This window comes from Humulus lupulus, chromosome 8 (assembly GCF_963169125.1).
Source record: "Humulus lupulus chromosome 8, drHumLupu1.1, whole genome shotgun sequence".
NCBI classification, from domain to species: domain Eukaryota; kingdom Viridiplantae; phylum Streptophyta; class Magnoliopsida; order Rosales; family Cannabaceae; genus Humulus; species Humulus lupulus.
The window spans coordinates 34,396,205-34,468,293 of NC_084800.1; the positions used below are offsets into that span (position 1 = coordinate 34,396,205).

The window sequence follows — 72,089 nt, forward strand, 5'->3', positions numbered from 1 at the left end:
TAATCACATGAAAACAATTATTAAAATAAATAAATAAACAATAAATGTTGAACCGGGTGCTTTTGGGTATTTCTAATTTTACAACCACTTTATAAAATTAAAAAAAATAAAATAAAACCGCATTGATCTCCATCGGGCTTCTTTACTTTACTGTCAGAAGGATATGTGTCATTGTTGGTCCTGAATAATAATAAGAAAACACTTTTCTAATTATTTTTGATTAATTAAAACAAACTTTTAAATAATCATTATTTTTCTTTTTCTATTTAATTAAAACAACTTTTAATTAAAACTGAAATGAATTTAAATTAAAATCTGTTATTTTGAAAAAAATAAATTTTAAAAAAGATATACAAAAAGGTTTGTTAAGATAACAAAAATATCTCATTATTTAAATATCAAATTTCAAAAATAGGATATTTAAACATTTTAAAATTTAAAAAGATAACAGATTAATTTCAGACAAAAAATAAAAAAATAATCTGGACCAGTCAGGCGGGGACACGTGGCGTCAAATGGGGCTATCGGGGCTGGCTGTACGTAATCGTACGGATCCGTACGGACGTCGTACAACGTCCGTACGACGTCCCGGCAGCGGCTCGGAGGTCGGCCTTGGAGGATCGGTGGCTGAATTTTGAATCCCGAGCTCCGTTCTGACTTTTGTGTGATCGGAATTACAATTTTATGGTGTCAAAAACCAAATAAAATTACATAAATCCTATGACTTTTAATGGCTTACACAATGATCTGATCATAAACAAATCCTAACCCAAAAACACCATACAATTAACGATTCAACATTCTCATGCATTCAATCACATTAAGCCATCCATTCATTCATCAAAATAAATAAATGCATAAAAGTAAACCCACACAGATTCAATATATATATATATATGTATGAAGATGGCTCTGGTACCATTTGTTGGTTTTTATTGATCAAATCAGAGATTATACGCAGCGGAACAACAATCAAATTGTTAATTTAATCTCATAAGATTTCTAGATCTACTTCTTCACATGCATATACATATTGAATAAAAAACATGAACAGAAAAAATTACCTCAGGTCCTTCCTTGCTACTATCTTTTTGTATGGCTAAATCCTTGAGATCTCACACCAAGATCTTCCAAAATGTTTTCAGTACACAAAGAACGAGTGTGGGCTCGCTATACAAACAATAGGCAAAAAACTATTTATCAGATGTTCTCAACACATGAGATCTGATAAAGTTTGGACCTAGGTTTTGTGAAGAACAATGACTTTTGTTTATGTCACTGTTCTCTTTCTCTGAGAGAGATTTCTAGATATTTTTCTATTGCTGAAAAGTTACGTTCTGTAAAACTGATATCTTATATTTAATATATCAAATATATTAAAATATTTGTTATTTTAAACAATTTAAAATAACTGATCAGTTATCAGATTTTTGTTTAAATAATAATATTTTAATCATATTACAATATCACATTATTAATTTAATATTTAAATAACTAAAATTGTGGAACTAAAAAATTGATCACAGTCTCTTATGCGTGTAGCATAGTGACTGTGCACTGTGCTACACGTGTACCACATGCCAGTGACTGGCATGTGATTTTTCCCAATTTTTATTATTATTTAAATACCAAAAATCCCAAAAAATAAATTAATTCAAAATTAATTATATTTTTGTTAAATCAAATAATTAATTAATTAATTACACATAATTAAACAATAATTATGTTTGATACATAGAAAAATATTTTACTTATCACATAAGTCATTTTTGCCCATTTTTGTATTTACCTTTGTCAGTGATTGTTTGAGCCATTTCGGGGACCATAGACTTATAACATTAAGCTCTAATAAATAAAGTAAATAATTAAACTCTTTAATTATAATAGTTAATTTATTAATTATGATATTACTCCACTATAAATTCAAAATTGCACTATTTACGTTATAGATATACTTTTACAGAAATATTATTTTAAGTCGTCCATCGATATAACCATCTTACAATAGTTCAACCCTCTAATTAATTAGTTCATAAATTAGAATGGAAGATGTGACAGTCATAATCACGTGATCCGTAAGGGGAAAGATCGGGTAAGCTGTGCAATCCCACATCGCATGGGGAAGGTCAAGTGTGATGATTCTAAGACTGTGTAGGTATGGGACTACATAGTTGAAGAGGGCTTAAATGGATTGATGGGTACTACCTATATCAACAAGATGCATCTTCTTTTCGGTAGTCCATCACTTGAGAACTCCAAAGTTAAGCGTGCTTGACTTGGGGTAATCTAGGGATGGGTGACCTCCTCGGAAGTTTTCCTAGGAAGCATGTGAGTGAGGACAAAGCATGCTGAAAAGACTCGTGTTGGTTTGTAGGGCCAGTCGTCATTCCAGAAAGCAGCCATAGTGACGTGGGACGTCACAAATGGTATCAGAGCCTTGACCCAGCCGGAAGTGTGGCCGACGGGGACGTCAGGCTCGTAAGGGGGGGTGATTGTGACAGTCATAATCCCGTGATCCGTAAGGGGAAAGACCGAGTAAGCTGTGCAATCCCACACTGCCCGGGGAAGGTCAAGTGTGATGATTCTAAGACTGTGTAGGTATGGGACTACATAGTTGAAGATGGTTTAAATGGATTGATGGGTACTACCTATATCAACAAGATGCATCTTTTTTTCGGTAGCCCATCACTTGAGAACTTCAAAGTTAAGCGTGCTTGACTTGGGGTAATCTAGGGATGGGTGACCTCCTGGGAAAGCATGCTAAAAAGACTCGTGTTGGTTTGTAGGGCCAGTCATCATTCCAGAAAGCAGCCATAGTGACGTGGGACGTCACAGAAGAATTACCATTTTACCTTTCTAATTTACTTCTTATTCCTTACGTACCATTAATTCACTAGTGAATAATTAATCTATAATCTAATTATAGATTTGAGCTCAAAATCATTCAGTTCCAGAATTAACCCTTAAGGGAACTAATATACGATCCGTTAGGAAAGATTAGATTCCGTAATGTTGATGCATGTTCCCAGTCATCCATGATATTAAATCTCCAAAACAAAAGTCATTAGCCTCATTCTTTGAAGAGACCTTAACAAATGAATCAAAAGATTTAATAAACATGAACAGGAGTTCATGAACACCCAGGATTTAGGTTGATCTATAAATGATCATTAGTTATGATACGAATTACAAGTCTTTATTGTTAAATGGTTTTTGGATAAAGACTTTAATTCATATCGGCCCATGTCATATATAATCATATTATATAAAGCACATTTACCGAGATGTCTTTCCACATCAATAATCCGAATCTAGATTATTTGTATCATTATGATACTCAGTAAACCGTACTTACAACTCCAATTAAAGAATTCCATAACTTTAATTTGTTGTTGTTGACTATTTTTATTCATTCATGTGATCTTAATTCTCTCGTACTAATACAAGATCACATCCTCAATAATGAATATGGAATTTTTCTGATATTTACAAAGTTATTCAAACAATAATTTAACAATCTAAATATAACAATAATAATAAACCATTGTATTTATTTATTCACAGAAAAACAAATGTCTTTACATGCTTTTAGGACACACTCCTAACAATCCCATACCATCCTAGGAATGCTAATGTAGTGACTGATGCATTGAGTCGGAAAGGCCCAGGACAGTTGTTTAGTTCGAGGCAGATATCTGATACGTTGGCTGAGGAGATGACTAGAGCGGGAATAGAATTGGTGGTTGGCCGGTTAGCCAACATCACTCTTCAGTCTACACTTCTTGAGAGGATCAAGGAGGCACAGGGGAAAGATTCCTAGTTGAGAGGTCATAGAGAGAATGCCTTAGTCGGAGCGACTAAGGACTTTTCTATTTCAGAGATGGGGTTATTGAAGTACAAGGGTCAGATCTGTGTTTCGATGGATTCTGAAATACGGCAGGAGATCTTAGATGAATCACATACCACTCCTTATTCTTTGCACCCAGGTACAATGAAGATGTACCAGGATTTGAGAGTTTTGTATTGGTGGTCGAGCATGAAGAAGGATGTGGTGGATTATGTGGCCAAGTGCTTAACTTGTCAGCAAGTCAAGGCTGAGCATCAGAGGCCAGGGGGGTTGCTACAGCCTCTGGGGATTCCAGAATGGAAGTGGGAAGATATCACCATGGACTTCGTGGTTGGTTTGCCGAGGACCGTGGGATAGCATGACTCGGTGTGGGTGATTGTGGATAGGTATACCAAGTCCGCCCACTTTTTGCCTGTTAGGACGACTTATACCGTGGAGCAGTATGTTGAGTTATATGTGAAGGAGATTGTTCGACTTCATGGGGCTCCGAGGTCGATAGTGTCTGATAGAGATCCCACCTTCACTTCCAAGTTTTGGGAGAGCCTGCAGAAGGCTATGGGCACGCAGTTACAGTTTAGTACCGCTTATCATCCTCAGACAGATGGACAGTCTGAGAGGACGATTCAGATATTGGAAGACATGTTGCGAGCCTGTGTATTAGACTTTGGGGGATCTTGGAGTAAGTATCTTCCTTTGATTGAGTTCTCATATAATAACAACTATCAAGCGACTATCGGAGTGGCTCCATATGAGTTGCTTTATGGAAGGAAGTGTAGATCACCTATCCATTGGGACGAGACGGGTGAGAGAAGTTATTTGGGTCCTGAGATGGTTCAGAGAACCAATGAGGCAATTGAGAAGATTAGAGTGCGAATGCTCGCCTCCCAGAGTCGCCAGAAAAGTTATTCAGACCTGAAACACAGGAGCGTGGAATTTCAGGTTGGTGATCATGTGTTTCTTAGGGTTTCACCTCTAAGAGGAGTGAAACGGTTTGGTGTTCGGGGCAAGCTGAGCCCTAGGTTTGTTGGCCCCTTCGAGATTATGGAACAGGCTGGAGAGGTAGCTTATAGACTAGTGATGCATTCAGCCTTATCAGGGGATCATGATGTTTTTCATGTGCCTATGCTCCGAAAGTATGTATCAGATTCGACACACGTATTGAGTTATGAGAGTTTGGAGCTGGACCAGGATTAGTCCTATGAGGAGAAGTCGGTTCAGATTCTTGACCGGAAAGATAAAGTTTTGCGGAGCAAGACCATCGCCTTGGTGAAAGTGTTGTGGAGAAACAGCAAGGTTGAGGAGGCGACATGGGAACGTGAATCAGACATGCGGGAGCGGTATCCTGAGTTGTTTCGGTAATTTCGAGGACGAAATCTCTGTAAGGAGGGGATAGTTGTAGCGACCCAAATTTGCTAATAAGGCTTGGAGTCTTGATTAGTGTGCCTGGAGGGCAATAATTGTTATACTGTGTTAATTTATGTGAATTTAATGAATATGTGATTAGAGTGCATGTTTAGGCGATTAAATATGCATGTGGGCCCCGTTTGGATTATTAGGGGCATATTTGTAATTTTAGCCTGTTGAAGGCATAAATGTGATATTTGTGATATAATGGTGATATATTTGTGATGCATGTTCCGAGACGGTCCTAGAGAGCTACTCCGCTTAAAGGCACAACAAGATTAAATACCCGGCTCGGGAGGAGCTAGAGGTAATTCAGGAATATTATAAATTTAGTTGGGGACTTTTAAGTAATGATTAATGGTGTTTTAGTAGCTTGGGTAACCATAGGTAACCATTGAGGATAGTTACTCTAGGTGAGAAAGTGGTATTTTTGTAAAATAATAGGAAAGGTCTAGGTTGCCCTTGAGGATTAGCTAGAATAAGAGTTAGATGGAAGGGAAAATGGGTCTTTTGGCTTGGATATAGATAACCTTGGATGAGGGTAAAGGCTGGAACATTCTCATCCTTGTGTTTATGCAAGAGCGTGGTTTTGGGAGCTCCAGAGAAAAACTAGGGAAAAACAGAAAGGAAGGAAAGGAATCTCTGAATTTTTGTGGGATCAAGAAGGGAGTTAAGGCCATAAAACTTGGAGGATTGTTCTACATATTGAGGTAAGGGAATTATGAGTAATTATATTGTAGAATTCAGTTAAAAATGTCATGGTTTGAGAATTGAAATTGGGTGTTTTGCTTGGTAGATTCTTGGGGTGATTTATGGTTAGGTTCAGCTTGGATTTGTTGAATTAAGTTTGGAATTTGATTGGGAAAGCAGCTCAAGGTCGAATTCTTGTTTGAGGTAAGAACTCTATGCATTTCTGAAGTTTTTATCTGGTATGGTTTAAGATTTTTAAAGGGAGGTTTAAGTTTTGAAAGGCTTGGTTTAAGTTTCTGAAGTTTTAAACCAAATTATGAATTGTAGGTTTGATTGTGTGTTTGAGCTTGTTGTTAATGTTTTTGAGTTGTTAGATGGTTTATATGGGGTTTTGGATTAAATTTGGGACTTAGGTATGCATTGGTATTGATTTGGGAGTGTTTTGGCTCGGGAAAATGTTGGGGAAAAACCCAGAAATCTGGGTTTGCGAAGGGGCGCTACGGCCATGTTCTTCTGCGCCGCGGCGCTAGGCAGCTTCAAGGGAAGGGAGCCCTTCTGGGCGCCGCAGCGCTAGGCCAATTTTGGGCAGGGTAACAATTCAGTTTTTAGGCTTTTTTCCAGAGGGCTCGGGGGACGCTTCCGCCATCTTGTGTGGGGATCCAGGAGGTCCCGAGAGCTCGAGATTGGTTTCGAGAGATGTTTTTAAATTGGTTAGTAATGGGGGGTGCTATTTATGTGTTGTGACTAGGTTCTCGGTGAGGCTCGCATTAGAGGACTATGCTCGAGGGTTCAATGCTCAAGAAGCTCGGGACACAGGTAAGAAAGCTGCTGTACCCATAAAGCAGGGCGAGGTCCCATGGTTGTGTTGCAGAGCACAGCCCTATATGATTATGTGTTGGGTGTAGCCCATTGAATTTGTTAGTATATGTTTAAGTTATGTTTAAATTACGCTGTGTATGCATATATGTGAATGATCGGCTAGGTCCGGGAACGGCGAAGGCCGAGACCGTGAGTAACGTTTAGCACGCGGAGTGTGAGTTTCCAGGGTAAGACCCTAAAGGATACCTGGGATATCCTTACGCTGTGGACCGCAACCCAGGGCCTGGTAAAGTGCCTGGGATGACTTGGGCGTATGTGTTTAGCCTGTTGGTGAATTTGTTAGATGCTGAGTGATTTATGTGCATATGTTGTATATCTATGTGGAGTTTTCTTGCTGGGCTTCGACTCACGGGTGCTCTATGGTACAGGTAAGAGCAAAGAGAAAGTCAACCGACCATAAGTATGGAGAGCGTGAGGCGGCCATGTCTGGTTTGCCTGGCTGCCACGGCCAGGAGTATTTTTGGAAATTGTTTGTAAATAACCCTATTTTGTCGTTTAGTCGACTTTAAATATATTTTGAGTTGTAAATGTTTATAAATAGTATTTTGGGATCCCAAATGTTAAACGTTTTATGATTTTCAGTAAATGGAATTATTTTCAAGGTTTAAGACTCTGTTTATGGTTTAATTACACGTTTGTCTTAAAACCTCGATTAGCGAGTTAAAAGCACGTTTAAAACCCACTTAGTAACGGCTCTAAGGAAGTAGGGCGTTACACTAGTGGGCAGCCACTATAAGTCTTATAGACCTCCGTCTTCTTTACTGAACTTACTTAATTGCTTCCTCGAAATAGTGGCACCATTTTCAACATCTTATTATCACATTGCTTAAGCCTTGTTGTCATTAAAATATTTAACTTTACATAATACTTTTTAAGGCATTTCAAAACTTTTCTCATATTTTTATGCATGGTCTTATATCACATAATAATGTACCATAGAACTGAACATGCCATGCCTACATGCTGATGCTGAAATGCCAATGTTCATGTTCATTATTCATGTGTGATGACATTTAGTCAAGGCATCTCATAATATATCACATCTCATAATATATGACATTTAGTCAAGGCACTATAACACATCTCATACAATTCAAAAAATCTTTAGTCATAATATAAGAAGCTTTGGGTTGGTGGCATTGTTATACCTTAACGTAGAGCTATGGCTCAGGTCTAAGGTTTCCAGCCTAAAAACTTAAAGGCTTCCTATATCATAACATGTAACAAAATCATAAACATAGAAGGTAGTCCACATATTCATCCACATGAGAACACATACTTGCACATAACTCAGATCAAACTTAACCAATCAAGACAACTTTCACATATCACGAAATTCATCTATAATATATCATATAATCCATTATGATATACATACCACACATAACTCATATAACCATTCATCACATACTCATCATATGCATCATCATCTCATACTTAACACAACGAACATACACAATCAATGTAGTCATGCATATCACACTTAAGCACGAAATGTGAAATTTACTTACCTTAAGTCTTTAGCTTATTTTAAAACTGCTCACCAAGAGTTAATGTAATAACCCAAATTTGCTAATAAGGCTTAGGGTCTTGATTAGCGTGCCTGGAGGGCAATAAATGATTTATTGTTATAATATGTGAATTTGTGTGAGTACATGGCTAGAGATGCATGTTTAGTTGAATTAAATATGCATGTGGGCCCTGTTTGGATATTAGGGGCATGTTTGTAATTTTATCCTGTTGAGGGCATAAATGTGATAAATGCAAATACTTGTGATATATCTATGTTGCACGATCTGAGACAGTCCTAGGGAGCTGTTAGCTAGAAAGTCACAACAGGGTTGAATATCCAACTCGAGATGAGTCGAGGGGTATTTCGGGTATTGGATGTTTTATGGGGTTGTCGGGTTATGGAAATAAATATTTGGAGATATATGTGAGGTTAGAATGTTTAGGAGGGAATATTTGGGAAATTTACTATTTTTCCCTCGGGGACGTTTTTGGCACCCCGAGTCTTTGAGGTAACCTTATAGACTTAAGTTAAATAAAACAAAATATAGGAAACCCTCCGAATTCTCTAAACCGACCCTATCTCTCTCTTGAAGATTTTCTTTCCTTTGGAAGCTTGAAGAACTCTTGGTGAAATCTAATCAAAGACTAAGAAGTTGAGCTGGGATTTTGGGAGCTAGAGGCTTGGAGCTTAGGGAACTAATCCAGGGATTTAACTCAGCTCAAGGTAAGCTTTAATCTTAGTAAATTGTACTGAATAACTGCTGGTATTTTTCAGAGTTTGCATGTGAGTAAAGTGGTGAATTGCTCTTGAGTGTTTGGGTGAGTTTTGGGGTTAGTTTTTGTTGGGTTTTGCTGCTAGGATTGCTCTAGAAATGTTGTGGTGATTCAATGGGATTGTTGGGTTGATTTTGGGGTTAATTGGATTGGTTTTAGTGGCAAAAATGGAGAATTTTTCTGGGTTCGAAGGGTCGGGCCGCAACATTGTTCTTGCTGAGCTGCGGCCCTCTGAAGAAGGTTGGAGGCCAGGAAGAGGGGCGGGCCGCGGCATGCCCTAGCTTGGGCCGCGGCGCGCCTGCCCTGTTTTGGGGTTGCTCTCTGGTTGGGGGCGGGCCGTGGCATGGCCTCATGGGGCCGCGACTCTTAGTGCAATTTTGGGCTTTTAAGAGGTTTTAAGCTTGGGAATTCAAAGGTTAAGGCTCGGAATGGATTTTATCACCCGGATTGATAGAATTCAAGGTCCCAAAGACTAGAATTTTGACCCAAAGTTATTTAGTGGATTAAAACTTGATGGATGGATATTGTTGGTGCGTTGTGACTAGGGTTTCAGTGAGGCTCGGATTAGGGGATTGTGCTCGGGACATCGGTGCTTGGAAAGCTCGGGACACAGGTAAGAAAACTATTGTACCCGTAGAGCCTGTGTGCAGGGCACGACCCTATATGATTGTGTTGCAGGGCTTAGCCCTTTGATTGAGTTTATTCATGTTTAAGTATTCATCTTATTATGCTATGTGTGGATATATGTGAATGAACGACAAAAGTCGGGAACGGCGAGGGTTGGGAACGGTGAAGGCCGAGATCGGCAAGGCCGGGAACGGCAAGGGGCCGGGAACGGCGTTAAGCACATGGAGTGCAAGGCCGAGTGCAGCAAGGGGCCGAGGGCAGCGTTTAGCACGCGGAGTGCGAGTTGCCAGGGCGAGACCCTATAGGATACCTGGGATATCCTCACGATGTGGATCGCGAACCCATGGCCTGGTAAAGCGCCTGGGACAACATGGCCGTATGTGGTTAGCCTGATGGCTTATTTATATGTTAAGTGTTTGATATACATATATTATCTGCTTGTGAGGGTTTTCTTGCTGGGCTTCGACTCACGGGTGCTCTGTGGTGCAGGTAAGAGCAAGGGGAAAGTCGACCAACTATGAGTATGGAGAGCGTGAAGCGGCGCATACATGTTTGGCCTGCCTGGCTGCCACGGCCAATGGTATTTTGAGAGATGGTTGTATAAAACCCAGATTTTGTCGTTTAGTCGACTTTAGTTATTCTTTTGAGTTGTAAATATTTCTAAATAGTATTTTGAGATCCCAAATGTTTAACGCTTTATGATTTTCAGTGAATGGAATTATTTTCAAAGTTTATGACTTTGTTTATGGTTTAATTACACTTTTGTCTTAAAACCTCGATTAGCGAGTTAAATGCACATTTTAAACTCACTTAGTAACGGCTCTAAGGAAGTAGGGAGTTGCAGTTAATCAATCCAATCCATACAGATCTTATTCAAGGTACATCATTTATTAAATTCTATAAAAATCGTAAATATACACTATTGATGGTGTATATTGACAATACCAGAAACCACATAAATGATAATAATAATTATTATCATCATAATGCTAATACTCTCCATGCATCATAATCCTCTTTACAAAACATTGCTTTAGGCCTTACTCATAATCTAATGTATTTTTATGATACATTAATAATAATAATAATAATTTTCGTCTATAAATAAACGTATTTCAAATATTTATATTATTATTAATTAGTCATAATATCAATCTCAGTGATATAATAAATATACTTTCTCCAAAAATTCACTGGTCTTACAAATATCAATAACTATATGTTATCCCCGTTTCTTCCCGGGTGTCCGGGCCCACCCTCTAAGCCCGTGGGCCGCCCGGTTTGGAGTTAAGGCCCAGATCAGACCCATTTGGCGAAAGGAAAACGAATGTTGACAGCCTAAGTCTGGGCAAGGCCCAAAGAGCGTCCGGGAATTCGGACCGGGACCTCTGCTAGGGGCAAGAGGTATGGTCCCGGGACCGCTCCCCCCAACGCCCCGAGGCGCGGTAGAGAAGGCCACTGCTCGGGAAACCAAGATGGGAGCTGGGATCGCTGTGGATAGTCCTGGACCCTGGTAAACGGTCTGGGATCCTGGTAGATGGTCAGAGACCTTGGTGAATGGAGGGGGACGTGGGTAAACAAACCCGGGTCGGTTGTCCGAGGTTGATGAGGTAAAGTGCCCAAGATATTGACATCGTCCTATGAAGCATGGGGGTTGTCCCCACGCTTAAACCTGCAGAAGAGGCTGCCTCGGGATTGCACGTCGTTGGTTCAGAACTGCGCCGCCACAACTCTGACCCATCTTGTCCCCCAAATCTTCCTCGTAGCCCAGAGAACCCATACTGAAACTCCAGTTTGTCTCATGCCTTAGAATAAGATATTATTTGGTTTGGCCCAATGGGCTTAGCTTATTGTACGTTTCTTATTTTAATCATTTGTATTTGGCTCCCATCAGAGAAGCCAATGGTATTTACACCCTTGTTGAGCCTGGGTCAGCCCAGCCCAGCCCAAGCCCAATGCACTCTTGTGCCTATAAATACGAATAGCAGTGCACTGGGGAGGGGATCTGGATTTTGATTATAAGCAGTTACTCTGCAAAAACTTGTAGAAAAATTCCATTGTCAAATGTTCTCTAAGCTCTAATACAACTGTCTTGTGGACTAAGGCTTATTAACGCCTCAACCACGTAAAAATCTTGTCTTTACTCCTTAAATCCTTTCTTCTAAGCTCTCTAATCTTCTATTATTAAGGTTTCCGAAAAACTCGGTAAACACTATAAGAAACTAATATTTTGATATTATTTTAATATTCAAATATTAATATACAATAATAATTGTTAAATAATAGATTTATTATAAATCACACTTTTCATATATATATATATACATGAAACTATATTATTGATTTACTTAACAAAATAATAACAATAATAATTAAAATTAATTAATCATAATAATTTTCATATTAATAAAAAATAAATTAAATATTTATTAATTGTCTATTATTTTCTATCAAATTGGGCAGCACAACGGCTATAAAATGGACAAACCCAAAATCAACACCTGTATAAAAAATACATATAATCGCAGACAGCTAGTATAATTATAGAAAATATTCAGTACATCAAAAATATATAAATATATACAATAAATAAACATAATAAAAAATATTCTAATTAATCACAATATAGGTCACAGAAATTATACCACAAAGATTGGGTTCCACAACAAGTCAAACGATGATTTTCTGAAGCTCAAAACGAACTCCGGAACCTCGAACACTAAGTTTCGACCGTCGATCTACGGTGGATCGCGGTGGCTCGTGGTGGGCCCACCACCCAACTATAATAGATGTGGGAACAATTTATTGGGTTTTGAAGACCACAACACAAGGAACACGATGGCGGCGACGAATCGGCAAACAGATGCCCGAGGTGGCTGAATCGCAACTTTGAATTCACGCGGTGGTAGAACTTAAATCGACCGGTTGAGGTGTTTAATTAGCGAGTGCCATTGAAATTCCCACGTGGTCGATAGTTCGGAGGCCTCTGAATCCAACGGTCCGGCACGTGGTTATATGTGGTGACCGCTAGTGGATCTTCGGTGGTCGGGCAGACGATGCACGTGAGAGAAAATAAGAGAGAGAAAGGGAAGGAAAAAGAAAGAGAAAGAAATGAAGAAATTATGAGGAGAGAGAGAGGAACAACATGAAATTAAGGTTGAGACATTTTCCCTTTTTTTTCAAAATTACATTTGGACCACAAAATATTAAAATTCTTTTCAAATAAGTCATTTAGCAAACTTTCTTAATTTTATTAAAATCCTCAATTAAAATTATATGATATTTGGGTCTGATATTTGGGTCCAATACTTGACTACTCAAGTTTCTCTCTCTCTATTCTCGTTAATAACATAAAATCATGTTTTAAACACTATTTTTCCATTACTATTTCTTATTTTTATAACATTGTACATTTTATGTATTGAAACTCTGATTTATAATAAAAATCTATTATGAAAATGTTGGGTGTTACAATCAATCATCAGGTAAGCCATGGTGGTCCAGTCAACACTAACGTAATGTAATGGACAGAAAGGAACAAAATTATTATTTTATTGACTTTGGGTACTTTACCTCTAGAAAAAAAAAATTGAGTCTATGCCGATTACAAATCTCAAACATTGAGTATTGTCATTGCAAATATCCTTTTATTTTATTATTGTAAAAAACTTTCTATAAACAACATCTAGAAATGGATATCACAAAATTCTATGTCAAATTCAGTTCGGTGAATTAAATCCTTTGTATAATTTTTGTATATAATGTGTGAATATTCTTAGTATTAGATGAATATAAATCTTAAATATTTTTTTTTTAAAAAATCTTAAATCTATTAAGTTTTTACAAGAAATTATAAAAAAAAATGTTAAGATGAAAATAGAACAAATTTTACACAAAATCTCTATTTCTTTTATTCCAAAATTCACGTCAAATTAGAGTTTTATTTATATTTGAGTTATTTACAACAAAACCCCTAATAAAAAAAATTTGTGGCAAAATCTCTTTTCATTGGTGGTTTGGTGCAAGTTACATCTTTTTAGGTGTTAAATGTCATGTAAGCAAGCTAAGTTTTAATTAAGATACACGTGACAACATTTATAGGACCACATGTCAAAAAATAATTATTTTTTTAAAAATAATAAAGTTAATTAATAAAGAAATAGGAAAAAATAAATTTAAAAACTTTTTTCAATTTTAAGTTTTGTTAATTTTAATTATGTATTATTATTATTTTAAAACATTAAATTAATAAAAAAAATAATTAAAACACTAAAACAAAACTTAAAATAGAAAAAATAAATTTAAAACCCCTTTTCAATTTAAAGTTTTGTTTAATTTTAATTATGTATTATTATTATTTTAAAACATTAAAATAATAGAAAAAAATAATTAAAACACTAAAACAAAACTTAAAATACAAAATATAAATTCAAAAACTTTTTCAAATATTAATTTGAAAAAAGTTTTTAAATTTATTCCCTTCAAAACTTAATTTTTTTAAAAAAAAAAGTTCTTAATTTTTTTATTTGAAGTTGTTTTAGTATTTTAATTATTTTTTCTAATATTTTAATGTTTTAAAATAATAATACATAATTAAAATTAAACAAAAAATTAAAATTTATCTTTTCTATTTTTTATTAATTAAATTTATTATTTAATTATTTTTTTGACGTGTCCCAATAAAGTATTGTCAAGTATATGTAAAATAAATAAGTACTTAACTTGTTTGCATCTCATTTAACACCTAAAATGTGTAACTTACAACAAACTATTACCTGAAGGAGTTTTGCTACTAAAATTTTTAAGTGAGGGATTTGTCTCAACTTTTGGGGTTATGGCGCAAATACCCATTTATATTTTAACAACTTCTATTTTCATCATTTTTTAATATATTTGTTTTTAGCAAGTGGTGGAATTTTTTTATGAGATATAAGTTGAGTATTTGAAATTAAAAATAAAATGTCTTAAAAATTTTAAAATAAATATTTTTTAGTCTAGTTCGTTATGAAAGAGGCTAGGCAATTAACTATACTCTGATCCGCAGATTAGTGTCGATTCTGAGAGCAATTCCATGCTATTTAAATGCCGTTCATCTTCAATCTCGACCGTCCATTTCAAACGACAGTTGCCTTTCCCGCCAACTTCTCCCATTTCCAATAAAACAATCTCAAATGCCTCAAAACAGACCGACCCATCTTATCTCACATCTCGCCCACTTAGTCGACTCAGAGCCTTATTATCAGTTCCCGACTCAACCCAGTTCCATGAACCTCACTCTGCTCATTCTCTTTGCTCCAACGCCCTCAAAATTTCGGCGAAAATGGGTTTTATATGCGAAGGAAAACAATTACATGGTCATGTGGTTAAATTGGGATTATATAATCTTTATTTGCAGAATCAGATATTGAATGTTTACGTTAGATGCAAGGAGCTTCATAATGCACATAAGGTGTTTGGGGAAATGACTGTTAGAAGTGTTGTAGCATGGAATACAGTGATAAGTGGGGTCGTTGACGAAAGAAGTAAATGCAAGTCCAGTTCATTATTGGGTTTTGTTTATTTTAAGAGAATGTTGCTCGAAATGGGTCGCCCAGATGATATAACATTCAATATTTTGCTCCGTTCATGCATTGTATTGCATGATGTTCAAACTGGTTTACAGTTGCACTGTTTTATTGTGAAACTAGGATTTGGTTCTAATTGTTTTGTTGGTACTGCTATTGTTGATTGGTATGCAAAATGTGGTTTTGTTGAAGATGCAAGGCACGCTTTTGATTATGTCTTGTTCAAAGATTTGGTTTTGTGGAATGTGATGGTTTATTGTTATGCTTCAAATTGTTTTACCAATGGAGCTATTCAGGTCTTTAATTTTATGCAGTCAGAAAATGTCAAGGGGGATGAGTTCACCTTCAGTAGCCTGATTAATTTATGCGGTACTCCAGGATCATGTCAACTGGGAAAGCAGATTCACGGGATTGTTATCAGAAAGTCTTTTGATTTGGATGTTTTAGTTGCCACTGCACTCATTGACATGTATTCAAAGAATGAAAACATAGTTGATGCTCGCAAGGTTTTCGATACAATGGCCATTAGAAACAGAGTATCTTGGAACACCATGATAGTGGGATATGGACAGCATGGAGACAGTAAGAAAGCTATCAAACTCTTCCGACAAATGCTTCAAGATGGCTTTTCTCAAGATGAATTAACCCTGTCTAGTATTTTTAGCTCATGCAGTAATGCAGGTGTAAGTACTGAACTTATGCAAATTCATGCACTTTCAATTAAATTTGGGTTTCATTCGTTTCTGTCAACTGTGAATGCAATGATAAATGCTTACTCCAAGTGCGGCAACATTGTTGGTGCATTTCTGTGTTTTAGTTTGGCTGAAGAGCGTAACCTCTTTACATGGACGTCAATTATCTGTGCCTATGCATTCCATGGCCTTGCTGAAGAAGCGATGGAGTGTTTTGAGAAAATGTTGACTTGTGGATTGATTCCTGATAGAATCACTTTTCTTGGGGTTCTTTCTGCCTGTAGCCATGGAGGGCTAATAGATAAAGGTTATCAGTACTATGAGATGATGACTAAAAAGTATCAAATACTACCAGATTCAGAACATTATACCTGTCTAGTTGACCTTGTTGGACGAGCTGGCCTTCTTGATGAGGCCTTGAATATTTTGAGTTGGATTCCAAATGAAGCTGAGAAAAATGCGCTGGGAGCCTTCCTTGGAGCATGCAAAATCCATGGAAATTTAAGATTGGCAGAATGGGCTGCAGAAAAGCTTTTTGCATTAGAACCAAATGTTCCAATGAATTACACTATCATGTCTAACATCTATTCTTCCAAAGGTTGTTGGACTGATGTGGCAAATATTCGTAAAATGATGAGGAGAAATTGTGATCTTAAATCTCCAGGTTTTAGCTGGGTGGAGGTTGCTGGTGAGGTCCATACATTTGCTTCAAGAGACCAAGCTCATTCAAAGGCTGTAGAGGTGTATGACATGCTAGGATTGTTATGTTGGTTAATCAAGGAAGAGGTAATAATTGCAGAAACTTCAAAAACTCTTCTGGAAGAATATGCAATCTAATTGCTCTGGCAGATTGAGATAAGATAGAATTTTGGACTTTAATTGATGGTTTCTTTGATGATTGACCGCTGACCAGCTTCTCATTTTGGCTTGTCACTTTTGTGAGGTAAAGATTCAGTATGCTTTTACAAATACTTTAGAGTTCAATTTTTTATTTTATTTTTTATAAAATTATCACTGAACACTGAATTCATAGGAGATAAATTCACACTGCTTGTCTGCATATTCCTTTTAGCATATATTTAAATACATATATAAAATCTCTGTTGAGGTTTCTATAACAGTTATTTGTTATTGATGTCATGCATAAACATGTATAAGGAGATATGGAATTGAAATTCTGCCAAATAAAACCAACCTTGAAGAACATGCATGATGAAGCCTGCAGATGGCCTTACAAGCTTTATTTGTCTTTGTTTCCTAAATTCCTCTGTACAATGTTCTCATGAAATGTTTGACCAATTGTGCTGGGTCACCCTCCACTCACTAGGTATTCTGATGAACTCAGTTAGCAATTTGCTAGGATTTTCGGTCTTACAAACATTGTCTATGAGCATACCATTATTTTTAAGAGAATACAGATTAAGAAAAAAAAACTATGTCTATCAAATGTGACAGATCTGATCCAAGGGAACTGTTATCTCTTTTCTTAATCTGTATTCACTTGAAAATCATGGTATGCTCACAGACAATGTAACAACCAAATTGAAACTCTCAATTAACAACATAAAGGCCATGTTGACCGATAAGTAATGGACCAAATGAAAATGAAAATTTGAAGAGTGTATTCAATTGTTATCCATTAATGAGTTTTGATAACTCTTTTTCATTCCTCCTCAAACTCTTTTTCTCTTCGTGTTTTTTAATCACGGATTAGTAAACAAACTTTGATGGGGATAAATAACTCTCTAAAGAAACCGTAGTCTCTTTCACTAGTCTGCAGATCATATGGGGGTTTCTTTTTTTTTTTTTAAAAAAAAAAACTTATGTTGTAATTTTTTTATTGCTAATGTCAGGACTGCATTGTTTTCTACTATCCACTCCCTTTCTTTGTATTCAAGCAGAAGTTGACTGGAAGAATTCCCTTAAAACTCTGGCAAACAATCTACCAACCTGAGACTGAGAGTTCTGTCAATTTTCACCTAACTGTAGTACTAATTATTTTGATTTAAAGGTTGACACTTTGTTCCCTAACCACAGGTTTGCAGTTTGATTAACTTGTAATAAAAGGGTTTTTGCCTAGCTCTTTCTCTGTGGTAGGAAATGTAAGATTATAAGTAATATCTTCCTAAGTAAATGCAAGTGTGTATTTTTTTCTACTTTAGTATATTTAAAACGGGAAATTTGATAAATCATGCTTATATTAGCTTAATAATTAAAATTTGAACCAAAGTTAACCACCATATGATATCAATGCTCATCTTTCATTTAATACCAAAAATACCCCTCTCGTAACACCTTTCCTCTCTATTCTCCCTCTTCCTCTCTACCTCTCTTCACCATACTTCTCTTCACCATACATTCTCTCTCACTCTCTCTTCACCATACGTTTTACACACAAGATTTTTATACTAAAATCTTGCAAGAAAGATACACATTCGGACATTGTGGATTGTTTGAGGAGAAACACCAAGCTTTGTGTTATTTTTGCTCATAGTGAAGAGATTAAATGGGTAAGTGATTTTCTTTGATTCTTGTTGTTGTTGGTTGCTTTTATGATTCATAATGCTGTTTAGATGTTGGATCTGTAGTTTGTTGGTATTTTTGGCTGTTTTTTTGGGTGAAAATCGTGTTATGTGAAAATCTGCGTTTTCTTGGGTTCCCTGAGTTTTTTTCTAAATGCCCGATAGTGTCCGATATAGGCCCGATACAGGCACGATAGTTGTTGAGTTTCAAGGTTAGGGATGAAGGTCCGATGGCAACCCGATGGTTGCCCGATAGTTTGGTTACCCGATTGTTATAAAGGTACGATGGCTACCCGATGGTTGCCCGATTATTATTTTAAATCTATACCCCCTTTTGAGTACGATAATGGATCGATAGTAGTCCGATATGTGCCCGATTGTTATTATTAAGTTACTGCGGGCCTAATAGTATGATGGTACACGATGTTACCCGATACTTGCCCGATATTAGTGTTTTAAGTGATCAAAAACATAAATAAAACATTGCCCGATACCGCCCGATATGGGCCGATACTAGTACGATGCCAAAAAATATGAACTAAATTTCGACATTTTGTTGCCATTTACTGATTTTTTTTTTCTTTGTACATGATAGGGTCAACTTTGTTCGCGTACTTAATGTATAATGGTGTTTGGGAGCGTGAAGGTAGAGATTGGGTTTTTAATGGAGCCAAAAATTTAACGTTCGAGTTGGAGAATGACATAACTTACTCACAACTTGTTGAACTTTTGTACTCAGAGCTGGAGGTTGACAAAGTGCAGTATGACCTGAAATTAGAAGTGAATTATAAGTACATGAAAGGGTTAATGTATCGGCTGAACTTATAAGGAATGACAAGGGTGTAAGCTTATATTTGTCAATGCTTTTGAAGAAGCCAGATGAATTTTTTCCCCTTTTTGTGACTTTGGTGGAGAAGAATATCATTGTTGATCGTAATCCTCCACCAAGTACTGTTAAGGATACTCGTAGTGAGGTTGGGACTTATGTTCCAGAAACAAATCCGGAGGTGCTAGTAGCCACTGCTGTACTTGAATCAAACCCTTTCGTACCGACAGTTGATCATGTAGCACAGATGCCATTTCATGATGATTTTCCTGATTGTCCTGACCCTGAAAATGATTTTGAGGGCAATGACGATTTTCTTGATTATCCTGAACCTGATGCTGATTTTGATTGCAATGAAGATGTAAGAGACAACCAAGAAACAGAGGTCCGTTCTCAAGCTTTGAGCCTGAGTCCACTGTCGTACCAAATACCGAGGCAAACAACATGTAGAAGTAGACCCCGTAGAGAAGATCGCCAAACACCTGGTACTAGTAGTAGTCGTCCAGACGGAACAAATGATGCTAGAGAATTTAGTGATCTATTCTCTTCTTTGACATATTATAGTAAATTCAAAGCTCAGATGTTTACAAGAGAAGACATTGAGGATAATAGTCACTATATATCTATGGGTGGCACATCGGGCGGGGAGATTCATTTAGGAAAGTTTTTCAGAGACAAGGAACATTTAAAGAAGGTTGCTGGCTTGTTTGCAATGAAGAAGGGATTCGACTTTATAGTTAAGAAGTATGGTACTGATGTTTGGTACATTACATGCAAGGATCCTGATTGTGGGTGGAGGTTAAGAGGGAAGAAGAAGCAACTTTCTAACATGTTCGAGGTGACAGCATTTGAAAATGTACACACATGTTCCCTCGATGTTCGAAAAAAAGATAACCGTCAAGCATCACCTTTGGTAGTTGCCGAACTGATCAAGGATAAATTCTCAGTTAACGGTTCAGATTATTTAGCCTCCAAAATAAGAGAAGATATGAAGAATTCTTTCGAGATCGAAATGAGTTATGAGAAGGCTTGGAGATGCAGAGAGAAAGCACTCCACATAGTTAGGGGTACGCCTGAAGCTTCATATTCGAAGTTACCTGGGTACTTGCACATGCTGCAGTTGAACAATCTCGATTCCATTACTGATTTCAAGGTAGACGAGGGTCGCTTCAAGTATTGCTTTTTTTCTCTAGGTGCTTGTAGGCGGGGATTCAAGTTTTGTCGACCTGTTATATGTATTGATGGGTCCTTCTTGAAAACTAGGTATGGTGGCCAAATGTTGTGTGTCGTGGCATTGGATTCAGACAGCCACATATTTCCGATTGCTTTCGCAATAGTTGACAGTGAGAACCACGACTCTTGGACCTATTTCATGAGGAAGTTGAAACAAGCGATTGGTGATGTTGAGAACTTAGCATTCGTATCGGATAGGCATCAAAGCATTGTTCATGCTTTGGAACTTGTCTTCCCTGATTCACCCCATGACGCATGCTACCACCACATTATTATGAACGTGGCTAGCAAGTTCAAGACTGATTGCTTCACGGATCATATTTACAGTTGTGCATACTCGTATAAGAAGACAGATTTTGAAAGAGAATTTGAGAAGATAAAAGCAATGGATGTTCGAGTTGCACTATATCTTGAGGGCATTGGATTTTAAAGATGGGTTCGTGCGTACTTTCCAGGGGACCGTTACAATGTAATGACAAGTAATTGGGCTGAAAGTTTCAACAGCAAAACTAAGGACGCAAGAGCCTTCCCGATCACTGCTTTTGTTGAATTCATCAGGTTTACTATTCAAACATGGTTTGCTACTCGAAAGGAAAACGCTGAAAAGTGTAGCACGACTCTATCACCAGTTATGGAGGGGGACTTGTCATGTCAATTTGAGGAATCTCGGTTCTTAAGCGTCGACAGAGCTGGACCTTATACATTTAATGTCCACCCCGGAGGAGCAGTTCAGAGCGGTGGTATAGTTGATTTGGAGGCACGAACATACAGTTGCGGCCTATTCCAAATCATGAAGATTCCTTGTCCACATGCATGTGCTGCTGCTCAAGAACGAAATATTAGCATGTACGCATTGTGCTCTCAATATTACACAAGAGAGAGTTGGAAGAACACATATGAGGGGACAATTATGCCAGTTGGTGATGAGGATGATTGGGAATTGCCTGAAGACATTAAGAACATCCAAGTTGGAGTACCGATTAAGAAGAAACCTGTAGGCCGACCGAAGAAGCAAAAGGTCGAACGAATTAGGAAAAATCGATATCCTTCTAATGGAGACAAGGTTGTGATACAACGATGTTGTAGCAAGTGTGGTGGTAAAGGGCACAACAAAGCGTCTTGCAAGTACCGATGTTAAATTGTTTTGTTTGTATTCTAGTTGACCTATTATGTTTTATTTCTGCTTGAACTAGTAATATTTGTTATGTGCTGGATTTTGCAGGTTATTTTCTGTTTTTTTCTCCATTATGAAACTCTTAAATATGTAATAATCCAGTGTTGGTTCGATAGTGCACGATGTCGGTACGACAATGCACGATATTGTTTGTTGTATGATTATTTAAATGTATCTTACAATATGGTACGACGTTGCTCGATGTAGTACGATAGTTAATGTACGACATTAGGGTACGATAATGTACGATATTGGTCCGATAATGGTACGATGGTATTGTTTCAGTACAGTTTCGTAAAATTTGTGAGGGTACGATAGAGTACGATAGTGATCGACGATAGTACGATGCAAAGATTAAGCACATTAAAATGTAGTAATTACAAAAAGAGCAATCAAAAAAATTATACAATTCAAAAAAATTAAGACCATTCAACATAAGTTTTGGTAGAATAAGTCTACACACCACCTTTGCCTAAAAAGTTTCATATTATTGTCAGTTACATTATCAAATGGTAGTTGTAGAAGCTTATGTTCAATATGCTCAATTACGTAACATCTGCAATCGCCACTGCATTAGAAAATAAACAATAATTTAATAAATTTTGTCATTAAGAAATAATAATTAATATGTGATATTTAATAAAGTTCACCTGGATTTTGTTTGCGGTACGAATTCACGTGGAGTGAGTTTCCAATCGAAGGGTCTGACCTGACTCTCTGATGCTGTCAACTGAGGAGCGAGTATAACGTCATGGTTCTCAAATAAACCGGACTGTCGCAAGACCGACGGGAAAATGGTACACCAGTCAACCATCAAGCTGATCAAATCATTTTCGAAAATTGATCCAATACTGGAGTCAAAGATGTTGAGCATCCACCCATTCAGGTCTGCCTCTACAGCTACCCAATGCAATTGGTCTTTCAAGAAGAGGGCAAAATAAATGAACTCCTTGTTCTTCCAACTCGGTAAGAACTGGACTGCATCACCCCTAACCAGGTCCAATATACTGTCATCCCAACTAAATCTAGAGTAGTCAGAACCTGGAAAAGCGTCCCACTGAGCCTTCAATGATTCGGGAAAAATTGTAGGCATAACAACACATTTCTGAGGGTACATGTTAGGATAAAATTCTAGACGCCTCCTCATGAGATGGAATGCTACATCTAAATGCTACATTAAAGGAAAATTAAGTCAGTAACCACATTATCGTACCAAAATAAATAAACAAAAAACTATCAGACATGAATATAGTAACTATCGTACCCCAATCGTACCATAATCGTACCACAATCGTACATGAATATAGTAACAAAATAACAACAATAAAACCTTCTATCGTACCCATATCGTGCTAATATCGTACCATCATCGTACCTTTATGGCAAAAACTAGTATTATACAACATCGTACCCACTAGCGTCCCACTGTCGTACCACCATCGTACATTATCGTACTACCATCGTACCTATATCGTCCCACTACAAATTCTAAAATCACGATGGTAATAGTAACTACTTAACAAATTATATCGCACCCCTATCGTGCTAATATCGTACCACAATCGTACCATTGACATATAAACAATTTATAATTTGACACTTATAATTATCGTACTACCATCGTACACCAATCGTACCTATATCGTACCACTACATATAGAAACATTTAAATAAATTTTCAACATTATTTAATTATGAAGTTATAGAAAACTTACAGAGTCAGAAAGCCATGTCCTCGGAGTATGCAGTTTCAGGAACCAAGCAGCATCGTGTATCCCTGAGAAGCATTCCCTCAGATATTTATTCCCAATGGTGCCAAGCAACCACTTATGAAAGGTCATAAGTAATTTACCATCAACAACCCTCAATGGATCCACATTCACTGCTGTCTTCGATTTCTTATTCCTTTTCCTCATTGCAGTGTACTCATCGAACCACCTAGGCCTCTTTCTTTCTCTCCTCTTCTCCGGTGCTGGTGGAGCTATGTTTAAGAATTGTACTTCAGAATCTTCAGTATCTCCGATTACAGTAATTTGCATATCCTTTGGTGTGCGAAAAATGTGATCATCTACATCATCAGGTCTGTAATCGTTAGGGAGAATGTCTTCATCTACAGGAGACTGAGGGCCTTCTTCAGTGGACTGAGGGCCTTCTTCAGTGGACTGAGGGTGTGGATCTGGAGCTGGCCTACTAAGATCTTCCATCATTGTCATCAGCTTCTGCAATTGACCTAAGATCTCGGACTGACCTTTAATAAGGACACTTTGTTGCCCTTCAACCTTTTCCAACCTGGCCAAAATCATAGAGTAGCCCGGTTGCTCAGCTTGGGAGGAGGTGCTGGCATGAGGTGTTGATGGGGGAACCTCAGGTGCCTCAGGTTGAGCTGGTGGAACCTCCTTAAAAATATTTGCTGCTTTTGCTTGTTCAGCTAACTTTTCAGCAAGCTTTTCAGCCTGGCTCTGTAAGGCTTCCTGTGTAGGCTGTCCATCGGGACCCACCTCTAATTCCTCTAACCCCATGTCCACATACAATGGGGCTTCATTGTCTGTAAGGGTCCTCACATACTGTTCTTCAGCAGGTCGGGCACACAGGTAGGGGTATACTGTCAACTGCCACAAAATACAATGCATATTTAAATTGGAAAGCAAAACAATATAAAAAATAAGTAATTGTCGTACCCCAATCGTACCATATCGTACCCATATCATGCAATTATCGTACCCATAACATAACAATATCGTACCCGTAAGTGAGAATTACTTGCTAACTATCGTACCATCATCGTACAACATCGTACCAATATCGTACCTCTACAACTACATTAATAAAGAATGCATATCGTACCCCCATCGGACCATCATCGTACCAAATCGTACCCCTTAGCCAATTTTCAAACAGTTGACAAAAAACCACAAAATAACCCCATAATCGTACTCAAATCGTACCCTATCGTATTCCTATCGTGCAGTACCCATAAAATTGCATATCTAGAAAATAATATAGAACATTCAAAAGTAAAGTAAAAGCTCACCTTTTTGGCAAACAACTTAATAAGTTGCTCTTTGTGTATCTCTACTTTCTCCTTGCTCTGCCAGTTGATCATTCTTGGAATGCCTTGGCCCAATCTCACAGCATAATCCTGACTCAACTCAATGATGGACTCAAAAGCCCAATACTGCAATGCTGCAGCATACCCATAAATAGAGTACTTGGCCTCCTTCTGAGTCTTTCATTTCTCAATCTTCTTCTGTAAATGCTTCTTCATTTCAACAAAGTCTTTTTGACAAGTTTGTAACAACTTCTGGTATGATATCTTCCCCACGGGTACTGGAAAAAGAAGTCAACGTCGTCTACCATCTTCAGCATGTCAGTCCAAACCATCAACTTCTCCTCACGACCTTTCAAAACACCATAAACTAATAAGCACAAACTCATCTTGTACACATCATCAACTATTTGACAACTCTCAAAAGTTCTGCGCAGTTTCCCTATACTCACTGGGGAATGACCATTGAAGTACTCAAGAATCAACCGATCCGAAGTGGTCTTCGCTTTAATCTCAGCTTCAGACGGTCCGGCCTCAAAATTTAAACCAGTAACTAAAGCGAACTCCAATTGGCTAAATCTACATCTTTTTTTCCCAATATAAAACTGGACTTCGTCAGTCTTCTCCCCTCTGAATTTGTGCAACAACAGCTGATGGACTAAGGCACCAGAAAAATTTAATGGTTCCGCCATGAAGAACTGTTTGAAAGGGGATTCCTTCACCCTATCCAATAAACCACACTGTATAAATTTTGCTTTAATCTTTGGAAAGTACCAACTGCCGCGCCAAATGATACGTCCCGTAAAATGTTCCTCTACTGGAACTATCAGTTGTGGAGGTCTTAAGTTCTGCATAAAACAAATAAATACCCAATTAAATAGAATAACAAAAAAAAACATCAAATTTTATATTTTGCAATATACTATCGAGCAACTATCGGACACTATCGCACCATATCGGACACCAATGAAAAACTGGAACTATAACATTATCGTGCACAATCGTACCTCACATCGTACACCATCGGATTATAACAACACAACCATTTGTTCCCACCATCGGGCACACATCGTACCTAACATCGTACCCTATCGTACCTCCATCTTCAACCTCAAGTTATCAGAAAACACAAAACTATCGTACCAACGTCGAACCACTATCATACCACTATCGTACACTCATCTTCAACATGAAGTTATGAGAAACGCAAATACTATCGTACCCCTATCGACCCACTATCGTACCCTATCGTACCTCTAAAAAACCCAGAATTTTTTTTCAAAATTTTACGGTTTATCAGATTTCACACAGTCAGATTTCACACAGTCAAATTCAACAATACATACTATAACATTTTCCAATGGAAAAGAAATTGAAAAAAACACATACCCTAGACATTTTTGCGTAATGGGGTGTCGGTTTTTCTTCTCCGGTGAGGCTTGGTTTTTCTTCGTCTCCGGTGGGGGTGGTTTTTCTTCGTCTCCGGTGGGGGTTGGGGCTTGGTTTTTCTTCGTCTCCGGTGGGGGTTTTTCCGACAGTCGGGTGAGGGAGAGAGAAGCGTCGGGTGAGGGTGGGTGAGGGAGAGAGAGGCGTCGGGTGAGAGTAGTTATGTTGCTCGATGGTTTTGTGGGAGTGAAGAATTTTGGGAGGGAACGGGAAATGGGCAGGGGAAAAGCCGAAAGGTACGGTTTTTATTTAAGTTTTTTTTATCACTATCGTGTACCATCGTACTATCGGGCAAGCATCGGGCCCTTATCGGGTACCATCGTGTGCAATCGTACTAATATGTTCGCATTAACTTTATAACAACTATCGGGCATATATTGGACTATTATCGATCCTTTATTGTACTTCAAAAGGGTGTGTAGATTGAAAATAATTATCGGGCAACCATCGGGTAGCCATCGAACCTTAATGACCATCAGGTAAACAAATATATCGGGCAAGCAACGGGTGGCCATCGGACCTCATCCCTAACCTTGAAAGTCAACAACTATCGTTCCTGAATCGGGTCTCTATCGGACACTATCGGGCATTTAGAAAAAACTCAAGGAACCTAAAAAAACGCAGATTTTCACAGACCACGATTTTTACCCAAAAAACAGCAAAAAATACCAACAAACTACAGATCCAACATCTAAACAGCATTCTAAATCATAAAAATAACCAACAACAACAAGAATCAAAGAAAATCACTTACCCATGTGTATCTTTCTTGCAAGATTTTAGAGAGGAAAGGTATGGGATTTTGTTATGAGAGGGGTATTTTTGGTATTAAATGAAAGATGAGCATTTGTATCATATGGTGGTTAATTTTGGTTCAAATTTTAATTATTAAGCTAATGTAAGCTTGATTTATCAAATTTCCCTTTAAAACTCCTAACTAAGGAGTATTATTTTTTTTTCTTTTTTGAAAGTTAAGGGAAATATCCATAAATTGTTCAATTAGACATAGTTCATTACAAAAAGATAATGTTTATAGAGTAAAATCAATTTTCATAGATATACCAAGCCAGCTACAATAATCAATAAAAAAAACCCTAATAAAAACTTTCTAATATTATAAAATTCCAAACAAGTCACAAAACCTAACACATCCCATTTAAAAAATATTATAATGGAAAAAATTTCCACATTGTACTTTATAGTAATCACTTAGAAGATATATATGCCGATGACTATAATTTTTTTCAATTTCTTTCATCAGTCACCCACAATTTTTTTTTATCAAATACAAAAATTTAAATAATTGTATTAAATATACACAATATATATTTGTAAAAATATATTTAAAGCACAATAGTATATATATATATATATATATGAGGATGCAAATATTAATATTTAATGGCAAAAAAAAAGTAAATAAAAAAATATAATTTTAAAAGTTATACAAAATTAACTAAATTGTATTAAAAATAGAGATATTTTGGGCAAAAATATTTAAATTATTGTGTTTGTAGCACTTAAGTACTTAAGTTATTTTTTTGGCGGCGAAAGTACCTCCCGTCTATGTTTTAGTGTATCTGTTTGTTTCGCTATTAAGTCTGCCACTATAACTTTGGTACTTTTGTCGTAAATATCTCTTAAATTTGGTACTTTCGCCACAAATATTCCTTTATTTTGGTACTTTTGCCTCAAATATCTATTTAATTGGGTACTTTCACATTCGTGTCACAATCAAACTTAACGGTAAGAATTGACAGTTGTACTAAACTGTACCAAAATATTAACCGTAGGTACTGTCATCGCTAAAAAAATAAATTGAATACTTAAGTGCTATAAACATAATAAACTTATTATTTCACCGCAAATATCTCTTAAAAATAAACATTAAAAGTGTAATAATAAAAAAATTAGGGGAAGCTGCTCCTTTGAATGCCTTTAATTAATACAAATTTATTATTGATTGATATATATATATATATATATATAATTAACTTGTCTGAAAATTCGGTAGTTCAACTCAATTTGTCAAACAAATGCAATAATTTTTTATTAAGAATAATACTAACAATGAGAATTTGACAAATAAAGATATGTATAATAATGGATATGATGTAGTCTCTTTTGGGATTGGTCCAATAATTTTGTATGATTGAATATGATTTTTTTATGTATATGGATATAATTTAAAATTTTACATCTGTAAATCCTATAATAATGTAATTTTATTAATAATTAATATGATATAGAATTCAACTACTCTTCTTTTTCAAAAAAGAAAAAAAAGAGTACCATTCTACTATTTTTTACTAGAGATAACCTCATCGAAAAATCATTTGAATATATATATGATAATTTTTTTTTCCAGGAATTCACTTTAAGCCCTGTAGGTAAGACTCTTAGTATTTCTCGATCCATGAATAGTTTTCGGCGCGATTTTTTTTTATGACCGAGTATATTGTAGCTATTTAGAGCATCCAATAAATTTTCAGAAAATTTCGAATAGTTTACAGTACCGAAAACTAGGTCAAACATGTTTTCCACGCGCATAAAAAAAATTAGTCACACGTGTAACAACATGTTTGAACCTAGTTTTTGGTACCGTAAACTATTCGGAGTTTTCTGAAAATTTGCAGATACTCTAAATAGCTACAATATACATAGTCATAAAAAAAAATCGCGCTGAAAACTGTTCACGAGTTGTAAACAGTAAGAGCCCTCCCAATAGGGCTTAAAGTAAAACTTTTCCTCTTTATATATATATTTACTGAAAAAAAAACTAGAACAATTTCAAAATAGAAAAAACGAAGGCATTTTCAAATGTATTGCACCTAGAGAGAAGAATTTCCAAATGTGGAGAAGGCTTCACAATAATTGCGCGTGAATTTTGACGTAATTTACCACCAGGATGTCAATAAAACCACCTAAAGTATGGGACCCACCTTGGTTTGTCCAGACACGTGGCATGACCGGGACTCATAGCGGTCTCCCGCCAACGACCGTTGCTGTATTTATTATTTTTTATTGAGTAAATATTTTGCAATAAACAATATATATAATTGTGAACAAAACGACATGCTGTTACCCAACTGCTCCTTTTATTAATTAATTTAATTTTTGTCCATTACGAAAGTAATCCAGTGTGAAATATCATTACTTTTTTATAATCTAAGTAGGAAATATCACATATTAACATATATCATAATTTTTAAATATGCCTACATAATTAATTATCCCAAAATTATGTCCATTAGTAAAATTTAGACACAATTGCCCCTATCATTAACAAACTATTTCTCTCTCTAAAGTATCTCTCAACTATTCTCTCATTCTCTACCATGACGGCACCACCACCACCACAACCTATTAACGGTAGCAGAGCACCACCTCCCTACGCTATCGTCGACATTATCACCGTCTTCTCCATTGGCGCCACCACCTTCCATCACCATTGAAACATCCCATCAAATCTCTCTATTCATTTTTTTATGTTTTAACAATTTAAAATGTAATTATCAAAATTGTATGTTATGCATAATAATCTTAAGATTTTACATGATTTAATCCTGTAGATCTCAAAAAAATTACCAAAATTAAAAAAAAAATCATCTAAAACAGATATTTGAGTGAAAAGATACGAACCTCAAAAGTTTTCATCAAATTTCAGTGCAGAGCATCGAAATTACATCGAAAAAGCATCATTTTGGCCGAAAATCAAATTTTCACGATTGCATCGAATCACCATAAATTTTGCATAAGCATCATTTTGACAAAAAAAAAAGTTTTCATTATTCCACCGCAAAAGCATTGAAATACTATCGATTTTGCATCGAAAAAAATATCGTTTTGGCCTAAAATCACATTTTCATGATAGCATCGAAACACCATCGATTGTGTATTGAAAAAGCATTGTTTTGCCCAAAAAATCAAGTTTCGTGAGTGCATTGCAAGAGCATCGAAAAAACATCATTTTGGCCAAAACAATACTTACTGTATTGGCATATTGGAAACCGTTTGGCAAGTCAAGGGACCCTGAAATTCGCTCAACCAAGCATTCTTCTTACAGCTAGATCCAATCTCCTCGTCCCTGCAAAAAGTGTTGACTCAATTCAACACAAAAACTCACATGTACATTTTATCAAACACCAAAAGAGCACACAAGAACAATACAGAGTAACAAAAACTAATGGTAATAATGGAAGAACAGAAAAATAAAGAAGAAGAGGCAAAGGATTTATACTGGTTCATATCAGTTTCCTGATCCTACATCCAGTTTAAGAGCACTACCAAAACCCTTTATTGATCAACAAGAACAAGGATTACACCATACACAGTTGAGGAGAACACAAACTTCACACGGTACAAACTCTCTATCTCACACTCTGTACCCGATTACATCCAAACACTCATTTTCTAACAGTCTTGAGTCACTCTCTCTCACTTGATACAAGTTCTTTCTCTTTCCCTCGGTCTAATCACTTTCTCAAAATTTTCATGTGTTGTTAAAACTAGTTTTGTCTCCATTTATAAGACCAACTAGATATAACAGGGTATAATAGGATGTTTTTGCCGACAAATAAATAAAATGAAGGTTAAGAGTAGGAGAAATAAAATATACTACAAAAAGGAAAAAGAATTTCACGTCCTTCCCTTTGCGAGAATGGAGGTTTTTTTTATTAAAGTTCTTTCTTTGGCCTAATTATCGATTAGAAAATTTCACTTGTATGAATTGGGAACGTCCCACACCCCCTTTACTAATAAAGGAAAGAAAGCCTCAACCAGAACCACATTTCTTTTACGTGTGGATGTAGTTAAGTGTCTAACTCTATTGGTCATAGTTTTTATAACGCCTCACGTTAATATGATTGCTTCCTGGAATGACGACTGGCCCTACAAACCAACACGAGTCTTTCCAGCATGCTTTGTCCTCACTCGCACGCTTCCTGGGAAAACTTCCTAGGCGGTCACCCATCTTGAGATTACTCCAGGTCAAACACGCTTAACTTTGGAGTTCTCAAGTGATGGGCTACCGAAAACAAGATGCATCTTGTTGGCATAAGTAGTACTCATCAATCCATTTAAGCCATCTTCAACTGTGTAGTCCCATACCTACACAGTCTTAGAATCATCATACTTGACCTTCCCCAGGCGGTATGGAATTGCACAGCTTTACCCGGTCTTTCCCCTTACGGATCACGAGATTCTAACTGTCACAATCACCCCCCTTTACGGGCTCGACGTCCTCGTCGGCCACACTTCCGGCTGGGTCAAGGCTCTGATACCATTTGTAATGCCCCACGTTAATATGGCTGCTTCCTGGAATGACGACTAACCCTACAAACCAACACAAGTCTTGACCCTACAAACCAACACGAGTCTTTCCAACATGCTTCGTCCTCACTCGCATGCTTCTTGGGAAAACTTCCCAGGAGCTCACCCATCTTGAGATTACTCCAGGTCAAGCACGCTTAACTTTGGAGTTCTCAAGTGATGGGCTACTGAAAAGAAGATGCATCTTGTTGGCATAGGTAGTACCCATCAATCCATCTAAGCCATCTCTAACTGTGCAGTCCCATACCTACACAGTCTTAGAATCATCATACTTGACCTTCCCCAGGCGGTGTGGGATTGCACAGCTTTACCCGATCTTTCCCCTTACGGATCACGGGATTCTGACTGTCACAATTTCCACAAGCTTTTTCTATGCAAAATCGATGGTGTTTCAATGCTTTTGTGTTACAATCATGAAAACTTGATTTTTGGCTAAAACGATGCTTTCTTGATGCAATTTTGATGCTGTGTATTGAAATCGATGTGGTGCTTTAATGGTGATGACAGGTGGCGGCACCTATGGATAAGATGGTGGTAATGTTGGGGACAGCTTGGGGAGGTTGTAGTGGTAGTGTCGTCGAGATAGAGAATAATAAAGGGGTTGAGAGATAGTTTTAGAGAGATAAAATTGTTATTAATGATAAGAGCAATTGTGTTCAAATTTTACAAATTGATATAGTCACATGATAATTAATTATGTTGGCATATTTAAAAATTATGGTATTAGAATACATAATATACTATATTTCCCTACCAAAAATCACGTTAAATATGTTATTTTTTCGTATAATAATAACAATTAAATGTGCCGGTCGATATTAATATGGTCAAAGTTATTACATAGCCACTAGTTAAGTGCTCTCATTGTACCTTTTTAGTATATCTGCTTGTATTTATTATATTGTCAATGATAAAAGTAATATATGTAACAAATGAACTAGAATTTGGAAAAGTCAAAGGGTAGATTTTTCCTTCTCATAATGTTTTTCAAGGAGACTATTTCGAAGCGATTATAAAAAATATATTCCAATTAAACATCATAAAATATAATTAAGTTTCGATTATTTGAGGAAAATCTGGTTTATGCTTTATAATAATTTAATAATATCAGCATAATGGCAACAACAAATTAATAATTAATACTAATTTTATTATGTTTGTAAAAAAAAATTACTAATTTTATTATGAAATAATATTTTCCTCTTTCCCCATTAATACGCTTCAATTCAATTCAACGGCGCATTTTAGTAGTTAGCTGTGTCGTGATTTGTGACACACACAGTACATTTTAACCGCGCACGTTAGTGTCGCCGACCTTTCCTGCTTTGAAATTCAAAGTCGTCTTCTTCTTCCACCACCATATAGAAGAGACTCTCTCTCTCCTGCTCTTTAGCTCACACCTCGCTGGTATCCGCCATTTCTCTCTCTTGAATGACTAGCTCCGACTACTCGCATGGACGGCGGAATTCTAGCTCCCGTTCACGGACGAGCATGCAGGACCGGATTCCATACTCACCGAGCTCAGCCTACTCCGAGACTTCCAGTGTCCGGAGCCGAAACTCCGTAGCCGATGCAGCCCGGTCTTTTGCAGGAGTCTTTGTCTCCTGCTTCACTCCGCCAGAGACGAAAAGCTCCAAAAGTTTCGCTGACTCTGATGAATTTGGAGCCCCCTCTGGTAAATCTCTTGTTTTATCCCTCTTTCTTTGTACGTCTTTAATCAGTTGGTTTTGACGTCTGGATCGCGTAGTTTGATTTCTAGAAGTGTTCGGTCGCTGAGAAAATCTGCGGACAGGTAAAGGGAAATGCGAGTTTGAAGATTGCGACTCATTCAACAAATATCGTTGGACTTGTTCCGATCGAGTATTTTTTTTACTTTATTGATAACAAATCTATTTGAGTAGTTGGAAAACCTGAATCCTATGCGAATATTTTAAACTTGTAGGAAAAATCCATCAATATGTGCAGAATGTATCTATAGGAAAAAGTAGCAATCACATTCAATTTCTAAAATTGGTGAAATCGCCTTTCTGGGATTGTGGCTTTCAGGCTAGAATTATTAGGAAGAGTACTGTTTAGATAACCAGGTTCCAAAAGAGGATTAGCAGTACTTGCAGCATGGTAACATTAGATGAGTGAGGGTATTTTTTGAATCGCCCATTGCTAATTAAAATATACAATGTTGTGAGAAAAGTAAAACACATATAAAAGAAGGTTTAGTGCCTAACGGGCTATGTAGAATTTTTTTTTTTTTAATGATAGTTGTGTTTCTGTGAGTATAGAATGAGACAAACAGGTCTATCTCCGTGTTAAATTGAAAGCATATTTGTTTCTTGATGAAGTAGAATAACCAATTTGATTGGCTTTCTTCTTAGTTACACCGGATTCTTTGGGAGCTGGTAGCCAGAGAAGGCGCAGTTCGAATAGGGGAATTTATGCACATTCCAATAATTCAACCCATGAAAGAGAACCTGTTAGTGCTAGCGAGAAACTTACCATGGAGGGTATCTACAAGGTGACAAGGAACTTCTCGCCATCTTTCAAGATAGGACAAGGTGGTTTTGGGACAGTTTACAAAGGGAGGCTTGCAGATGGAACAACAGTTGCAATCAAGCGGGCTAAAAAGGTTTGATATAACTTGTAGAGATACTATTTTTCCCAATCCCAGTAAAACCACGACTTAAAGTTCTTAATAAGTTAACAAGGAGGCTGATTTTAGAAATTCAGATACTGTCTTCATTCAAGTGTCGACAGAGCTTTTGTAATTTTCTTCTATTTTTGTAGGAGGATGAGTGATACTTGATATTCATCTGTCGTATTATCTTTTCTCTGCAGAGTGTTTATGACAAGCATTTGGGCGTCGAATTTCAGAGTGAGATCCGAACACTAGCACAGGTAGAACATTTGAATTTGGTTAAGTTTTATGGATGTTTGGAGCACGGAGATGAAAGAATTGTTGTCGTGGAGTATGTTCCTAATGGAACCCTTAGAGAACATTTAGACTGTGAGTACCTCATCAACCTTGAACATTATATTGTGTGCCTGCATATCATTGTTTATGTTCATGAGAAATTAAGTACAAGAAACTAATGCAGGTGTTCATGGAAACATCCTTGACCTCGCTGCAAGACTTGATATAGCAATAGACGTGGCTCATGCAATCACCTATCTGCATATGTACACAGGTTTTTGTTTTCTAGCAGCAAACTTCATTTAGAATCAGTCAATAGCATTGGCTATTCTTCTAGTTCTAGGATCTGAATAGATAGACCTAATCATGTCATGAGTTCTTTGCAGATCACCCTATCATTCATAGAGATATAAAGTCGTCAAATATTCTCCTTACGGAAAACTTTCGGGCCAAAGTGGCAGATTTTGGGTTTGCTAGACTAGCAGCTGACACCGATTCAGGAGCCACCCATGTGTCCACCCAAGTAAAGGGAACTGCTGGCTACTTGGATCCAGAATACCTTAGAACCTATCAACTTACTGAGAAAAGTGATGTCTACTCGTTTGGTGTGTTGTTAGTGGAACTTGTCACAGGCAGGCGTCCCATCGAGGCAAAACGGGAACTCAAGGAACGGATAACTGTGAAATGGGTTCGAACCTCATCTTCTTCAATGAATTTCTTGAAAATATGTAGATTGTTTTCATATGTTCTGTAGGATAATTAAGTGTGTTTCCATCAAATTGCTATGGAAATGCTAATTTGGCTTCATCGAACCATTAATTAATTGTGTAATCAAGCTTTCACAAATGCAAAACTTGACATCACTTATTTTTGCAGGCCGTGAAGAAGTTTGCTGATGGTGATGCTCCTTCAATATTGGATCCAAAGTTGGAACACTCTGCAGGAAACAGTCTGGCTGTTGAAAAGCTTCTTGAACTAGCCTTACAATGCTTGGCACCACGCAGACAGAGTCGGCCTAGCATGAGAAGGTGTGCCGAGATCCTTTGGAGCATCCGCAAAGATTACAAAGAACTACTGGGTTCAGATTTCCGTTCATTTTCAGCTCGTTCCCAAAGGAGCTAGAACAACAAAATAATAAGTGAGCTCCCAAGAGAAGTTGCTTGAATTATGAATTTTTGTCTCATCTAGATATGAAAAATGTGCTTTATCATCTCAACGGTGTTAATCCCGAACGCATAACATTGGTGTGGATTTGAGTTATTGGGTATATGGCTCTCTGTTCGGATGCAACACCGACAGTTTGCGTCGATTTTAATTGGTTTCCTAACCAATTATTTGTAACGAATGGATTGGAAGGAAAAAAAAAAGGTTTCATAAATGTTTGGTTCTTTGGAAAGTCTAAAGGAGATTTGCTGTTAGGTTATCTCTATTCTTTTCCCTGCTGGAATGTTGATAGAATTGCCTTGTCTATAAAAATTTAGCTAGAGATGATTTCGTTCATATTCATGTATTATATTTTCGTGAATTTCAATATGTTATTCACATTGGGTTGCTATGTATACTACTAATAAGGTAATTTGTGTGTGTAATATATTGAATATTTGTTTCTTCAGCCAAATATATTACATTTATATTTATTTAATCTTATTTGCTTCAAAATTTCTATCACAGTCGGTAACTAAAGTCAGAATCTTTGGTCACCGTCACCGTATACAACCCTGGCTATTGGCATATAATGTTACAAATCCAAAATAAATATAATACACGCATTTGATCTCTCTTTCCCTACCAAGATAATAGCTATCTAATACCAAGACAATAATGCGTGTTTTGACTCGTAGCTTCCACGTAAAAAACTCCAAACAAAATAAATACTCCATCATGAGGATGTCGCTTGATGACAGCCCACATGATCATATGAAGGGTTTGTGATCTAAATTTCTTGTTTGAAAAGAAAAGGTCAGAAATTTGAACAATTCCTAAAAGTTGCACAAGTTAAAATATGATACCAAAAGAAAAATGGACCAATCTTTCGCACTGACTCGACCAAGATGACATCCATTATTTGACATGTCATATGTCAAGGATTATGACACTTATAATTTACAGAATAATACTTACAAAACAATGTCCTGTGGCTGTGACTCCTGTCGGGCTAACTTATGAGAAGAATGTACAATTAAAAAAACTAATGCTATCGTTGACTCAAAGAGGGGCTATACAGCACAAGAAACTCCATTGTGGATATGCAACCAGATTTCTCTAGGCATAAACTCCGCTTCCCCTCTCCCACAAAATTTCTCTGTTCTTTTTTCTTTTCCTAACATTCTCACTCTCTCTCTCTCTCTCTCTCTCTTCTTTTCTTTTTGAATCTTTTGTATATTAAGCTCTTGGGATTGAATCCTGCCGAGTCAACTCATAAGTACGATCCAGCGGTCTTTCATCCTCATTAACTACAGGATTTGCTTTTGAACATAGGAAGAAGAATGATGATATGTAGATTGTCACATGCCAAATGCTGCAAAGTATAAAGAGACCAACTAAGAAAAACGAGAGGAGTAGAAGAGTGTATGGATGAATGATTATACCTATGCCAAATCCAGTAGCTTTCACTAGTCTCCAGTTTCCAGCTTATGGCTGCCATGGCTAACGCAGTAAAGCCTGCAAGTAAATAGCCCCATACATATCGTCTAAAAATCGTCTTCACGACATTACGAAGCCACATTCTAACAGCCTGCCATCTGTGGAAACAAACGTTGGTATGTAGCAAACATTAGTGAACTTCTGATCAAAGAAAATAACAAAGTTCTCTAGCAACTTTTTGATCTAAAAGCGGTTTGAGCAAGTGGTTAATGCCTGTTTAGCCGTGATAGTTTGTTTTATTTTACACCAATCTCACTTTCATATTCTTATAATGTTTTTGTGGATGAAACCCAATAGTTTATTCTTTTCGTATGCTGGCAAAGAACAAGTTACATATTTTGGCGGCAAAACAAAAAAAAGTAATGAAATAAAAAACTATTTCAAACAAAATTAAAAACAAGTCACAAATGCACAATTATTTATTTTGTAAAAAATGAAAAGATATCTGAGCAAAAAGATAAAACAAATAAATAAATTAAGAACGTAGAGAATATGCAAGATAACAATGACAAAAAATATATTTGTAAAACACAACAATAAATTAATAATTCACCAAAATAACAAGAGAAAGAAGAAGAAAAGAGAGAGACAGAGAATAATTCACTATAGAAACAACATATTTTGTGGTTTTTGTTTTCTTAGCAATACTATAAACCACGATTAAAAAGAGAGAGAGAGAGAGATCAAGCAGCACTAAAATCAAACAAATATATTACTGTATCAATTTCTTTTTTAAAAAAAAAAAAAATCAACAAAGTCAAATATTAAATTATGACTTGCATATCACTTTGCCCCCTAAGAGGGCAAGATCACGGTATTCAACCACAAAAAATTAACAGGGGCAAGGTGAGACTGTTTAAACACCCTCTGTGTTTGAACTGTGCATAAATAAAATTCAGAAACCTCATGATTGATTTAGTATTAAAACCCACCTGTCAATTATATTTAAGCACATTCCAATTGGCAAGGAGAATGATCTAAGCTTAGTTGAGTACTCTATAAGCCATCCAATAAGTAGACCCAAAGAGCCAATTGCTATCACCAGAATAATGTTAGAAGACCTGCAAAAGTTGACATTGTTAGATACCAGGCATAGTAGCAAACATGATTGTGATTTTCAATGCATAGACTACACATGATTTTGAGTGCAAGGTACCTGGTTGCCTTTGTAATTGCCATGAGGGCAGTAATGATGGCTATAGCTGTGTGTATTGCTCTCTTGAACACTTCATCAATTGTAGTCAGGTACAAGAAAGTGCTCACCACAGCCATGAAAGACAGCCAAAAGTCGAGGAACTGAAACATTTTCCAATACACTTAAGTGCTGACTAATTCAGTTTAGAATTCTTAAGAAAGAGCAATAGTCAAACAACAAAATCATAGTTTCTCAAATTTTATTGTGCAATATCCCTTTTCAAGTAAGTAATAGCAAAATAATTCAGTGAAACCATCTAAGCAGAAAAATCCATGGTTCCACCCACAACCTCAACCTCAAGAAGAGGAGAAAAGAAAGAACTTTACCTGCAAGACATTAAATGATAACGCACACCAAGATCCAACATCACATGCATGATATAATCCACTTGAAATTCCACTAGATGTATATATCACCCACTCTGCTAATGCCTGTATAGAGAAATTTAAAGGGAAAAAAATGTTTAGTTATATGGGATAGCTTGGGATAAATACAGAAAATGGTGTAATGCCTGTATACATAGTTACATAGAGAAGACATCCTTTTGTATCACAGGTAATGTAAGGTAGATCACAATAATTTATCTGGTACAGAAGTTCTCAGCAATTTCAGTTTAATTGAAAAGAGTAAGTATGAGCGCTACCTTTTGCCTAAGGGCCCAAAAGGCAGGAAATGCAGCTGCTCCATTTGATGCAATAAGAAAAATTGATTGTACTACGTGCCCTGAAATTGATAATTTAAAGGAGAGTAAAGTAAATTTAAATATGAAGAATGCAATTTGGAGAAAACAAATCATAGTGAAAGTTATGAATTATTAAGAACATATTGAAATCCTCTCTGAAGCAACATGTACCTCGGCGTGACACAATTTCAACACTACAATCAAAGCCTCCATGGTTCCGATCACAAGCACAGAAGCTAAGGGCAAAAGAAAAATCATTATTCATCAATTGTAATTGGGCAATGCCTCAAAGAAGTCATTAAGCAAAAAAGGTGCAGAGCAGTGCAGGGCCGATTAAAAACCTGTATAATGCCAAACCACTTGCATCCAGAGCAAATTTACATTCTCCATGAAAGGAACATCTTTTTGGACATCTTTCAAGGGATATAGACATAATAGACTGATCTTTGGAAGCAATATTGCTCTCATTTCTATGCCTTATTCCAAAACTCCATGTTCCTTCCCTAATCGATAGAATGTATAAATCTACTTTTCCATCACTCGAATTATATAACTTGAAAAACATGGAGCCATCACTATTTATTGTCTTGTTTGCATAATAGTAGTCCCAGCTATCAAGCGATGGCAATCCACCAAACCTAGCATATATTTCAGAAGTAATCCTTGAGTCTGATGTGAGTCGAATGCGGATATTTCCTCCAGCTGCACCTCTAGGAATGTCCATAATAAAATAAGTCCAAGAATTCTCTGGTTCTCCATTAAATGTGGAGTTGGTAAGAATGGGTTCAAGAGGAAAATTGGATGAATCTGATATCACTTTTCCACTGACTGGCAAATAATAGGATTCAAATGGTGTGGAACCTCTCCTGATAACTGTCTGCAGATAACCATTCTCAGCTTGTCAATAAATAATCCTGCCAATAAGTTTCTTGATGCATCAAGATGAATATAAACACTACAAAAAAGAAGCTGATTGTAGAGATGATTTCAAGCAAGAAGCTAATAAAAATGGAGTCTACATTTCGTCTCTCTATTCGATAAAGCAACAATGAAATGTTACTTCCAAAGCTACAACATCATCACAAACTTTTGATTGTTACAGTCTTATTTTATTTTACTTTTTTGCAAGCATGTTTTCCAGATACCTTTTTCAAAGTTGGTTACTGCATATATATTCTTGTACAGAAAAAATTGGCAAGTAAGATCCAACTGCTTAAAGCAAAAGAAAGAAAAAAAAAACCCCATCCCCTTCATATGCTTAATAAACTAACCTAATCCTATCTATTGCTAAGCATTATTAAGTAAATATAGATAGTCTTGTCATCTTCTCAACACTCTCTCTTTCTATTCAATTTTGGCAATCACCATCTGTATCAGAATAAAAACTAAATCAAAAAAAAAAATCTATGATTGCTGGTTGCAGGGTCCAAATTTAAAACTTGCTATTGAAATACTGACCACATAATGAAAATTAAACAGAATTTAATAATAGAAGAAAACTTCCTAGAAGCAATACACACACACACACACCTGGAAATCTCACCTGAAGGATGTATTTTTCCCAAGTACAATTTGGTCCAGCCTTCCCAAGCGGACACTGAATAATTTTTGACTCCATGGAGTAACAAAGTTTATTATTGGTTCCCTGAACTCCACCACGTCCTTTCGAAAGATTGAAAGGTAAGAAGGAAATATACCATCGACCAATTTTTGGTAAACGAATCACCAATGGGGCTTTACTGATGTCACTGGAATAATCATGCAGAGCCATTGATGGCATAGCACCATGTCGAACAATACACGTTAAATTTATTTCACTAACATTGCCTGTGCTATTTGGAGGAGTTACATTTAGACTGACATTTCTTGCAGTAATACGTAACTCTTCAGCCACTCCCATTATGTCCAAAGTGTAGACTTTTGGTTCACCATCACCATGGCAAGAAGTTTCAAAATTATTTTTGCAGGCAATAATCTCCGTCGTTTGGTTATATAACATAGCATCTGCAGAATTTTCTGCAAGATTATAGTTGCTGATCAAAGCACATGAAAGTGAATCAATCGTCTGGTTGCAGTATTGGCCCCCCATGGATGAGGTTGTACATCCTTCCACACTAATGTTGGCACTGAAAGAATATGCCGGGCCACGATTAATCTGCAATGTAGGGGCAAAATTCTAGATAAAACACATGACCAGTCACAACATATTTATATGCCTATTTACAACAAGTACAATTGGAAGACTCGTAGCAACAAAACCACCATCTCTGGGATGCCATAAGAAAATAAAGTAGATAACACCTTAGACACAGTTAGACAGTGATGCATATGTGGAGCCTAGTGAAATTAACTTCTTTTAAAATGCATACATATGTATGTGTGAGGTGTGAGATAACAAAACATTTATATTAATATTAGAATAAAAATAAACAAATATGGTGAATCTGCTATTTCCATTGATTTGTTGCTTATAAATACATATATGTGAAAAGTTTCCTTTGCCTATAAATACATGACGGTAAACCATATGGGACACAGATAAAGACAAAGAAATGATAATAGTACAAAACTCATGGAATGAAATATAGAATAACAAGTGATACAATTTAAGTGTGCCAGAATATCACCATTTTCGACTGTGACCTTGTAGGTCCAACGCCATTAAAAAGACCAAAATACCAAACTCCAGGAGATATCTGAATGAGAAGTTTAACAGTTAATGTCCTAGTTAAAAATAGAAAATAAAAGCTCAGAAATGTAAAGATAATGTCTACAAACAAAGGTACTATCAAAGCTGAAAGATCTGAGAGACCTGCTCATTTGTCAAGCTTAGTGTGAAATTTTTCTGCATTAGGTAGCACTGCTCCCCATTTTGAAGAGCTTGTATTCCTTCAAATGAGGTATTAAAGAGAGGAACTAAAACTGCAAGAGAAGAAAATCAATCAATACCAACTATAATAATACTTGCAAATAAAAAAAATAAAAAAGAATAAAAGGTTGAGCAAAAGACTTCATCATACAACTTTTACTTCATTTGCCAAAGATACAAAGCACTATCTATGTTTATTTTCTAGATGGTAAATAGCATTATCATTGAGAACGCAGAAACTTTGTCAAGTGACGCTGGTGCAGTACATTGTGTATGCATGTTGATAATCAGTATAATATTACACAAAAGTCCAACAAAAAACACGGTCACAAAAAGTCATAAACCAGATGGATGAACAAGTAAGTTCCATGTGAGTATTAAAATCCAAGCAACATTTACCTGAATGGCCAGAATCCTTTAGAGAACCACTACTATCTGTCAGTGGGAGGCTGCCATATCTGAAGCAAATTATTGGAAGCCTACTTTTAGGAATCTTTGCTAGCTTTACAGTCCCCTGAAACCAATACAAATATAACAAGACATAAGATGAAAAGGGATCGCAGCCAATTTAATTTGAAGCTAATGGCTTCTTCTTTTTCCACGCCATCAAGGAGTAACCTTGTGATAATAGAGAACAGGTTGAAAACCTGAAAAACGACACACAAGTGATAGACACCCTTGACAGTTCATGTTATATTCTTTGAACCTGAAAATATACTTACAAGGTCTACATCTGAGTGCAACTCCAATGACATTGAAGAGAACCATGGTGGCAATTCAACTAGTACAAACCAAAACACCAAAACCATAAATTAACAAAATGCATAATTAACCATGAGATATACCAATGTATCTTGATGAATATATTCCTATTGATCAGGATATCCGATTAAGTGTGATCTCTTCTTCACCCATTTAAGTTGTAATTTACTTGGTAAGGTATACAAGACAAAATACGGAAAAGCATAGATATTTACACTAAAATTAAATCAAATAACTTAATATTTTTAAACAGAGCCAATCCACGATACAAATGAAAATGTGCACCCATTCAATTATCCTTCTCCTTTTGTTGCTTATTTTGTGTCTAAGCAAAATATTATAATAGACTATCTTAGATCACCATACTAACCAAAGTACGGCATTCCCAATTTCAACATTGAAAACATTCACACAAAAAAATCAAACACTATGGTGTTAGACTTTTGCGAACAAGTAAACGTAATTTGTAATCCACCAATAAATAAACAGTTTTTAAAAATGAATACAAATGAGAAGCGACTTAGAACAATCAAAATCTCAAATTAACACAATTTACAATCCAGTAAGGGGAGGGCAGTAAAGTTGATCAATTTAGCCACGAACCATAAAAGACCAACAGCAAAATTCTTAAAATAACAAAATTGCACAAACAAAATGATAAAAATATATTAACGTTTACCAAACGACAATCAGTTTCTACTTGTACAATCTACACGATTATTCAAACAAAAAGAAGAAAAAGAATGAATTTTGACGAATACCCATCAACCATTACACCCTTTTGACCCCAAGAAATAAAAGAGAAAACAAATTAATTGAATCAAATTCTCAAAAGGGTCATCATGAACTAGCTTCCAAACCTCTGATATAACGCAAGTCAAATGACTTGAGCGTGGTTGAAGGGTAACTGAAGCTGGAAATAGTAAAGGTGTTGAACGAAACCTGTTCACCAGACGAAAAACAATGGCCAAAGTGACCGAAAAATAGCAGTATTACACTGAAAATCAGAGAGGGAGAGCGACAAAGAAATGAATTGGAAGACATTTGTTGGTCTTCTCCTTCTTTCTTTAGTGTTTGTTTCCTTAGTCCAGTAAAAGAGAAGGCGAAAGAAAAAGAAAAAAGACGAAATGGGGTCATCTTAATATTATGTTTCAGATTAGTGTCTCTGTTGGTGTTTTAAGAAAATCTAGGAGCTTTATTATTATTATTATATAGAATATCATTCTTTTTTAGTGATAAACTATTAAAAATTGTGAAAAACAAATGCAAGCTTGACTTCTGTTCGTCAATTTCGGCTCCTTGGGCACTCTCCCCACCTAGGATAACAATCATAGGAAGTCCACGTGCTGCATAGGAGCGTTATCTCACGCGCCCTCTGTTTTTCTTTTCTATTCTTTTCTCTCAAAACGTTGTTGTTGTTTTTTTTTAAAAAATTGTTTAATTTCATGCATGAATATTAAAAGGGAAATTTGACTTTTAATGTATAAAAGGGGTTGTATTTAAAAAATATATTATCACTATATGAGTCTTATTTTGGTTCTACTATTTATTTTAGTACCAAAAATGCCCCTGACATTTGTTTCCCACCGTCTTTTTGTATTCTCTCGGTCTCTCTCTCACTTTTTTAGTTTGAAGGAAAAAAAATCCTCAAACCCAATTTAATCAGTCATAACCCAAGCAAATTGGAGAAGCATTGTCTTCCACATCCACGACCAAGTATTTGTGGCTTGGATATTGTCGGAGTTGACAATCGGAGAAGGCAAAGAAGAAGAACGTCAAGCAAACAGACCAAACTTTGTGGAAACAACCCCAAAGAAAACGAATGTGAGGGATTTCCTTTTTAATCTGCAATATGTGTATGTGCTTGGTTTTTTTTTGTTGATTTTTGTTCATAGGAAAGATCGAGGTCCATCGAGTCTCATCGAAGCATATCGAGATAGACAAATAATATAAATATATGAGAATTTATCGAGGTCCATCGAGGACTATCGAGGCAGACAAAAAACCCAGAAAAAAACCAATAAAGGAACAAAAATCCATTCCGATAATGAAAAATTACAATAAAACATGAAGGCATACACATATCGTTCGAAATAGCAAAAGCAATGTTGATAAACAAGTTTCCTCACTACATATAACAAATATATACTTACCCATACGATTTTTATCCAAAATCCAAAATGAAGTTCTTGCCTTGAAAGGATTCACAACTTGCCCCTGAAATCCAAGCTCGAAAATTTGTATAGATTAAGCTACCTTATTTTTTTTGTGTACGAGAGCTTGAGAGTTAAAGAGGGAGAAGACAATGGGAGAAAAAAAAGTTGGAAATTTATGATAGGGGCATTTTTGGGAATCCAAAGAAAACTAGAATAAAAATGTGATATTTTTTTAGCTTGGTATCATTTTGTTATACAGTACCATTTAATGCATTAAAAGTCAAATTTCTCTATTAAAATTCCACATGGTATTTCAAATCCCACGGAAAATAATTATTATTTTAAATTAAATCAAGTTTTAAAACTCGCAAAATGGATTTCTAAAAAAAAAAACTCAAAAAATATTTTTTTTAGATTAAATAACATTTTTGTCCTCCGAACTATGACCACTAGGGGTGCACATGGGACCCGCAAAACCCGAAATCCCGCCCGACCTGAACCCGGAGAACCCATTTTTTTCGAAAAACCCGTCAAATTCAGGTCTAACCCGACCCGAACCCGAAACATATCGGGTCGGGTTCGGTTTTAAGAATCATGCACCGTCGGGTTCGGGTGTAACCCGAAACCCGACCAAAAATTAAAAAAATATGTATATAAATAAATAAAATTTGAAAGAAACTGAACTGAACTGAACCCTAAAGTAAAGCTAAACCCGACCCCTTTTTTTTTCTTCTTCTCTTTCATTTCAATCAAGCCTCCGAGTCCCTGAATTTCAAGCTTCAGCAGGAGAGAAGAGAGCAGTCTCCTCAAGCACGGCCGCCGAGTTCCACTACCAACCCATCGAGACGAGAGCCTCCCTCACCCTCAGCATTCACGCGGCGGCACCACCAAATCGCATGGCCACCACCAGCGGCACGCCTCGCCTCGCCAGCCAGCGTTCCGGTAAGTTTTCTTTCTGTTAAAGTTAAAGCACCTAACTCTCTAGCTTCATATTGACCTTGAGCTCATTTTGTATTTACATTTACAGTAATTAAAATTGATGAGCTGATTTTGTATTTACATTTAGTATATATATATATATGTTTTCTTTCTATTAGTATATATGTTTTGTATTTAGTGATGAGCTCATTTTTTCATCAATATATATAATTTGTTTTATATCTGTTTTCGGTGCATATTATGAATCTCTTACATTAAAAAAATAATCACAACTTTTAAATGTTAAATAAAAAAAATATAAACTTAAATAATTTTAATCGTGTATAAAAGTATGCACTATTATAACTTACAATGTTTTTTTTAGCAAATAAACAACCATATTTTTGGAAAAAGATGATATTTAAAAAAAAAAAAAAAGAAGATATTTTTTTTAAAAAATGGCATTTTTGCAAATTTGGGCTTTCCGGCCCAAAATCACAAATGGCCCAGCCAACCCGAAATGAAACCCGAACCTGAACCCGAAAAAGCCCAAAAATTTCGGATCGGTTTCAGTACAATTTTTCTTAACTCGAAACTCGCAAAACCCAAACTCGATGAACCCGAAACCCGAAAATCCAACCCGTATGCACCCTTAATGACCACTATATGATTGTGCCCCTGAATGATTCGCGATGTTAAAAATTCACCCCGAATTATGCACGTTACTTACAATATGAGACTTCTGTTAGATTTTGCCCTAGGTGGCTAACTGATTGATGATGTGGCACTGCTATATGTAGAATAATTAACAATTTTGCCCCCAAACTTTGACCATTATCATATTGTACAATTTTCATTAAAACTATTTTTTTTTTAAGAAAACCTAATTTTTTTCTTAAAAATAATAATTATATCCTTAAAAATTAAAAAAAAAATCATTTTTAAAGATTAATAAAATAAACAATATTAAAAGTTTCAAATTCATTAAATAAATTTACAAATACTTAAAAATTAAAAATCTAATTAATAACAAATAACTTTTTTTTACAATATAAATAAATAAAAATTAAAAATAAATCATAAAACAAAGTTTGTTCCCATTCCCATTCGTTGTCGTCCTCCTCTTATATTAATTTTTTTTTTATTTAAGTCATTCGTCCTTCTATTTAATTAAATGTTTTTCTTGTTTTAATATTTATTTTAAACTTTCATTCTAAAATAGATTTATTTTATATTGTAAAATAAAAGAAAAACTAAAACTAAAAAAGTGTTATTTGTATATAGTTAAAATTTTAATTTTTGAAGGATATAATTATTATTTTTAGAAAAAAATATATTTTTTTAATAAAAGGGATATTATTTGGTAGCCGTCAAAGTTCGGGGAGCAAAATTGTTAATTATTCTACACATGGCAGTGTCACATCATCAATCTGGTAGTCACCTAGGATGAAATCTAACAAAAGTTTCATATTTCAATAATGTGCGTAATTCGAGGAAATTTTTTAACATCGAGAAGCATTATGGGACACGATCATATAATAGTCATAGTTTGGGGGCAAAATGTTATTTATTCTTTTTTTTTTAAATTGAAAATATAATATGTTCCTTGATTTGTAAAGGGAAATTTTACACTATATGCATCATAATATAGTTAAATTTTTTAACATTCCATCATAAAAATTCTCCCACTAATGTGCCCCCTCCTCTATTTTGGACAAAATTATCCTCATCAGTAAAATTTAACACTTCACACATTTTTCTCTCTATCTCTTTCTCTCATCCATCATTTACAGCCATTTTCACAGCAACCCATTGTCAATTTTCACAGCCAAATTGGTGAAGAAATTGGACTGCTCGGATCTGGAAGTTTCATTTCAAGTGAAGAATTCATTTCAAGTAAATAAATTGTCATTCTTGGCGTTTTTCAAGAGAAAAAAATAATGGGTAAGTATCATTTCATTCTATCTACTTGTGAATATGAAATGTCATGGTTAGATATTAGATTCGAACTGTTCCGTAGTTGAGTGTGGTATTTTTTTTGCATTTTTTTAACAGTTCTTCGGATCTGGGATTATTTGGGAGCCATTCCAAAATCGATGGTACATCGATGGCATTTCGATGGTACATCGTTTGCATTTCGATGGAATGTTGATGCTGGGGCGAACATCTAATTTAGATGTTATTTTTTATATAATATCAGTGGTTTATTGATGTTGAATCGATGTCATATATCTTGATTTGGTTCCGCATCGATATGGCATCGATATACCATCGAAATAGAATTTTGTACAGATGGAAACCATAAGCATCGATTATACATCAATGACATTTCGATGGTACATCGATAAAATTTCGATGTTGGGGCGAACATATAATTTAGATGTTATGTTCGATATAATATCAATGGTATATCGATGTTGAATCGATGTCATATATGTTGATTTGGTTCAGCATCGATATACCATCGAAATGGAATCGTGTACATATGGCAACCATCAGCATCGATTATGCATCGAAATGTCATCGATGTGGCATCGATGTTGAACTGCAATACAAATTTTCATAGGCATCGATTCATCATCGATTTACCATCGATTACACTTTATTTTTATAATTTTCTTATGTTTTTTTTTGTTGTAAATTTGCAGGTTCCAGAGTTAATATAATTGTTTCTTACTACGGTGTTTGGGAACAGATCGGAGAGAAATGGAATTTCAAAGCTGATTTGAACACTATAATACATGTACCAATTGATGTTGGTTACATATAATTATTGGAGAAGTTGTATTCAAAGCTGAAAGTGGATAGGTCATTGTTTGACTTAAAGTTGGAAGTGTCATTTACATGCAATGATTTTAGCGTAGATCTCATTGAAATCATAGATGATGAAGGAGTTAGTGCCCTTAATCTTGACAATTCGAAGTCCTTAAGACATCGGGTTCCTTTATGCGTTAGTTCGATTGCAAAGAACATTGCTCTTATTGATCCATCTCCTAGAGCGAGTGTTAATATGGAAAATCATAATCAATCCTGCATGACTATTCCACAAATAACTCCTAGGCCAAGTGTATGCATGGGAGGTCCTAGTCATAATGAAACTTTTTTCCCCCAACAAATCTCCCGCATGATGATGGGTATGAGTATGAGCCTTATGTCAATGACGATCCAGTTGCCCATTTTGGTGATGACGATGAAAGAGTTGAGGGGTGCAGTAGTTCTGATGATAACTCAGAGGATCGGTTGTCGATGCTACCTGTGGATCAAGTAGATAATTTAAATGTACGACCCTTGCCAAGACGTCAAGACAGCCAAGGACGGAGGACTGCTAGCTCAGAGAGCAGTCGTCCAACTACACAAGACGATAGAAATAGATGAAGTTCTCCGGCGTATACTGTTGAAGATATCCCATGCCCCTCTTATGTTATCCCCACATTACCTGGAGTGAGTTATGGAGTAATAGAAGTTGGGAAGGTTTTTGAGGACAAGTTAGAGTTGAAGACAAAGGCACACTTGTATGCAATGAAGTAGAACTTTGAGTTTGTGGTGAAGAAATCAGGTGCTGAAGTTTGGTATATCACTTGCAAGGATTCTGATTGTGGGTGGAGATTAAGGGGGGAGAGAATGCCTAAATCTGATATGTTCGAGATAACTCGTTTCACCAATAAACACACTTGCTCACTTGACCTCTGACATAAAGGCCATTGCTAAGTTGCACCTTGGGTTATTGGTCATTGCATAAAGAAAAAATATCAGACTGGATCGAATGCGTACATGGCAAACAACATAAGAGAAGACATTAAGAATGATTATGACATTGAGTTGTCATATGGAAAAGCTTGGAGGTGCTGAGAGAAGGTTCTTTCTTATGTCAGAGGGACACTGGAAGCATCCTACCAGAAGTTACCATCGTACCTGTTCATGCTTCAACAGAAAAATCACGAGACGTTGACAGATTTTGTCACTGAGGAAGATCGATTCAAATATTGCTTTTTCTCACTCGGAGTTAGTAGAAGAGGGTTTCGTACATGTCGTCCTGTGTTATGTGTGGACGACACTTTTTTAAAGACAAAATACAGTGGGCAGATGTTATGTGCAGTCACACTCGATGTAAATAACCATCTATATCCAGTTGCATTTGGTATTTTGGATAGTGAGAATCATGATTCTTGGAAGTATTTCATGTCAAAGCTGGCGTTTGTATCTGACAGGCATGCAAGTATTACACATGTCTTGGAAACTATTTTCCGCGATGCCTATCATGGTGCTTGCTACCACCACATTAGTATGAATGTGGTTGCTAAATTCAAGACTGGTCATTGTCATGTGTTGATGTATAATGCGGCATATGCTTTTAGGAAATCTGAGTTCCACGCTAACTTCAAAAAAATCAAATCAAAAGACCCAGCTATTGCTCAATACCTAAAAGGCCTGGATTTTGATAAGTGCTCCCATGCTTACTTTCCTGGAAATAGGTATGTCATTGTAAATTGTATTTTAATTTATGAAATCTTCTAAAAGTACATTACTATTAAATGTTAGTTTTCATGGATACCAGGTATAATATAATGATAAGCAATTACGCTGAAAGTTTCAACAATAAGACTCGGGACGCTAGGAGCTTTCCGATAACTACATTTGTCAAATTTATTCGCTTCACACTGCACTGCAGTCCTGGTTCTGTGATAGGAGATAAACTAGCGAGAAGACAACTATAACTCTTGCACCGACCTATGAGAAAAATTTGGTGGATATGGCTGAGAAAGCTCGATTCTTGATCCCTTATGCAATAGGGAGGCATGAGTTCCATGTGTTAGATGGTGAGCTGAATGGTGAAGTCGACCTCCTAAATAAGACATGCACATGTGGCGTGTTTCAGATTATTGGTATCTTATGTGCTCATGCACTATCTAGATCCCTTAAGCGAGGGGTGAACTTTTATTCGCTGGGTTCAGATTACTATAAAATTGAGACATGGTGGCCCTCTTACACAAAATCTATATATCCTACTGGTAATGAGGAAGAGTTGATTGTTCCACATGACATTATGACAATAAAAGTGAGAACACCTGCGCAAAAAAGCTTGGTTGGTCGTCCAAAGAAGAAACAAGGTAGGCCTAAGAAGAAACGCCATCCTTCCAATGGAGATAAATTGGTTGTACAATGCAAGTGCATCACTTGTGGAGGTCTAGGCCATAATAGGGCAACTTGTAAAGTTCGTGTTTGAAATTTATGGCACCAATGTTAAACTTTTTATTTGGGTACTAATGGTCTTTGTTAATCTTTTTATTTGTGTATTGATGGACTTTGCTAATCTTTTTATTTCTGTATTAATGGACTTTGTTAATCTTTTTATTTGTGTGTTAATGGACGTTGTTAATATTTTTATTTTTGTATTAATGGATTTTGTCAATCGAAATGACATTGTTTATATACATAACTAAGGAGAAATATACTATTGTGTGTCATCGAATAGCCATCGAAATGACATTTTTTATATACAAAACTAAGGAGAAATAAAAATAAATGTTCTAACATAAAGAAATCAAAATAAATATTCTAACATCAAGGGTACACATTCTCATAAAAAATGTTGATGCATAATTTATCCCTAAAGTACTGAATGTGGCCCTCGATGGCATATGATAAGGGAATGTCTCCAAGAATAAACTCCAAGTGTTTGATGGCGAATACGCCGCAATCTCTGCTGAAACCAAGAAATCGCATTTGTGAGTGTATTGAAAAGTAAAGGAGAAGAGTGTTATGAAAATCTGAAGTTAGTATGTCTAAATACCTGGTTCTAGATTGTGGGACAATATCAGTGGACATGCGCCGCCTATCAAAGTTTGGAACGGTGATATTCGGTCTAGCTATTTTCAACCTGGGGTATCCTTTAAACATACCAAAAGTGTTAAGTAAAGATGGAAGCATCCTAGTCCAAGGCTCGATCAACTCAGAGAACTTATTATGGCTAAAGTTGGAATGATCTAAGTCAAATACAGTGATCATCCAATCAGTGAAATTTATTTCGCAAAGGACCCAATGACGATTTTCAAAGCACCAGTGGAAGTAGACCTCGTTGCAATCACCCCAAGGCTTCTTGTATTTTTTAGCATCTCCTTTCACGAAATTAAGAATGCCCTCATCCCATTGGTAAGTCCTGCTTTTGTTATTGAATGTCTAGCAGGAATATAATGTGCAAATGATGAATCAAGTACGGTGGCTTTCATGGGGTACGTCCTCAGCAACTCAGAAATACGTCTCCGTATGAGATAATTCGCAGCATCGAGATGCTGAGAATAAATAGAGTATCATTAAGGAAGAGTGGATTGTTAAAATGAGATAAATGTTCTAACAAATATAAGAGACTTACAGTTTCTGCCAACCATTTTTTTGCCACCTTCAACTTCAAGAACCAAACAGGGGTCTCATCACAACATTCCAACTTCCTCAGTCTGCTGTTGTAAATCTCACCGAGTACCCATCGGTTAAAAGTTGTCAACATATCTTGATCCAACACCTTTAAAGGAAGGATCGTAATTGGGTCCTTGAACTTTGGTTTCTTGGCTGCTGGAGTATAGTCCTCGTACCTTACTGGTCTCTGTCTAGTACGCTTACCTGTAACGGGAGCAAATAATATCTAATATCTTTAAAACATGTAAAAACTCATGGATTAGTCGTACCTAAGACCATCTACACTGGTTGAGAAGGTGTGGCTTCTCCATCAGAAGGCTCGTAACATGTGGGGAGAATGTCGTACTCTACATCCTTTGCTGGAGTAGGTGCAGGAGTAGGTATACCACCAAGTGTTGCCAGCTTCTCTAATATGACTTCTTAATTTTTAAGGACGATACCTAGAGTGGCCTTAACCTCGTCCACTGCACCTGATAGTCTGGCCATCTCACCCAACACAACCTCATAAGCCCCAAGAGCAGCAGCAGAAGTAGGTTCTGCACTAGTATCTAGAGCAGTCTCTGTCGGGGCATCCTCCACAAATATGCCAGCCTCCACGTCTATCTCAGCCATCGCAGCAACCTCTACCTCAGGATTGTAAGGTCTTCCATCCTCTGGTGCAGGTTGGATCATATCCTGCAGCATCGCATACCTAGGAGCATCCCCCTCTGTCCTCTGATATGTGGTATCGAAGAAGTCTCGCTCGTTTGGTCGAGGCCTTAGGATAGAAATGCATGACAACTGTAATGGAAACAAAATAAGAAAATTAGAAACGACATAAGTTGATTAGTATAATTAAAAAGTTCTTGAATTATTTAAATTTAATATAACTTACAAGTCTCCTCGCAAGTACATCCTTCAAATGCAAATGCTTCAGCAGGCCTGTGCTCTCCCACTGTAGCATCCTAGGGAACTTGAATCCATAGGGCTTGGCATATTCCTTCTGTAAATGAAGAGTCATCTCGTATGCCCAATATTGCAAGGCTGGTGGATATCCCTTGCAAGTGTACTTTGCCTCCACCTGAACCCCCTTAGAAGACTCCACCTCAGTGATCTTCTTCGCCTTCCTACCAGGTATTGTAGCACCAATCGCTTTCATATCTCTATTGAATTGTTTCATAGTTGTATCAAATGAAAGGGATCCCCACAGATACTTCTCAAAATAATCTAAATCCTCGACCATCGACAATGAATCTCGCCAAATAGCATTGTCGTTCTCAGCGGCCAATAATATCGCCTCCACAAAGTAAACCAAACCGAGCTTGTACAAATCTTCAGGTACATCGCACATACTAAAAGCTCGTTCCAACATACTGAACCTAATGTCTTTCTCGGGTTCTACACTGAAATATGTATCAACTAGGCGAGAGGAAGTAAGGTGAGGTTGGATGTCAACGACAAGTGGTGGACAGGAGCAGCTCAGGCCAGTGATAATGGCAAACTCGTGCACCCCAAACTTACATAAGTTTGGGCCCATCAAGAAGTGCACTTCGTCGCCACGCGGAGACTTGACCTTCCGCAAAAGCAGTGTGTTTACCAATGCCCCAGAAAACGAAAAGGCAGGGGCTGTGAAGAATGGTCCAAAAACAGACTCATTCACCCTCCCCAACAATCCATGCTCCTCAAATATTTTCTTTAATTTTGTTAACCTCTCGAAACCCCTATAGGTCATACGACCGACATAATGATCCTCTATAGGGATCTCAAGCGGTGGGATACGTTTGGGTAGCATCTGCAAAATATCCACACAAAAAAAGAATTAGTTGAATTTACAAAAAATACTCAGTCTGTTGTTGTCATCGATGTTCCATCGAAATACCATCAAAATGCCATTGATATACCATCGAAATGCCATCGATATACCATTGATGGGCCATCGATATACAACTGACTAAGCCACCCTCGAATCAACATCGAAATACTATCGATATACCATCGAAACTGATTTTACAAATAAACAAACAAACTATCGATGTGCCATCGAAATAGAATCGAAATACTATCGTATACCATCGAAATAGCATCGATGGAGCATCGAATAAACATATAAATCCATCGACATCGCATCGACATAGCATCGAATAAACATCGATGCATCACCATGAAATTAATGTGCTCGAACAACCATCGAAATGACATCGATGAAGCATCGAATAAACATATAAAAACCATCGACATCGCATCGACATAGCATTGAATAAACATCGATGCATCACCATCAAATTAATGTGCTTGAACAACCATCGAAATGGCATCAAAATAACATCGATGGAGCATCGAATAAACATGTAAAAGCCATCGACATCGCATCGACATAGCATCGAAATTTTATCGATTTTTATACAAAAAAATGAAAGCCATGCAAGCATTGAACTGACATCGATATACCATCGATTGCGCATCGATGGACTATCCCCTTCATTTACTGGTCCATCGAAATACTATCGATGGAACATCGATTGCGCATCGATGAACAACTTTTCAATAATTTAAAAATCTGCACATGCACTGTATGTCATCGAATTAGTACCATCGATGAAGCATCGAAATGACATCGATGTGGAATCGAATGAATATCGACTCACAAATTTTTTGCAGAATTTAAACATAATCTTCCAAAATGATGCACATAGAATCAAACCCATTTTAAGCTACATTTTTGCAAAATAAAGATTAAAAATCAAACCCATTTCATCGATTTTATACATTACGATTCAAATTTTTTTTAAAAAAAAAACCACAAAAACTGACTTGCCGTTGCCGGCAATGGAGAAGAAGGTGGCGACGACGGCTGTGAGGAGAGAGAGAGCTTCGCCTGAGAGAGATAGTGAGAATGTGAGGGGTCTGAGAGGTTGAGAGAAAACTCTACTAAGAGATAAATGAGAGAGTTCGGCTGGGAAGAGAGTGTGTTAATGCTAGGGGTGTTTTTATCCAAAAATTTAGAAATAGCATATGTTTGAGAGAGTAAGTTATGTTGGCATTTTAAAAATATTAAGTATGTTATAGAACATATAGTGTAAAATTTCCCACTGTAAAACAATGCAAATTCTCATCTAAACTGTATGCTTGTCCAAATTGATAAATATATATACAAACATAACTCAATTAAAAATTAAATAATTGTGGGTGAAAGAAAAAAATATATACACAATTATTTAACTAATTGCGTTTGATCAATAATATATTGGAAAATAAAAAAATATTAATTATTTTTTACTAAACTGCAAGATAAATTTTATCATTTAATCCAGTATATAATATTGGTTATTAGTGGAAATATATAAGAATGGAAAAATATATTGACTTTATTAGTATCAACAAATCCGCTAGAAGTTTATAACTGATTAATATAAAATAAAGAAATTAATAAACAAATGTAACAAAGAAAAGTAATTTTTGGAGGATGGGAATTAATTGAAATTAGGTAACTTTATAAATAATTTCATTGACTACGCAACTTCCTTTTGAGAATGCAATTCAATCCATTCTTTACAAACATATATTATTTTTGTCTACATTTATACACAATAAAACCTAATCGTGAATCTATTCCGTCATAAATAAAATAAACTCTAATTTATAATAAATTATAATATTTCATGATTTTTTTTATGCAATGAATAATTCATTGATAATAATCATAGTGTAATAAATTATGAATAAATGAGGAAAATCCTTTATCTAAGCAAGTTCTTCGTCCACCATAAGAGAATGCGCATCTAATCTATGTGCAGGCTTATTAGTCAATCGATGTACATAGATGTGAGACACTTTAGGAAAATTATACAACAAACTTGCATTATCATCTAATAGAGAACCCAAGTCATTAAAAAACTTGAATCGCTTATAAAAAGCAGATACTAATACCAAACAATCTGACTCAACAACAGATAAAGAAAGACCCAGATGTAATGCCTAATCCAAAGCTCCCATTAGAACAACAGCCTTTGCCTGGATAACTGAGAAAGAACCTGCAAAAACCATTAAACACAATTAATGTTGTATGCCCTAATTTTCCCACGGGCTAATAGCGAGCTAAGATACGGCCTAAATCATATCAACCACGTGGAACCCATGACCAGAGCTGCTATCGTCAGGTCCTATCTCGTTAGCTCGGGTATCCGAAGGGTTCGCCAAGATTACTTGAGGACTGTCTGGACTCTGAAGGCCACAAGTCGAGGGAAGCATCCAGCTCGTGGTACGAGCTAGAGTTGGAGGCTGTGACCTTTTGTAAAGTCAACCACGCAAGGTAAACGTGCATATATCAGACATCACGTGTCTGATATATCCCTGACTTCTCGGACACGCAACATGAACGTGCGTATTCAGACACCCACGACTGGGTTGGGTCGTGCGGCCCATTATCCCCCTTACCTATTGATTAGACCACACTTCATGTGTCAGGTTTTAGGAATTAATCACGAATGTCACAGAGTTGACATGATAGGTAAGAAGGTCACGGGATGACCTTCTTACCAACTCCCAGGTGCCCTCTCCTATAAATATGGAGACCCTGGGAGTTGCAAAGGGTTGGATTCTATTGTGTAAGGAAATACCCTGTAAAAGAATACCAAGCATATAGCAATAATATTGACTGGTGGAGTAGAATGATTTTAACCTTTGAACCACCTAAAAAATGTGATTGTGTCACCAGTCCATTTACAAAGATTATTCATCTATTTCGGTTCAACATAAGCACTAATCCCTTCCTCTTATTTTCTTATTTACATGTTGGCGAAGAACCGCGTCAACAAATGTTAATTATTATTACAAAAAAAATGCATTCACAGATGTTATACCCAAAATTTCGAGACGAGTTAAATTATCTCAAAATATAGGCTTGTGAAATAATTAAATTAAGTTTTAATATATATATATATAAGGGCACTCTTAATGGTTCTACCCATGGTGGTTACTTTAATATTAACTATTAGATTAAGATGAATGATACATATTTATAATTGTTAATTAATATTTCTAAAAATAAATGTTAACTTTTTAAATTTTTGGAATATGGCGGTCACATATTTATTAATTAAAGAATAAAAAAATCTGATTTAATATTCATTCTCCATTGCTTCTTCATTCTTGATTCATTCCTTTTATCAATTTCATGAGAAAAAAAATAATTTTGGAATTAATTAATGTGACCATTATATTTCCAACTAATGTTTATTGTCTAATTAATCTAAAAAATTCGATATTATTGATTTTATATATTTTATTTATTTATTTTCATCATCATTATAATCATTCATCATCAAAAACTTGTTTAGTGATTTATGGTAACCATCTATGGGTAATAACCATTGAGAAGTCTTCCATATATATATTATCATTGTTGATGCCACTTAACCATTTCGAGGGGTCAATTCAAAAGGTTCAGACTGTAGCAAAAGGCTGACTTTAGAAGACTGGTAGTTGTTGGTTTGGGCAATAGTCTATGTGTGAGCTCAAAGATTGTGGTGGTAGCCTCGAAAGCGTATATTTAAAGATGGCAGACGATTACGTATGAGTGATTAAAGCCTATATTCACATAATTGGTTTATGTATCAGTTTAGTCACACCGATTCTTTAAGGGATTCAATATATTTCAAATTCAAATGTATATTGTTGTGTAACTTCCCTAAAATCGTGAGAAGAGAATCTAAACCCAGTCTATAAATATTTGGGATTGTTCACTTGCAATTTTCATGCACAAATCTTGTACTCAATCTCTGTGAAATTGCATTAAGGCTTTAAAGTAGATTATCTTAATAAAAGTGACTCGTGAACTAGGTAGATTTAACTACCGAACCACGTAAAAAATCTTTGTGCTCCTATTCTTTCTAAAATATTTATTTTGCTTAATTATTCTTGTTTTTAGTTGACGAAAAACGTCATCAACAACATAGTACTAATTATCTTAATAGTAAATATATTTACATAAATACTATCTTATACATATTAAAAATTCATTATTAATCTAGACTTCTAAAATAACTTTGTATATTTCCAACATTATATAGATGTGTACATTGTAGCTATACATTTATGTCATTTTTGTTTATTGATATATATTAAATTTGACATATTTTATTAATTACTATTTAATTTATATTTAAATGTGTATATTTCAATCATTTTATATATATAATTCTATTAAATTATACCCGTAATAAGCAAATTATGTTGTTTGAATATTTATAAATAGTTTTTTTTAAAAAAAAAATTATATTTATCGTTTTGGTAAGAACTAAGAAGTGCAGTTTCAGGGTTCTAGCAATTAGAAAAAATAAAAGGAAAAAGAAAATTGGCATGACCTTCGTGGAATACCGAAGAAATATTGTCTTAAAAAAGAATTATAAAGCCTAATTCAGTATCATTTTTTTCCCTGCAAAAGAATAAAGATTTTTATTTTAGTTTTTTAATTATTTAAAAAATATGTATGTTTTTATCAAGAATAAAGTGACTTTATGAAATAAGGTGGTCACTTTGATTCTTAGACCATCTCCAACCATATCACCAAATTTAGTTCAAAAAAATATTATTTATTATTATGTTATTTTTTAATAATATATAAATATATTTAAATATTATAAAATATAATATAATAATAATAAAAAATGCAGTAACTACAGTGCCATTGCATATATGCAGTGCACTATAGCTACCACTGCATATATGCCAATCAGATGTCGGGTTGGAGAGAAAACAACCACTGCATCACCATATTTGCTGCACGTTGGACCAAATTTGGTATTGCACCAACACCAAATATGTCGTTATATTTTTTTACATTCCAACCACAACACCAAAAGTTACACAAAAAAGAATATTATTTATTATTATATTATTTTCTTAATAAAATATAATATTTTTTTTATTATTATATTATTTTCCTAAAATCATCACAATTATTATATCCAATTAATTATTTTGAAAATATCCCACAAGATTATAGTCGATATTATGATTATCTTGACGAAACCGGAAATAATTTTCCAAATTATTAAATTATTGTCTTAGTTTATTTCACTTCTTTCAGGTTTATGTTATTGCCTTCAATTTGATGTTTGATGTTTGATGTGTTTGAATTTAACTTTTAATGTATGTTTAAGTTTCTAATGTTTTATGTTTGTAATGTTTTATTGTATTTTGTTCGATGTTTCTTCAATTAATTTAGTGTTAATCTTCATTTTCTTATAAGTATAAATATTAACTAAAAAGTTAAAAAGGTATACAAAAATTTAATTAAATTGTAATTAAGAAAAAATTAATAACACTTTTATTCACAATTTAACCCACTCAAAATAAACCAATTTCTAAATTTATTAACATAAATAATATATATAAACATTATAAAATATAATATAATAATTAAAGCAAATAATGGATGACGTAGCTATAGTTCCACTGCATGTATGCAGTGCATTGTAGCTATCCCTGCATATTTGCCATCTAAATGCTGCTAGGTTGGAGAGAGAACTACCACTGCATCACCATATATGTTCCTCGTTGGAGATGACCTTAGAGCACTCAAAGTGGGTGAGTTATAATAGTACTAAAAGCTATAAAATTTAGCTCAAAGTCATCAAAAATATATTTTATTGGATGAGTTAAACCACTCATCTATTTTAACTCACTATATTTCTAACTCCACATGTAGTTAGGGTTTAGCTCTCTTTCAAACATTTTTATTATTATTTTAGTTCTTTTCATTCTTTCTCTTTCTAAATTAATTATTTTTTTATTTTTTATCTCATTTTTTTATTATTTATATTTATAAAGATATTTAAAAATATAATATTTAAATAATATAGAGAGAAAATATAAATAAGCCAATGTACAATGTAATGTAAAAATTAGAAGTAAAATAAAAAAAAAATGATGTTTTAGTAATGTATTTTAAATAATTGGAGTAGAATATTAGTTGGGAGTGCTCTCATGTCACCTTGTACTAAAAACATACCATCACAAATTATCATTGATGCATTTTTAGTCACAATATGTTATATTTATTGAGTTTATTATGATTAAAAATATTTAATCACAGTAATATAATATGTAATTTTGTGATTAATATTTTTAATTACTAACTTTTTAGTGGTAATATGCTATTAGTAATAAATATTTTCATTTTAAATATAATTTATGTTGTGACTAAAACTAAAAATAGTGTAGTGTTAATTGTGTATTTTCTTAAAAATATATAATTAATAATAGATAAATACTTATTTATGATATATTTTTTTTTAAAATATAGATAATAAATGATAACATTTTTCAATATAAAAGTATCACTCATATATATTTTTTAAGACATGCACTCTTTCTCTAAAATTATAACTTAGTGACACCTAACTATTTTTAGAATAATGGGTGCAATTTTGATGAAGTGCAACAATAATTTTTTTTAAAAAATCTCTCCACCTTTTGTGGGTTATAAAAGGATGAAACTTGTATATATATACATACATATATGAAATTTTCAAGGTAGTGATTGTTTTTAATCACTAGTACTTTCAGTATTTTTAGTACATAGATAAGTTGTACTCTATTTTTTTACACGGTATATGATGCAGTTACAAGAGACTTTCCACAAATTTTCATGATATTCTGAATAATTTAGAATGTCGAAATTATGATTCAAATAGCTTATTGCATGCACATATAAATTTTCAGAATTTTAAAACAAGCACAAGTGCAACAAACAATTTAAATTGTGATTTTAACATTTTAAATTATTCATAATTTTCTAAAAATTTGTGGGAGATCTATAAATGTATTACTTTTTTTTCTTATATATATATTATTTTTATTGACCCACTTTTTATTTTTTTCATCTTTACTTTTTCTTTTATACAAATATAGTCTTAAATAAATTGATAGATATTTTTGCATAATTTTAAAGCATTAATCCTATTTTTTATACACTTCTCCCACCATATTAAATTTATGTCCACATTAAAAAAAGTAGGCTATTAATTTATTAAAATAATCAAAATGGTATAAAATGTACAAATGAATATAAAAAATAATAATAATGTGCCAATAGAAACACACATAAGAGTATCTTAAATGGAATGCCAAAAAACTGGTGTAATGTTATATTTAGCCACACCCCTAATTTTAAACATTATAGGCCTCACTCTCTTTGTTAACAAATCTAAATCAAACTAAACCCTAAACCTAATTATTCCCACTTTCCCTAACATTATTCTTTTGGATTAGCCTCTTCCTTCCCGTTCATCCAAACTAGCTGCCACCAACTGCACCATAATAGCTACAGTCTGACTGCCTTACCACGCCATTCTCTGCACGATTTTAGCATCATTCTAAGTGAAGTCATCCCTACGCCATTGTTGACGCAGTTCTTCGCCAACAGGTAATTAAAAGAAGAAGAGAAAGAGATTAGTGCTAATAATGAACCGAAACAGATATATGATCTTAGCAAATGGAAAGGTGACTCAAGACACGGTTTTTAAGTGGTTCAAAAGTTACAATCCTTCTACTCCACTATTCAGTATTATTGCTCTATACTGGGTATTTAATTACAGGGCCTTTTTTACAATTGAGAGTCCAACCCTTATTAAGTCCCAGGGTCTCCATATTTATAGGAGAAGACACCTGGGAGTTGGTAAGAAGGTCATCCCGTGACCCTCTTATCTATCATATCAACTCTGTGACATTCATGATTAATTCCTAAACCTGACACATAAGTGTGGTCAAATCAATAGGTAAGGAGATAATGGGCCGCACGGCCCAACCCAGTCGTGGGTGTCTGAATACGCATGTTCCTGCTGCGTGTTCGAGAAGTCAGGGGGATATCAGACACGTGATGTCTGATATATGCATGTTTACCTTGCGTGTGTAGACGTTACAAAGGGTCATAGCCTCCATATCTAGCTTTTACCACAAGCTGCATACTTGACTCGACCTTAGGCCTTCAGAGTCCTTCCCCCAGCCTTGGGCAATCTTGGCGAGCCCTTGGGGTCTTCCCGAGCTAAGGAGGTATGACCTCGAGACAGAAGCTCCGGTATTTGGGGTTGTTCATGAGGTAATCATGGTTAGGCCGCAGCTCGGCTTGTTAATCAGCCCGTGGGAAATCCAGGGCGTACATCTGCCCCCCAAGCTCCTGCTCGTGGTGCGCCACGTCGTATACAAGACCACAGTAGGGGCTTTTAGGCTTCCTCATGAACTCTTCACATTCCACCTCTTACGCAGGCGCCTGATACATGGAACATCGTGGTTGGTGACGGTACGTCTTACGAGAACCGCATTTAATGGCTTAGCCTATGCCCATTCTTCATTTTGTATTTCGAGTGGAGGGCCTTGGATCCCTCACCAGGGTCATCCAACGGCCATCTACACGTGATCCTTCACGTATATAAAGGGGGTGGCCACCCTACGCATGGGCCACCCTTTCATTCGAAATTTTTCCAAATCTCTCTCCTCCTTCTCTCTTCATTTCAGAAGAACAAACCCTTTTCTCTGTGGCTGCTACTTTCAGCGTTCAAGAAGCTCAGACGCACAGATTTCTTCAAAGCTTTGGAAGCCAATACACCGACGAAGCTTTCACCAAGGCGATACCTTCATCCACCTCCCAGCCAAACACTGTAAGTTTCCTGACCATGTGCGTTTTGAAAATACATGTCACTGTAGCTTAGGTAAAATTTTTACTGTAGCCGCATGCAAGGGTTTACTAGGTTTTGTGGATACGGAGGGTGAAAGCCCTTTTAGGTTAGGGTATCTTTGCTGTAGGAAATCACTTAAGAGTATGGTTCTCAGGATGCTTTTTCTAGGGAAAATTTCTGGGTAGGAGTTTTGGAACTTTGGGGTGCAAAACCGGGTAGCTTAGGGAACACGCCTCACAGGCGGTTTTGCAATTTTTGCCTACTAAAACTTTCCCCCCAAGGAAAATTCTATCCTGACCTTCCTTACACACGAATTCCGAGTAATCGGGGATCTGTTGGGAGCACAGGCGCGTGTTCATCGAACCGCGTGGTCCCACTCTCCACGGGCTAGGCTTACCTCAGCTCGTGCAAATAATAATTGCTTTTTCTTCACGCTTGGGTCACCTTTTCTGAAATTTTTTCTTTTGTTCGCTAGGCGACCAGATGGCATCGAAAAGGAACGCCCCCAAGAAGACCGTCAGCAGCTCGACCCCACAGCAGGACAAAGGAAAGGCGGTGATGCCGGACTCCCCAATCCCCAACTTTGGGCCGGCGGTGGAGCAGGAGGTCGAGGTCGCCCCCGACGCCTTCTTTGAGGCAGAGAGGATCGTCTCAAAGGTCACCGACCAGACGAAGATCAACAAAATCATTCTCTCCCACAACATCGCCCTGGGGAGAGCATCCGTGGTGTCCCGACCTGCCGCAGAGGGCGAGGGGAGCTGTGCGCCACTCGACGAATCGTTCACGGCCTGGAGCAGCGAACATTTTAAGGTGGGGGCCTTCCTCCCACTGGATCAGTATTTTGCTGATTTCCTTAATTATGTGAGGTTGGCACCGTTTTAGCTCCCGCCCAACTCCTACCGCTTGCTGGCAGGGTTGAAGTATTTGTTTTAGAAGCACGTGTGGGAGGTTCCCACTCCTGTAGACATTTTATATTTTTTCTGCCTCAAAGCCAGCCCGGACCAGCGGGGGCGAGGCGACGGGTTTTACTACTTAACCCGATTTCCCAACACGGTTGCGGTCATCGAGCTGCCCAGCCACCCCAACGACTTCAATGATCAATTCTTCATGTCGACGGGGTTCAGGAACTGCGAGCTCCACTACTTCAATCATCCTCGTAAGTATCTTTTCTCCTTAGCTCGTAAGTTAAGTGTCGTTTAAGCTCCTCCCGTACCCCTTTCTGACTTAGGCCATTTCTGCAGCCATCTTCGCGAGGATAGAGAAATCTGTGACCCTCGGGGCCCAATATGAGACGCTGGCGAGCTTGCCCCCCAGCGAGACGGATTATCGCGTGCTCGTAACAGACGAGACCATGGTAGCCTGCAAGCTGATTTTCCCGAATCAGACTTTAAACCTCAGGAGGCCTCGGGGGCTTCCCCCAGCTCACGAAACCAGACCCATCGTCGTGGAGGAGGTCGCGGAAAACGAAGATGAGGAGGACGAGGGCGACAAAGTTCCGCTCGTGAGGAACAGGAAGCGGACCTTGGAGGTCATCCCGGTGACGGGAGATGAGAGGATCCAATCCGGAGCTGCCGCGAGTCCTTTTGGCCAAGGTAACCCTTACACGTTTAGGAGTCTAGATAGGGCCACAGCAGACCCCCAGCTGGCTAGGTTCAATCCTAGGCAGCTCGTCCATCGTCACCGAAGCGATCCAGACCTGAACACAACCTTGCTCCATTGTGTTGATCGACTTGTGCTAGACTATCAAGATAGCCGGCCTAAAGGTACCATATTAGTAGATAACACCCTAGCCTTTAGGTCGATCCTATTCGAGGAGTATGAGACCAACCTTCGTACATGGCCCTCACTCTGGAGGGGCGTCGCAGCTCTGGGGATTAGGCAATATGTAGAGGAATCTAGCCCTGAGTCAGACCCGGACCTAGAACCTGCGCCAGCTCGGGAAGTAATCGACTTAGATTCTTCTTCTAGCCCGGGGGGTAGGATTCCCTTAGTACACATACTTGAATTTTTCTTATCCCTTCGCTTTTGTTTTTGCATGATCGTTAATTCTCGTACTAACCATGTTTTTGCCTTGGCAGAAGATATGTCTCAGCCCGAGGAGAGCCTGCGAGGTGCGGTCTTCGGGGGGAACCCCTTAGCTGGGCCAAGAATTAAAAGGCTTCGGACGTCCAAGAACGCCGCCGGGACTCCCACCAAGTCTCCTACAAAGGAGAAGGATCAAGCCCTCGCTTCACAGGTTGCGGGAGCGGTTCCTCCTGCTGCAGGGGGAAGCAATATGCCTCCACCGGCTCCGCGAGCTCCACTCGCCGCCCGGGGTGCAGTAACGGAGGTCGGGACTTCGGCCATCGTATCCTCCGATGTGCGCATACCAGTCAATCCCCAGGACCTGGAGAAGATCCCCGAGGCCTTTCGGGGAACGGTGTATGAGTCGGCAAACTACGCCGTCAGCCATATATACAAGTTCACCGAGAAGGAGCTCCGGGCCATCGAGACAATGAGCCTGGTGGACGTGCTGGAGTCTTCACTAGGCATGGCCATGATGGTAAGCCAACCTTAACTTTTGTGGTTTTTTTTTGTTATTCTTTGCCCTGCTTTTTCCTAAGGCAATTGTCTTTCTGTCTTTGCAGAGCGTATTCGTCCTACACCGGAGCATCTTCAGGACCAAAACTCAGCTCAGGGACATGAGGGACGAGCATCAAACTACCCTGCAATCGGCCAAGGATGCCCTGGCGGCCTCGCAGGTCGAGCTGGAGAAAACTTGTTTGAAGGTCCAAGAGCTCGAGACCTCCCTTGCCACCTCGAGGACGGACTTAGACGCCGCGAAGACTGAGGTCCAGGCCGCCCAGGCTGCCCTAGAGGCCGAGCGGACAACTTCGGAAAAGTCCATGGAAGATCTGTTCTACTACTGTTGGGCCTACAATCCAGATGTGGACTTCTCCTTCATGTCAGCGAGCCTCTGGGAGCGCCTGCTGGTGAAGTTCCAAGCTCGCCTTGATAAAGAGGCGCCCTCGGAGACCGGGGATGGTTTTGGCACAGCTGAGCGAGGCGAGACGGCGACCTCCAAGGGCCCACCTGGCGGAGCTTAGGGCGTTTCTTCTCTTGTGCCCTTCACTATTTTTTAATATTCTTTGTGTAACCTTTGCATGAGGTGCCTCCACCTCGAGACCATTTGACTCAACGCTTTTAATTGATTCTCTTTCTTGCCCTTACGCATTTTGGTTACAATTTTTTGAAAAACTTAGTTCGCATTAATCTTTATCCATATCTCGAGTTCTCTAGGAAGAACAACGATCAACAGATTTAAATCAACTTCTAAGTTTTATGACCTGGTTAAGACCAGGAACTTATTTTGAAAACTTAGTTCGCGTTAACTTTTATCCATATCTCGAGCTCTTTAGGAAGAACAACAATCAATAGATTTAAATCAACTTCTAAGTTTTATGACCTGGTTAAGACCAGGAACTTATTTTGAAAACTTAGTTCGCGTTAACTTTTATCCATATCTCGAGCTCTTTAGGAAGAACAACGATCAATAGATTTAAATCAAATTCTAAGTTTTATGACCTGGTTAAGACCAGGAACTTATTTTGAAAATTTAGTTCGCGTTGACTTTTATCCATATCTCGAGCTCTTTAGGAAGAACAACGATCAATAGATTTAAATCAACTTCTAAGTTTTATGACCTGGTTAAGACTAGGAACTTATTTTGAAAACTTAGTTCGCGTTAACTTTTATCCATATCTCGAGCTCTTTAGGAAGAACAACGATCAATAGATTTAAATCAACTTCTAAGTTTTATGACCTGGTTAAGACCAGGAACTTATTTTGAAAACTTAGTTCGCGTTAACTTTTATCCATATCTCGAGCTCTTTAGGAAGAACAACAATCAATAGATTTAAATCAACTTCTAAGTTTTACGACCTGGTTAAGACCAGGAACTTATTTTGAAAACTTAGTTCGCGTTAACTTTTATCCATATCTCGAGCTCTTTAGGAAGAATAACGATCAATAGATTTAAATCAAATTCTAAGTTTTATGACCTGGTTAAGACCAGGAACTTATTTTGAAAATTTAGTTCGCGTTAACTTTTATCCATATCTCGAGCTCTTTAGGAAGAACAACGATCAATAGATTTAAATCAACTTCTAAGTTTTATGACCTGGTTAAGACCAGGAATTTATTTTGAAAACTTAGTTCGCGTTAACTTTTATCCATATCTCGAGCTCTTTAGGAAGAACAACGATCAATAGATTTAAATCAACTTCTAAGTTTTATGACCTGGTTAAGACCAGGAACTTATTTTGAAAACTTAGTTTGCGTTAACTTTTATCCATATCTTGAGCTCTTTAGGAAGAACAACGATCAATAGATTTGAATCAACTTCTAAGTTTTATGACCTGGTTAAGACCAGGAACTTATTTTGAAAACTTAGTTCGCGTTAACTTTTATCCATATCTCGAGCTCTTTAGGAAGAACAACGATCAATAGATTTAAATCAACTTCTAGGTTTTATGACCTGGTTAAGACCAGGAACTTATTTTGAAAACTTAGTTCGCGTTAACTTTTATCCATATCTCGAGCTCTTTAGGAAGAACAACGATCAATAGATTTGAATCAACTTCTAAGTTTTATGACCTGGTTAAGACCAGGAACTTATTTTGAAAACTTAGTTATCGTTAACTTTTATCCATATCTCGAGCTCTTTAGGAAGAACAACGATCAATAGGTTTAAATCAACTTCTAAGTTTTATGACCTGGTTAAGACCAGGAACTTATTTTGAAAACTTAGTTCGCGTTAACTTTTATCCATATCTCGAGCTCTTTAGGAAGAACAACGATCAATAGATTTAATTCAACTTCTAAGTTTTATGACCCGGTTAAGACCAGGAACTTATTTTGAAAACTTAGTTCGCGTTAACTTTTATCCATGTCTCGAGCTCTTTAAGAAGAACAAAAATCAATAGATTTCAATCAACTTCTAAGTCATTAAGGAGACCTAGTTATATCCAGGTACCATATGCCCCCCAAGTAACTGGGAAAGGGTCTTTCGTGGTTACTTTAGATTACACTTGCAAACATGTACAAAAAGCTGATTCTTATTAATACATAAAAAATGTCCTTCCAACCCTTACAAGTGAATCATTGATAATATTTCTTTAAGTGGATGGCGTTCCAAGTGCGCGGGACCGCCCCTCCATTAAGTCGGGCTAACTTATAAGTTCCCTCCTTAACGATTTCGATGACCTGGTATGGTCCTTCCCAGTTTGGCCCCAAAACTCCATCTTTAGGATCTTTACCGGCGAGGAAAACTCTCCTTAGGACCAGGTCGCCAATGCTAAAGGCGCGCTTTTTGACCTTGGCGTTGAAGTAGCGAGTGATTTTCTGCTGATAATGGGCGAGCTGGAGTTGCGAATCCTCTCGCCTTTCATCAACTAGATCGAGGGAATTGCAAAGGAGATCGTGGTTTTGATCTTGGTCGTAAGATTGGACTCTATGCGACAGCACCTTAATTTCCACGGGGAGGACTGCCTCACTCCCAAAGGTTAGGGAAAAGGGAGTATGACTTGTAGGATTCCGATGCGAAGTTCGGTAAGCCCATAGGACCTGGGGGAGCTGTTCTGGCCAGACCCCCTTCGCTTCATCTAATCTCTTCTTGAGGCTCGCCTTTAGGGTCTTGTTGACAGCTTTGACCTGGCCATTAGCCTGAGGATAAGCCACGGAGGAGAAACTTTTCACAATTCCATGCCTCTCGCAAAACTCGGTGAACAGGTCGTTGTCGAACTGGGCGTCGTTGTCGGAAACGATCTTCTTGGGTAGGCCGAATCGACAGATGATGCTCTTAACCACGAAGTGAAGCACTTTTTTGGACGTTATCGTTGTCAACGGCTCTGCCTCAGCCCACTTAGTAAAGTAGTCGATGGCTACCACGGCGTAACGGACCCCACCTTTTCCAGTGGGGAGGGCGCCAACCAAGTCTATCCCCCAAACGGAAAACGGCCATGGGGACGAGATCATCCTCAGCTCGATTGGAGGAGCTCGGGCAACTGCAGTGAATCATTGGCACTTGTCGCACTTCTTCACGTATGAGATTGAGTCTTTGGACAGAGTTGGCCAGTAATACCTTTGCCTCAGGACCTTTAAGGCCAAGCTCTGCCCCCCAGTGTGGTCTTCGCAAAATCCTTCGCGCACTTCCTGCAGGATGGCCTTTGCCTCATCTGGAAGAACACACCGGAGGAGAGGTAGGGAGTGCCCACGTCGGTACAACACCCCATCGATTATCGTGTACCTCCGTGCTTGGTACATGACTCACCGTGCATCGTTACGCCCTTCAGGCAGCTTGCCCTCAATGAAGTATTCAAGGATGGAGGTCATCCAGGTCGGCCTGGCATCGATCATCTCGACCTCCGTCCTGGCTCCTTCTATACTTGCTTTTCCAGGAATTCGACTGGTACTAACCCTAAGGTCTCCGTCTCTACGGAAGTGGCGAGCTTGGCAAGGGCATCTGCATTAGTGTTCTGCTCCCGAGGTATCTGTTCGATCGAGCCTCGCTCAAACGCGGACAGCTCAACTTTTACCTTCGCCAGATAGGCGGCCATCTTGGGTCCCCGTGCTTGATATTCGCCCAGAACCTGGTTGACCATGAGCTGGGAGTCACTGAAGCACTGGACGAAGCTCTCCTTTAACTCCTAGGCTATCCTCAGTCCTGCCAGCAAAGCTTCATACTCAGCCTCGTTGTTTGAGGCTTTGAATCCGAACCGTAGCGCCGAGTGGAATCTATGTCCCTCAGGGGATATCAGAATGATTCTAGCTCCGGAGCCGTTCTCGTTGGATGAACCATCTACAAAGATCCTCCACGAAGCCAAGGGCGAGCTGATTTAGGGTGAGTTCTCTGCGGGATCCTCCTGGAATCCCGTGCATTCTGCCATAAAATCGGCCAGGGCCTGACTTTTTATAGCAGTTCGCGGAGTGTATAGAATCTCGAACTGACTAAGCTCGATGGCCCACTTTAACAAACGTCCTGATGCTTCAGGTTTTTGCAAAACCTGCCTTGAAGGTTGATCAGTCATGACATGAATCGAGTGGGACTGGAAGTACGGCCTGAGCTTTTGAGAGGCCGTGATGAGGCAGAACGCCAATTTCTCCATCAACGGGTATCGGGACTCAGCCCCGAGAAGTCTCTTGCTGATGTAGTAGACTGGTTTCTGAACTTGGTCCTCCTCTCGTACTAGTACGGCACTAGGTGCATCCTCAGTGACAGCCAGGTAGAGAAAAAGAGGCTCTCCTGCCTTTGGTTTGGATAGCACGGGCGACTCAGTCAGATGTGCTTTCAGGTCGAGGAATGCGCTTTCACATTCTACTGACCATTCAAACTTCTTGTTACCTCATAGTAGGTTGTAGAAGGGCAAACACTTATCGGTGGACTTGGAAATAAACCGGTTGAGGGCTGCCACTCTTCTGGTCAGGCCTTGGACATCTTTTCGCGACCTGGGCGAAGGAAGTTCGAGTAGTGACCTGATCTTGTCGGGGTTTGCCTCGATTCCTCGTGTATTGACTATGAACCCCAGGAATTTCCCTGACGCGACTCCAAAAGTGCATTTCTGTGGATTGAGCCTCATGCCATATTCCCGTAGTATCTTAAAACATTCTTCTAGGTCAGAAACATGGTTATCGACAATCTTTGACTTGACTATCATGTCATCAACGTACACTTCCATGTTTTTTCTGATCTGGTCTGAGAACATTCTATTTACTAGCCTTTGGTAAGTAGCTCCGGCGTTCTTCAGACCGAACGACATGACCTTGTAGCAGTAGACATTGGTCGGGGTCATGAAGCTGGTGTGATCCTGGTCCGCCGGATTCGTCGGGATCTGGTTGTAGCCCGAGTACGCGTCCATAAAGGACATGAACTCATGCCCCGCCGTGGCATCCACCAACTGGTTGATCCTGGGCAATGGAAAACAATCCTTGGGGTAGGCTTTATTCAGGTCGTAGAAATCGATGCAGGTCCGCCATTTCCTGTTAGGCTTTGGAACTAGCATGAGGTTTGCGACCCAGACTGGAAACTTGGTTTCTCGGATAAAGCCACATTTTTTGAGTCGGGCTACTTCTTCTTCTAGGGCTTCAGCCCGGGTTGTTCCTAAACGTCTTTGTTTCTGAGACTTGGCAGGAATGCTTTTATTTAGATGAAGTGTGTGCACGATAACACTCGGGCTAATCCCCACCATGTCCTCGTGCGACCATGCGAATACGTCTAAGTTATCCCGCAGAAATGTAGTCAGCTCCGCCTTCCTCTTGCCGCAGAGGTTTTTCCTGAGCTTGACCATTCGCGACGGATTTTGCGAATCAATGTTCACCTCCTCGAGCTCCTCAATAGCCTGGAGCTCGGACCTGTCCTCGCCTATTCGGGGGTCAATATTCTCACTTAAGACGACATTTCCCCCCTCGGCGCTTTGAGATTTTTCAATCTCAGGATCCGCTAAGTGTTCCTGAGATTCTTCTTCGCCTTGAATGGCCATTGCCAGCTGCCCGGGTTTAGATTTTCCCTTCATGGAAATGCTGTAGCATTCCCTGGCAGCGAGCCGATCGCCCTGGATAGTGCAGACTCCTGTTGAAGTAGGGAACTTCATTGCGAGGTGGCGAATGGACGTGGCGGCCTCGAAGGCTATGAGCGTAGGTCGGCCCAAAATGGCATTGTAGGCAGCGGAGCAGTCAATAACCACGAACTCAAGTAGTTTGGAGATTGTCCGAGGTCCTTCACCTAGGGTGATCACCAGCTCGATCGTCCCTATCGTCACTGATCCTTCTCCCGAAAAACCATACAACATCATGGAGGTTGCCTTAGGCTCGGTGACAGTCAAGCCCATCTTCTCTAAGGTTGATCGGAATATCAGGTTAACTGAACTTCCGTTGTCTATCAGTACCCTCCTCACTCTTCGATTGGTGAGTTGGACTGCTACAGCCAAGGGATCATTGTGAGGGAACTGGACATGGCCTGCATCTTCCTCCGTAAAAATGATTGGTTGCCTCTCCAATCGCTGCTGCTTTGACTGACGCTGTTCCGGGACAAACTCCACTCCGTTATGAGCCTTTAGTTCGTTCACGTATCTCTTTTGGGCGCCTCTGCTCGTGCCAGCCATGTCTGGACCTCCAGAGATGGTGGATATCTCTCCTCCGACCACGGGAGGAGGGACATCCTGATCTACCCGAGACCCGAGCTGACTGGCTGGGGCTTCCGGTGCAGGTCAACTCGCCGTAACGCTGTTCCGTGAGTATTGAGCCAAGGGGCCGGCTCGGATGAGAGTCTCAATCTCATCATTTAAATG

The 72,089-nt window shown here is 37.3% G+C and overlaps 5 protein-coding genes across 6 annotated transcripts; 4 read left to right on the forward strand and 1 right to left on the reverse strand.

Moving 5' to 3' along the window:
* Window positions 1–14,641: 14,641 nt before the first annotated feature.
* LOC133796740 (pentatricopeptide repeat-containing protein At2g46050, mitochondrial) lies at window positions 14,642–18,134 on the forward strand. Its single transcript, XM_062234386.1, has 2 exons — window positions 14,642–16,932; window positions 17,843–18,134. Exon 1 carries the CDS (start codon window positions 14,805–14,807, stop codon window positions 16,824–16,826), a length of 2,022 nt encoding a protein of 673 aa, XP_062090370.1. The 5' UTR covers window positions 14,642–14,804; the 3' UTR covers window positions 16,827–16,932; window positions 17,843–18,134.
* Window positions 18,135–32,927: 14,793 nt separating this feature from the next.
* LOC133796742 (calmodulin-binding receptor-like cytoplasmic kinase 2) lies at window positions 32,928–36,117 on the forward strand. The gene is made up of 6 exons (XM_062234389.1): window positions 32,928–33,242; window positions 33,940–34,190; window positions 34,400–34,568; window positions 34,660–34,749; window positions 34,862–35,163; window positions 35,352–36,117. The coding sequence occupies exons 1-6, from the start codon at window positions 32,999–33,001 to the stop codon at window positions 35,595–35,597; spliced, it is 1,302 nt and encodes a 433-aa protein (XP_062090373.1). The 5' UTR covers window positions 32,928–32,998; the 3' UTR covers window positions 35,598–36,117.
* Window positions 36,118–36,513: 396 nt separating this feature from the next.
* LOC133796741 (uncharacterized) lies at window positions 36,514–43,808 on the reverse strand. Of its 2 annotated transcripts, XM_062234388.1 has the most exons (14): window positions 43,487–43,807; window positions 42,587–42,645; window positions 42,264–42,378; window positions 41,808–41,917; window positions 41,623–41,691; window positions 40,539–41,150; window positions 39,337–39,872; window positions 39,167–39,231; window positions 38,957–39,036; window positions 38,640–38,744; window positions 38,275–38,414; window positions 38,051–38,179; window positions 37,064–37,216; window positions 36,514–36,993 (listed from the first exon to the last, which is right to left on the reverse strand). In XM_062234388.1, exons 1-14 carry the CDS (start codon window positions 43,761–43,763, stop codon window positions 36,858–36,860), a joined length of 2,586 nt encoding a protein of 861 aa, XP_062090372.1. In that variant the 5' UTR covers window positions 43,764–43,807; the 3' UTR covers window positions 36,514–36,857. The 2 variants fall into 2 exon arrangements, with proteins under 2 accessions (XP_062090372.1, XP_062090371.1); XM_062234387.1 differs by having other exon boundaries at window positions 36,514–37,216; window positions 43,487–43,808.
* Window positions 43,809–49,618: 5,810 nt separating this feature from the next.
* Window positions 49,619–50,415, forward strand: LOC133795251 (uncharacterized). The gene is made up of 2 exons (XM_062232707.1): window positions 49,619–50,172; window positions 50,256–50,415. The coding sequence occupies exons 1-2, from the start codon at window positions 49,619–49,621 to the stop codon at window positions 50,413–50,415; spliced, it is 714 nt and encodes a 237-aa protein (XP_062088691.1).
* Window positions 50,416–50,450: 35 nt separating this feature from the next.
* Window positions 50,451–50,924, forward strand: LOC133795252 (uncharacterized). Its single transcript, XM_062232708.1, has one exon. The coding sequence runs from the start codon at window positions 50,451–50,453 to the stop codon at window positions 50,922–50,924; it is 474 nt and encodes a 157-aa protein (XP_062088692.1).
* The last annotated feature ends 21,165 nt before the right edge of the window (window positions 50,925–72,089 follow it).

Bases quoted from the DNA above. Each gene is read 5' to 3' on its own strand.
- LOC133796740 (XM_062234386.1), top strand. From the start codon at position 14,805: ATGCTATTTAAATGCCGTTCATCTTCAATCTCGACCGTCCATTTCAAA.
- LOC133796742 (XM_062234389.1), top strand. From the start codon at position 32,999: ATGACTAGCTCCGACTACTCGCATGGACGGCGGAATTCTAGCTCCCGT. The intron at 33,243-33,939 runs GTAAATCTCTTG...CTTTCTTCTTAG, and splicing joins TGAATTTGGAGCCCCCTCTG to TTACACCGGATTCTTTGGGA. The intron at 35,164-35,351 runs GTTCGAACCTCA...TTATTTTTGCAG, and splicing joins AACGGATAACTGTGAAATGG to GCCGTGAAGAAGTTTGCTGA.
- LOC133796741 (XM_062234387.1), bottom strand. From the start codon at position 43,763: ATGACCCCATTTCGTCTTTTTTCTTTTTCTTTCGCCTTCTCTTTTACT. The intron at 39,873-40,538 runs GTGAGATTTCCA...GGTTATCTGCAG, and splicing joins GGGAAAAATACATCCTTCAG to ACAGTTATCAGGAGAGGTTC. The intron at 38,745-38,956 runs GTAGCGCTCATA...TTCTCTATACAG, and splicing joins TTTGGGCCCTTAGGCAAAAG to GCATTAGCAGAGTGGGTGAT.
- LOC133795251 (XM_062232707.1), top strand. From the start codon at position 49,619: ATGCTTCAACAGAAAAATCACGAGACGTTGACAGATTTTGTCACTGAG. The intron at 50,173-50,255 runs GTATGTCATTGT...CATGGATACCAG, and splicing joins GCTTACTTTCCTGGAAATAG to GTATAATATAATGATAAGCA.
- LOC133795252 (XM_062232708.1), top strand. From the start codon at position 50,451: ATGGCTGAGAAAGCTCGATTCTTGATCCCTTATGCAATAGGGAGGCAT.